Source organism: Poeciliopsis prolifica, unplaced genomic scaffold (genome assembly GCF_027474105.1).
Source record: "Poeciliopsis prolifica strain line A6 unplaced genomic scaffold, Auburn_PproV2 SCAFFOLD020, whole genome shotgun sequence".
In the NCBI taxonomy this organism is placed as follows: Eukaryota; Metazoa; Chordata; class Actinopteri; order Cyprinodontiformes; family Poeciliidae; genus Poeciliopsis; species Poeciliopsis prolifica.
This window is the reverse complement of record NW_026562395.1, coordinates 1,958,901-2,030,989: the sequence shown is the minus strand read 5'-3', so window position 1 is coordinate 2,030,989 and position 72,089 is coordinate 1,958,901. Positions and strand designations below refer to the sequence as shown.

Here is a 72,089-nt window from a genome sequence, read left to right as displayed (position 1 = left end):
CATGCAGATGTTGTCATTTGTACATAAAAAGACTCAGATTGACTTTGTTTGTCGAACATCATTTATTGTTTGGCAAATTTACAGTCTCCACAGTCAAGTAGACAAAACAACAACAATAAAAAAAACAATTAGTGTTTGCTGTGAGGTTTTTAGAGAGTCTCCCATTGATAATTGTATGTAATCTCTCTATCTTGGTCTCCAGAATGAAATGATGAATGTCTTTGCACCTGCATTTTCACATTTTAATCTGACTTTTTCATGCTTCTTTTGGAGTAACGACTTCTTCCACACAGAGTGGCCTTTCAGTCCACGTTGCTGCAGAGCATGATCATCTGGATCATGACGCCATCTTTCCAGCGTTAGGCAGCATCTTCACAAGGGTTTTCTTTAGGGTACATCTAGACATTTTGAGTAAAAATCCATTTTCTTTTGGAGCAGAATATCTGTACCTGTGCATAACTGTTTGAAAAGATGAACTCGGTACCTTCAAGCATCTAGAAATTGTTCCGACTTGACCTCTGCACCTCTTTTGCTGAGATATTTGTTCATTTCCCCATTGAATCAAAGAAGAAAACAATGTTTAAAGGGTTTGTAAAACACATTCATGAGTCTGCCTCCAAATAACCCGGATTTCTGTATTTTTTTTTAAAGAGGGAGCAATGTTGTATGCAAATGTCTGTTTTTGAAGATATTAATAAGTAAACCTCTGACATAAAACAAGACAGACAGACAGACAGACAGACAGACAGATGATAGATAGATAGATAGATAGATAGATAGATAGATAGATAGATAGATAGATAGATAGATAGATAGATGGATGGATGGATGGATGGATGGATGGATGGATGGATGGATGGATGGATGGATGGATGGATGGATGGATGGATGGATGGATGGATGGATGGATGGATGGATGGATGGATGGATGGATAGATAGATAGATAGATAGATAGATAGATAGATAGATAGATAGATAGATAGATAGATAGATAGATAGATAGATAGATAGATAGATAGATAGATAGATAGATAGATAGATAGATAGATAGATAGATAGATAGATAGATAGATAAGTGTTGCCCACCATCTCGATCCTCAGTTTATGTCTGCTATTTTCAATTTCAGATGGTGAAATGTTGGGAGGAGAGAAGAGGTAAATTGATCCCAGATTGGATGGAAAAGTCCTCTGTTGCTCAGGGGTGTCTATCCATCCTGGATACAGCAGTAATGCTTAACATTCACAGAGCAGCTCACTGTGAGAGAATACTAGAGTACAAATAACAGAATGTTTCATTTCTTTGCCTACAAATTACCACAAACACACACAAAAAAAAGAATAAAAAAACTATGCACAAAGGCCCGAGGCATCAATGTGGGTCTCTAAGCCTGGACCAAGAGACGGCTGGGTGCTTTCCTAATTGGCAATCAATTTACACATGCAGAAGACTTTGAAAAATATTGTCTTTTTTTCCTGCTGTGTCAGTTTTGACGGAAACAGTCAATAACTCCACTGTGGAACAGTGGAGGGTTATTAAAATTCACCAAAGAGCACCAGGGCTGTTGTGCTATCCCATTTTCAGATACACTCTTGCATTCTGTGCATATCAAGATTACCGTGTGGCATTTTCACATTTCACGCATGGAAATACAAACAACTGAAGGCTGTCAAAAGTTTGATTAACACAAATTCCAGCCACATGTTTTTCAAGCCTTTGCTAATCAGCTGATGTGTATTTTCCTTTAGGAATATATAATAAAATTTGATATAAACTCCCGCAAGTGCGCACTTATCTCTCTCCCACTCATGTTTAAAAGGTGCAAAATAAGCTCAGCACATTTGGAACGGAGTAGGGATCCCCAGAAGGAGGGCTTAGGAGAAGCACACCGCTTCTGGACTGACAGATATTGATGCATATGGGACCAGCTACCTGAATAATCTCCCCTAAAGCTCTCGACACCTTCAGCTGTTTACTTTTCCATTTGCCTTGTTATTCTTCCACACAGGTAGGTAACTTCCTGGAATGACTGAGGCCTTTTGGAAAATATGTTTTTGACAATGATTGGGGGGATTTCATCTTGTGTGATACGGCAGGAAGTTCCATCATTTATTTCTATTAGTCATCGCTCAGCACTGCAAAAGAATGATTGATATCATATCCTTCTGTCTGGTCAAATTCAATTGCAGTACTTCTATTTCATGAAGCACAAAAACATTCATCATCACCACAGTGTTTGTTAAAAGTATTTACCCCTTTAGATGTTTGACCCTCTCATTGCTTTTACAATGAAAACCAAAATCATAAAACCCAAAGTGAAAACTGATTTTTTACAAAAATAATGACAAATAAGAAAATAAGAGATTACATAGATATTCGCCCACTATAAAATGACTGATCTAATGCATCCGATGTCCAGCCAATTGGTTCTGGTTGTCTCACAATCACATGATTTGAAATGGAGTCCAGCGAGAGCATCTCCAGTGATTGTAGAATAAAGTATTGGTAATTGGGTAGTAAGTATTCCTGTCTACCATTACAGAGTAAAGACAAAAGAAAATTTCTCCCCCAGGAATCTGAGAAAAGCTTATTGAAAAGTATAAGTCCCAATTCTGATTTTTTTTTTACAACCTCAAAGTGACCCACATGCGCAAGAGAAGAATATTAACATCAATCAGCAGAGCGCTGTTCAAAGAAGTAATAATGGTTCAATCTTTAAATTATTTAGCAACAAGGATCAAAAGTGTTATTCACAACAAAAGCAACACTGGAGCATTATGTCCTCAAAGCCACATATTTTCTTAGGCTGCTTTTTTTTTAATCTATTTTGAACCTATGTTGAATCTATTCCTATTTCAATCACATGTTGTTTGTTTGGGACTACACTATGAGGGAAGTCAGGTGAAAATGATTATTATAATTTCTGTCCTTCCTGAATCAGAAAAATAATACTTTTGTCAATGCCTCTACTAGAAATTGACCTTTTAATGCATTTTGTTGAGTAAAATATATAGTTCTACCCTTGCTTCAAGTAAATTTCCCTTATTATCTTTCCCCACATCTATTGAATGAGAAAACAAGTCATTCTATCTAAAAATAAGCAGCCGAGTGATAACAAAGCGAATAAAAACAGTGGTTTATACATTTTCTCTTGGCCAAAGCAGGATTTTATGGTGTTACGGACAGAAAAATGACTACCTTGAACCTGGTAATTTTGTATTTATTGCTTGGACAGCTGATGAAGGCGATGCTGAACTCTTCACTGTTAAAAGGGGAGGGGCGAAATTGTGCAATTATCACTTTTGTCCACAAAGGCAGCTGTTGCCAGGCTTTTAGCGAGTAACACACGGTTTAGACTGCGAGGTTAAGTAGTTAGTGTTCAGTTAAACTTCCATCTGAAATTTTTATTACACAGAGTGGCTTGAATTTTGTGTTAAAATAATAATCACAAAAGAAACTGAACTGCGAAAATACTTGCACTGACATATTGACGTGTTGGACATTGCTTCTTTTTTGTGTGTGCTACAAAGCAAAGAGAAGCCTGAACAGGAAGGGAATTAAACACATACTTTTCAGCACTAAATGGCTACATTGGGAGCTGCTGTCCACTCCAAGGTGAACAGTATGTTTTTATCAGTCATTAAGGCAAGTAAGAGGCTGCATCAAGTTTTAGCACATGAGCCACACAATCTACACCCTCCTTAAGGCTCATCACTGCATGTTTTCCCACTTTCATACGACTTCTATCTGGATAACTACAAATTCCTGAATTTGTGATTAAATATGTTTTTTTAAAGAATTTCCTGTCAAAACACTGCTACAAAAAGGTCTTGAAGGTGTGCATAATTGAATTCAGGAAGACGAAATCATCTGTTCTCCGGAAAAGCGTTGCAAAACGTTGCAAAATGTCACAGTAATGAGTGTTGTTATGGATGTAGATAACAACATTGGGTCTTCTTGCAAACAGGCCTTGTCCCTGGGGATATTAATGATGCGGATGTCTCAGGGAGGAGAAAAATTTTAATGCCATACGTCCAACAAAGGCACTTTTTGTGAAATAGCAATCGTTTACATTCTCGGATGGTGATTGTCATTGATAGGGGCACTGCCCAGTGTGGCATGTCCTAGAGGGCTGCACAAGCACTGGAAAAAGCACTGGATGTGCACTAAAGATCCACCACTGATTTTAAAGCCAACCTTTCACAAAACTGCCTAAAACTCACAGCGAAGTGAAAAAACCCCCAGAACTGCCTCACTTGGCTGAATCATCTTTTCAAAGAATGTATTTTAAGCTCATCATTCACAGCTGGGCAACTGTAGATGAGAGCTAAAAATATACAACTGGAGACTTAAAAAAGAAAGAGACTGCCATTTGTGCTTCAATGACAGGAAAAGTACTTTATAAACCGTAAAGCAGAAAGCCTAAATGCTTTCAAGCGATTTTACGTCTGCACCGATGCACTGACCGTCAGTTTATTACTGTGTGAAGGCTGAGAGGATGAATCAGCAAAATATGGCAACTCAGCTCAGAAAAAAGGCATTTCCTCCAGTTCCTTGTTTCAGAATAGCTAAATTTCAGCCAGATACAATTAAGAGTATTTATTGACATCGATTTTCAAGTTTTCTTTTTGATCCTCAATTGGATTTAGTTCTGGACCTTGACTAAGCTACTGTCAAACATGGGCTTGCTGCAAAGGAATCTATACTCCAGTCTTTTGTGTTGTATTTAGTCTCATCTATACTCCTACCAACTCTTACCAGCTTTCCTGTTTCTATAAAGTAAAGCAAACCCTCAGCATGTTACTACTATTGCCAGACTGTAAGAAGCTTAAGTCCTTCAATGTTTGCAGCAAAATGCTTCTAAATATCTGTTATCTATTAATCGGTTGTGGAAAGTCCAATCTTTTCTTCCATCATCTGTTTGGGTAGCAATATCAGAGCTAAGGACATGTTGATAAAAAACATTGGGATTCCCCATCATACAACAGGAGAGATCCTTACCAATCATCACGATCTACAACATCTCTTTCAAGAAAGTTTAATATTACTACTTAAAGAAGCATTTACTTTTCCTTTGGGATTACTAACTACATTTGAGGCAAATTGGATGCAGCGGACAAAATAATAGAAAGTAATTCAGAATAATATACTGGAAATTACAATATGAAACACAAAGGAATGTGTAGCTGTATGGGATAATTTCAGAAATGTGCAAAATGTGAAATAATACAAACAAAAAATTGTGCAAACTCCAGAGCTTTGCAAATACCAGCAGAAATGTTACTTGAAATGAGAAAAACTGTGCAAATACTGCTCCGACCTGTGATGGTTATAGAGTTTGGCAGGAGGAACAATCTGCAAAATCTTTTGTGTGATGCAGAAGTCTGTCACTGAAGGAGCTCTCCAGTTCAGTCCAGATAGAAGCGGGACAGAAAAACAACAACCACGGAGGACAATAATGAGGATTAAATCGCTAACATGTTAACTTCAGCTGACATAACATCAGTTCACCTCATGATGGACTGACAGTGTTTTCAGGTTGTACTTTATCCTGAGCTTGTTGATTTTTCCTGCTTTTTCGGTTAAATAAGAATCATTATTAGGGTGTTTAAAAGTATTACCCCTTCACTCCTGCTGAAATGTTTTCCAAGTTTGCAAGAAGTGCTGAGAAATCCTGGCCTTGAAGCCCACAGGGTGGATGCAGGGGTGGATAGGAGAAGTGGGCAGTATGCAGAGCAGGTAGCAGCAGTGGCAGCATAGATAAGCAGAGTGGGGGAGGAATTTTGCAGCTTCACCAGACCGCCTATACTGAAGGAGAATGTTTTATGTATGGCATGTGGAGTTTTATGGTGGGTCCAGTACAGAGCAGCTGCACACCCAAAGTTGACTCCCTGAAAAGGAGCTGCTTTGTGAAGCAGCTGTATTAAAGCTGCTGCTTTTAACAAACACCGTGCAAAAAGTGTTGGACTTCTACACTCCAGATATTATGCCATTCATTTGTTGTCTCATAAGACCAACACTAAACCTTTGTTTGTAACACAGAATAAATTTTCTATGAAGTGAATGCTAGATAAACTCGTTATTCAGTCAAATATCTTGAAAGTACAGGATTTGGTTAAGTTAAAAAGCTATTAGAAATGTTTAAAGCCATAAAGAGACCATTGCTCAGATTTTAAAAAGTTGTACTAACCTCAAGTGACATAAACAACAGAAGGAAGAACGATTTCAAAAGTAAAACTGTGCATAATACTTTGAAACTAATGTGCATTTTGGTGCATGAACTGAAATTGTGGAAGATTGAATGAGGAGTTGGAGTGGGGTGGGGACTGGGGGAGGAGGGATGCTGTACTCTAAATCAATTCAAAACATTAAATAAAGGCTTATTATCTCTTGAGTTGGTAATGAGGAGAACGGTTTATATTTAATGTACTGCATATGCTCCTAAAAATGTATTTTGCAATTATTGAGAAAGAGGCATGTTTGTATCATAATAATAATAATTACAAAATAAATGTTATTTTATTTTCTATTTTTATTTTATTTCTTCCCTTCCTGCTCCCTTTTCACTTGTGTATAATAAATGGCTTAAACAAGTTTTCTTGTAAATTAATGATGACATTCGATTACATTAAACTTCACTGTATGTGGCGATGAAATCAGAGCTCAATATTCAGATGCTCCGGCTCTTTCCTAAAGAAAATGGTGGTTCGGGGTCTTCATCAGATGTTGGGAGAGAGGTTGCTGACCTTTCGATTCAGGCACCAAATCAATAGTTGAGATTACCGGCTTCCGTTTCCAGGTCCTGCTGAGCCCCAGAAGAAGATTGCACCTAAATCTCAGGCAGAGAGAGAGAGAAAGAGAAAGAGAAAGAGAGTAAAAGGAGGGCTTGTACTTCTCATCCCAAAGCTTTTAATCTCAGCCCCGAAAGCCCACCCACTCAATCGCGGACTGCACAGACACTCACTCGCATGATCACGCCCGAACACGACATGCGCACACGTGCTCAAAAAGAAAGATGAATGCGCAAATAAAACCCAATTACAGAGATAAAAATACATGAAAAGGCGCTGCTGAAGGCTGTCACACTTTCGACTCCAAAGAGTCCCGCCGGCGTCATATTGATGTTGTTGTGCCGAGTGGCGTACCCGGCACTGGAGTGGCTCTGGAGACGAGCTAGTTACCGGAGCGCATCCTTACAAATGACAGGATCGTCCAACTGTGAGAGTGATGTATGAATAGGCCGAGCTGAACCCGTCGCTGGGTGTATTGCTGCATCACAGCTGAGCCCAGCCTCACGGATATCAGAGGAAAATCTGGCCATATCTGCCACCTGCACCCACATGGGTCTCTAACAGAACAGCTGCGCTCATTCAAACTCAAGATTTTTACACACGTGAAGCAAAGTCAAGTGTATAGAAACGTGAACACGTTTTTATCTCCAGTCAGACACTTCAGTCTGTTGTTCAGTCTATACTTAATTAGTCTTTGTTTAGACAACATTCAGAACAGGCAGTTTTTTTTTTCTTGAAAGGTTCAGGAAAATCTGTAAATCATATTCAAACTGTAATGATTGTGAGAAATGTTTTGAGAAAATGCCAGACCGCTTTGGTCTTGGCTCTGCTTACACTAGTTGATGGCTTTCACTCACAGAACCAGCTAATCTAGATGTATACTAAATGAAGATGTAAAGACAGTTATACTAAAAGTGAGAAGTCACATGTTTCTGCTCTGCAAAACCTCACTTAAAATATCCTGCACTTACCCTTTTTATTAGAAACACGCCATTATGCACAACATGGGTACATTTGGCTCTAAAAAGGGCTTGAAAACGTAACTTGGTGAAGCATATTTTTTTGTGCATATTTTTGCATAATGTCTTCCTCTCTGCATACATTATTTTTTTGTTTTTGTTGTTTTGTTGTGCTGATTATCTGAAACTAGTGTTTATGTGCTGAATTATGCATAGGAAACATCTGTACCGCCGTTATGCAAAGTGCATTTGCGAGCAGGTAAAACACAAAAATGATCAGGAACAGAGAACTGAATCCAACATGCTGACCTAAAAATATCTTGCTGTTACATTTTGATATATTTCTCTTTGAATTTCCAGTTTCACACACCTTCACACACCTGGAAGTTTTTTTTTTTTTTTTTTTTACTCAGCATTTTGGTGGGATTTCATCTAATTTTCTGAAGCCTTCTTTATAATCCCTTTAATATTAAGGCAGCTATAAAAACTATCACATTGTGCTTCCTTTTAAATTATGTGGATTCCTTCCGTCGGGAGTGTAAGTGTGCAGGCATTACTAGAGGTACAAATATGATTAACGTATATTCAGATGAGAATGAGGCTATGTGCATGTTTAAAAAAAAAAAAAAAAATCTTCCGCTGCCTCATTTCTCCCCTTTCTGCCCTCGTACAAGTGTGCATAGAGTCTACTGGGATCCCACAGAGTCAACAGAGTCAGACAGACATCCTTACAGCGTGTGTCTGTCTGCTAATCCCTGCACTCCCCATATCCTCCTTCTGAGTTAGATATAAAGCAAATGAAATGAACACATATCCCCAGTCGATGGGCTCCCGTTTGAAAAGCAAGAGGCATTAATGCAAGGTTCCTCTGCACTCCTCCCACACTCTCAGGCTGAGGCGAGAAGGGGGGGGGGGAAATATGACAAGATGGATTTCTCATGGGCTGCTGCTGAAATGATAGATTTGTAGTGAGAGTGCTGCGAGTGCTTCATTCGAGGCACAAGCACGAGGATATATTTCACACCAAAGAGATGTGCCAAAGTGTTTTATATCCCCAGTTAGATTCTCTTGCTGTTCACTTAATGACAATAGGCCACTTAAGGTTTACACTCCCTCTTAATATTTGAGCTTTGATGAATAATCAAACCCAGTTGCATGGAAATAAGATCAGATACACAGTCATGAGCAACATGATGATGTCTAATAAGCTATCCATCGAAAAGGCATTAGTCTGTTCAGTGTTGTGAACAAATGTTTTAAATCCTACTTAGTCTAAATGGTCTCACATAGAAGACGTCTAATAAGAATAATCTCAGGTGTTTATTATTTTTTTTGTCAAGTCAAGTACATTTAAGTAACAAAAAGTTTAAATGCTTGTTCAACCATTCTTTGTGTCGACTGTCTAATGATGACTCTTGATCTGTCCTATTAAGCCATTATAGAATTTGTTTGTCGTAACTCACCTCTTTAAACAATTAAAACAAAATAAATGAATAATAAATATTGCTTGTGTGACAAAGACGGCTGTTTTATGTGAGGACGTGACTGCCCCTTCGTTGTGCCACCCATTGGAGTAAAGGATTGGTTATAACTGGCAAATGGTTTTACAATTTTTCCCATAATTATTTACATACTTCTTTTCAGTTTTGCCGTCCTGGTGGGTTTGAGCCTAAAAGACCTGCTTAGGGTCAAGCCACAGCATCTCAATTGGATTTTACTCCAAACTTTGACAATGCCTCTTCAAAGCCTTCCTCTATTCAGAGGTGGAATTGCTGATGAGTTTTGGATCTTTGTCATTTTGCATAATCCATGTGTGTTTCTGTATAAGGTCCTGATGGATTGATGTCTTCCTTCATAATTTTGTAGAATTTATGGTTCAATCAATTTCAGCAAGAAAGCCCAGACCGTCACATTACCACCGCCAAGTTCCACAGTTGGTACGGTGGAGAAGGTATTGGAGGTTCTGAGTGAATGTTATAGCGAGCTGGTGAGGGCTTTCGATTGTGTCTTCCAGGAAGGCTGTCAGAGAAACAGCAAGGAGGCTTAAGGAGAGTTTCACAGGAGGAAGAAGAAAACTCGACAAGGAATGAGCAGATCTCTGAGGATCAGGAATGAGACTTCAGCAGGCGCTTGTTATTTCAAGGCTGGACTATTGTAATTGTTTTTTATAAAATACAGTTTAAAGTCTTCAGTTGATCCAAAATGAGTTCTGCAGTCCAAAAAGAAATTTCTCTCTGATTTGACCTTTTTTCAACTAACTCTGTAGTTACACTGTTATGGGCTTCTGCTACCAGAGGATAAACTGACTATTTTTCCCCACTTTACCACTTTACTTCAGCTATTAACGTTTTGTTTTCTTTCAGGTTTTTTAATTGTATCCTTAAAAGCTACATCTGGTCTGGCTTTTTGGCTGTGGTGCCAACTCAGACGATGGCGTCAGCTGAGCTATGGTTGCCAACAACTACACTTTTTTCCTCTCCTGTTATTAGCTTTTCACTTTTTTAAAGTTATAAAGTACTTCTACATCAGTCCTTCTGTTTCTTTTCTGTCTCTGCTCTGCCTTTTCAAATCCCCAGTTGGTGGTGGCAGATGGCTGCTGGTCTTGAGCCAGGTTCTGCTGGAGTTTCAAGTTTCTTCCACTTACAGGGTAGTTTTGTCCTCTTTTCTGTCAAATGTGTTTCTTTGCAAAGTATTGAATTCACAAAAGGTGGGATTAAGCAGGAATAAATTCAATACTTACCTCCAAATCATAAAGTGCCTGTACATGTGGCTAAGTGAGATGTAGGGCAGAGCAACTAGTAAAACAAGACAAAGATTTTATTACGCCAGGGTAGCATGGGATGTTCCTGAATGACAAGTCTCGTGGTTTTCATGCATTTTGGAATTACATCGACAACTCCTAAACGTCTGCGCTGCAGCCTCTGTCAGAGTTGGAGAAACATCCATCAAATGTGTCATCCTAAGATGATTATTACTCTCATTGAACATTGGTTATTTGCATGAACAGAAGACAAAATGGGGACTTTGAATTTAGAGACACAATGCATCTGCAAAACTGTTCTTACTTGGGAACTTGTGCAACCAGTGCTTCGATTCCAAACAACAGAACAGATCTCTGCTGTGCCAAGTGGATTTTAACTGGAGTGCAGCAGTCTGTGACAAGACCTCAAAGCATCCAATCACAGGAAATTGCAAACAGGCACAAAGAAACTGAAGTGTACACAGATCACCGAGAACCAATCACTCCGAGACTCTGTGACTGGCATCCTAATTGCATTTCCTTTTGTTTTGTTTTTGCTTTCATTTTGTCTTTTACTTTTATTAGTCAGAGTGTGACTGACCAATAGATTGTCAAATTGCTCCCTACTTTGTCTGAAGTAGACGTAGAAGCATTTGTATAATTGAAGTTCGAAAATGAGCATAAACCTCTTGAAATTCTCAAGATATTATCAGCCCACACCCTCTTCACAGCTGCTCTTTTCCCACTTCCTCTCCTGATCAGTAAACCTAATCCAGGACCTTTCATCGCACAGATTAGGTTGCTGTATTATATATACAGGCTTGTAGTTAGAAAAACCATCAACCTGGATATGCTTTTGTTTATATCTGTGAAATTTAGTTTTAATTTGAACTTACAGCTAAGCAAAACAAAGCAAACAAACAAGAAAGCTGATAAACAGTTTTGCATGATTGGAAACTATTCAACCCGTGTTTGGAGAAGAAAAAATAGTGCTTTCCTGATATAATTCTACTTTGAATTGTTTTTATTGGAAGATCTGTTAATTAATACAATGGTTTACATTTATTGGAAAAAACTTTAAAAAAAAGGATACAGATGTATCTTGGTTAAAATGTGGAACAAGCACATTTTAATTTGCTTGCTCCGCTATAAAAGCTAATATACCAGCGACTAAAAATAAAATGTGCTAGAAAGCGCTCATCCAACATTTTGTGAAGAGCTAATTGTTATGGATCAACAGACATAACATTTTGTTTCCGACATATGACAATTCATGAATTATTCGTCAGATTATTTGCGATATTAGGTAAAGATTCTCTTAATTTTTTGATTACCTCTTCCTAAATACTGCTGGATTAAGAAGCATCCAGTAAGGATTGTTGTGTTATCAGTTTCACCCTCACAAGGTTAAAGCTTTCTCCTTTCTAGTTCCTCCTGTTTAATCATGTTACCTCCCTGTTGTTCCTCATTTTTGCTCTGGCTCCCTGTGTAGTTTATGTTGCAAATTTTTCTTTTTCATTAAATTACACATTCAACATGATCCATGCTCCCAGCTCCTTTCCGTATTTCAGTCCCTGCACAAACTATCCAATAATGACAAATTCAGACAAGTCTAACTGACTTAAAGCAGGAAAGGTTTACTATAATTAATGATAGAAAGTAAAAAAAAAGGGGTTATGTTACCTTTTCTACAGTATAAACAAACATTTGGTTTCACCTGCATCTTATAGAACTGATAGATTAGAGATGAGGTGTTCACCATGCTGTTTGCAAGGGCAGACAAAGACTAAAACTCCAAACTCCATATCTGGTTGAGATTCTTGTCATAAATTGTTGCAGCTTTTATTTTTCTAACCCGAGTGCTTTGAAAACCATAAAATGAAAACAGTAATAATGACAACCTCATAATGTCTAAGAATATAACCGGTACATGGTTGAAATTCGCAGAGCAAAATATAACGCTGTATGAAGTTATTAGTAGCCTATCAAATTAATTTGGTCCAGTGTGAATCTTGATCATAGCTGTACATTGTTAAAGATGTACAATCTAAATGGAATAATTCTGTTGTCTTAAATTATTAACATGAATATTTGACAATAATGATAAAACAACATTTAATAAAGAACAGCACACTTTGTCATTATGATTTATTGCCATCTGATTAATTCATATATGGGGTAAATTAAGGTCCTTCTAATTCACAATTTTAACTCAGGCTGTAGTTAAAACTACACATCTTCTGTGCAAACTGCATAAAGCGAGTGTCTCAGGGTGACTTGGCAGCAAACTATAGAGACAACAGTTGGCTATGTGAAGACTTCATAGAGCCATGTGTGGGGACTGTATTAAATAATCTCATCCTGCAGAGAGTATAGAAAATCTTTCATTTGTTTTTAGTAGCAGTAGGCCCCGTTGTTGCTTTTTTCTTGCCCTTTAAAAGGTTCATTGTTATTTATTTAATGGCTCTCCCTGGACTGAAGACATTGATCTGTGGTTAAATTAAATTTCTCTTTTGTAGACCATTAATATTTATTAGCACACACAGTCTAATAGGAGGCACAAAAAAAAATACATAGGCACAAGACGAACAGAACAAACTTAGGACCTTTTCCTGAGAGCCTGTTTAAAAATGTACCGATAATTTTGCAGAAACAAGAGTGATACTGCTTTCTTAGACTTGTGTATAATTAAAAGAAGCAGCATCACAAGTCTTTTAAGAAAAGGCCATGCATATTGATGTTCCACTGTGGATCCTTTATTATGTGTAATAAAGTGATTCTGAGAGCGAATATCCAGCAGAATTGTTCAATAAGACTCCATTAAAGAACTTCCTGGGGCTTTAATAGATGAAATGCTTGGATTATATCAAAGCAATTATTTGAAAACAGCATGATTTCTTTAGAACAAAATCTCGTTATTTCCCATTTATGTAAGTGCATGATGCTGCGGGGCTGCTGGCAGAAACATGTTGTAAACATTAAAGCAAAACTGAAGCAGCAGCAGTGAGAGAGGGAGAGAAATAGAGATTAAGGAAAGTGCATACAAAGCCTCTTAAATAGAAGAAAAAGGCAATTATCTCCCAAAACTTTCTAAGGTTCATATCAGTATTCACACTGTTACAAAAGGGATCACTGAACACCGCTGGAAACATTGTTGTTATAAAGAAAGTGAAATGGAGCGAAACAGAAAAGGCAAATCCTACCCCTCCCTTCATACACCGATTAATTAGTTCCAAGTTATCCATGAGGGCAACACACCGATAAGAGCAGGACAAACACAAGCCAATTACCAATGCTTCCCTGTGAGCTCAGAGCATCTAAACACCAGGAGCGCTGATTGAAAACATTTAAAGGCGTCTTGAGGGCTGATTGGACAGGTGTTGCTGGGTGATCGCAACCACTCGCTTCGCCTCGCAGCACATCGTGTCATTACCGAGCCAAGTAAACACCCTTATCGCTCTGCATCCGTCAAGCATGGGAAATGAGACCTCGCATAAAAAGGAGCCATCTACAACAACAGCTGTGGATGAGTGAACCCTCGGGGACCTGAAAAAACACGTGCAGAGAGGGGAGCAGCGTTCCCCCAAAACGCAAGCTTTTAATATGTTTCAATGTTTAAAAGTTTTTTAAATTTTTTTATTTACTTATTTTTTTTAGTAAATCACAGTGCTGTGATGCTGTCGCCACTCCAGTAATGACAGTACATTGATTTTGCTGCCTCCACGCAAGCCACCTTTTGACCTGCAACAAGAGTTTTTCTAAAGTGAAGCCTTGCAGGTGAATGCCTCTGCCCAAAACATAATTAATAATTGATTTGCAGTCAGTGGTTCTGCATCTATCAAGAAAAAAAACATGAAAACAAAAGATTATATTTATATATTTATATTTATATTTTTTATGACTACTTATTGTATTTTATTTTTTATTTTCTCTTGTTTTTTATGTTGTGTTGTTGTGCATCTTGTGGACCATGAGTCTGTTGAATAAAGTAAATTCAATTCAATTCAATAAAGTATTCAATAAAAAGAACTTTAGGATTGACAACCTTGAGCAGAGAGCTAGCTGTGTTTTGTCTTTTGCACAAAACCCCGTGCTCTAAAATTCTTTCATCGCTCCTAAACTGGTAGTATTTTATTTTTTTACAAAAAGGTTTAATCAAGTTAAGTGCATTATATTTAATTAATTAATCAAAATTAATCACACTTTATTTGAAATCTGTCGTCAACAAAATAATCAACATTTTAAACTAAAAATTTCTTTTTGATGCAAAAGGTTTTCTTTCTATATAATCAGATGATTTATAAAACATCAATGTGGAATTCATGCACCTTTTTGCAGGAATAATCAACATTTGGAACGACATTATGTCCCTGAAAACAAAAATAAAGTTTCTGTAGCGCTTTAGCTAAAAAGTGTGCAAAATAGATGGCCTCACCAATAAGAGATAAACAATGAGTCCTAATTGTTTTCCTATTGACACATTGAACACAGTCAAATTGGTTGTTTGATCCGGATTCTGGTTTCAGATTAATAAAGAACTCTTTGTAACTTGAGCTGGCTGCAGGGTTTGCCGTCTGCTTTAGGAAGAGATAACATTTTTTAGCCTGGATCTATTCTTTTCCCCCATGTCAGTCTGATTATTCATCCTCTTTTAAAATGCTAATCAAGTCAAATCCCTTACTTTGCTGTTCCTCTTTCACTCATTATTGAGATCCATTTCTTCCTCCTTGCAGAATGAGCTTGAGTTCCCTTGCACAATAAGCTCACCCCGCCCCCGGGTTCTCAGAGGAGAAAGGAAGGATGTCAGCAAGCGTGATTGTTTCGTCACCAGTCTTGTAAACTTGTCCGTTCCCAGGGGACGTCAACAAAGTCGTCACGCAGACTGACTCGCCACTGGATGGTGCTGACATCAAGAGATAATTGACTGTCAATTAGCGACAGAGACAACAACACAGGAGTCAGCGGGAAGGCAGTAAATCACTGCCTGTCTGTCAAATGGCTTTGGCTGCTCTGCTCTTGTCTTTATTCTCCTTTCTCTGTGTCTCTGTTTCTCTCCCAGACAGGATTCACTCCTAAATATCCTGCTCTTCAGGCTGTCTTTCATGCTGCCTGGTGCCACTCGCTGTGATATCATCTACCGTGCCGTTGACTATATCTTGCTTCCTCTCTACAAACATATTTGCAAAATGACTGCTCCAGCTTGGTCTAAGCAATCGACTAAATGGTTTTGATATGAACAGTATCCACCAGAGAGAAGGGGAGTTCTTTCATTCAGACATTTATTTTCCTCAAAGGTGAAAACGTCTCAGGTTCCTCTTAAAGTACTCTTTTCTGTTCAGCTTTGAACTTTCTCACATGTTTTCCAACAAGACTTTCCCATGTATTTACATTGACTTTATGTAATAGAACAGCACCAAGTAACAGGTCACAGTGACATGAAAATAAAAATAAAACTTTTGCAACCATAGCTAAAATACAAATAGCTTTATCAGGTCTGAGGACTCCAAAGCAATTTACATTACAGTCAGTCTTTCAACTGACCATGAGATTATTGGAAAAAAGCATGTTTTATTTATTTTCTTAAACTTTCTTTGAAAGACCCAGGCCACTCTTTCACAAGAGTGACCTGGCTTAGATAAAAAGCACATCATTGTGTTAGAATAGTTTTGTCAAAGTAGAACTTGTAAATCGCTGCTTAGACGCATCAATTACACTGTTTTAAACAAGCCAAACATCCCTCTCCTGGATGACGTTCTCCAGAATTGATTGTTTTTTTTTTTTTTTTTAAAGACTTCTCTTTGTAGAACGAGTTTAATGTGCCACTTTTCTGTTTCATCTGCAACAAACTATTCAAACAAACCTGCAGCAGAGAGCCTCTCCAGCCAGGTTTGAGCTTTTTCAAACAGTGCAATAAAGTGCTTAATCTAGTGTGTAATTTGGGAACTGAAGTGTTTGGTGAATGAGCAAAGATGTGAATCAGAGGGCCGAGCAAGCAGGCAGGTTGGTGGACTCTTAATTTGACTGCGTATTCCAGATAATAGAGGTGGATGCAAGGTTGAGCCTCCTGCAAACAAATTCCTGTTTGTTGAGAAACATAATCAGGGGGGATTATAGGTGTAGTCATGCACTTCCATATTAAAACAAAAGTAAACATGAGTGCCAAAGAGCAGAGGCTGAGACAGTGAACTTGTAAAAGTTACCAGCATTGTGGAATGACTAAAGCTGGAAGCAAAAAACTATGAACCAGACAAGTTTTGAATGACAGCTGCAGGGCATGAGACAGGTGTACTGTTAAAGATAATGGCTGTAGCAAGTGTGTAGGAGGCACTGGCATTGTTCAAAGAGCCCCTGCTTCTATTTAATGTTGTCTGCACCACAGTGTGCTGTATGTGTCCAGTCTGCTGAGAGAAGCCATAATAAAAGGCCTATTGAGGTGGTATTACCTCAGCCAAGCAGGACCACCCTGAAGACAAGGGGGTTCAAATGTCATCTATCTTAAATGCTGAATCGTTAAGGTGACAGCTATCAGGCTGGAGATAAAATCGGCAGACAGATTTAATGCACCGAAACGTTGCATATCATTACGTTTAACATTTGGGTGCATTTTATGGCTACCCAAAAAATCAAGGAAAATGTTTTCCATTTTGTTTTTTGATTCAAGCTTGCATTTATTGACAAAATTCCACTCTCATGAGAAAATTGCAACTACAATATGGCAGGTATTTTTTTTTTAGCTATTTCTTTTTTTCATATAGTTATATGGATGCAAAAATTACTAAATTCAAACTCTCTTTCTTGAGTGGCGTTATCAACTCTACTCAAGTTGATAATTCAAAAGAATCTTCCTGCCCAGATAAATCTTACTCACCATAGGAAAAACATTTTCACTCGCATTTTCTCGTGGGCCAATCCAAACTCAGTGGTATTTTGACAGTTCAGATCACTCTACAGATGATTGACTTCCAGTGACAGAGAGAAAAAAAAACTGCAGCTTAGAAATGGAATTAGTGTTAAAGTAAACCACACAACATTGACAATCCATGTCATTCAGTTGCTTTCATCACAAAGTACTAACAAAAAATTATGTTCTGTTTTTTTTTCTCCCAAAAAATAAATTGGTACAATAGGTAACATCCTTCTTTTTTCTTAATACTTAGCCCAGCAAAACCCCTGGATATTCACACAAAAGTTGCAACTCTGCTGTTCTTTTTGTAGCCAGCCATATCATGTAGCCACATTTTACACTAAACATTTTAAAGATCAGTTCCTACTAAGGCAGCATAAGGCAGTGTACAGTTAGTTATTTTGCTGATCTAATGAATCTGCTGACCTCATGAATCATTAACGGTTTGCTAATGAATCCAACAAACAGTAATGTCACTTTTAATTGTTACAGTCACATGGAAATGGAAACTGCTGCAGCTGTTACAATAATCAATGCGACTAAAGATAAACACATGGATGAGTTTCTCTAGATCTGGCTGAGACATTAGTCCTCTTATCCTGGAGATGTTCTTCAGGCGATAGGAGGCCGACTTTGTACCTGTCTTTATGTGGCTCTTAAGGTTCAGGTCAGAGTCCATCACTACTCCCAGGTTTTGGGCCTGAACTCTTGGTTTAGTTTTCAGGAATGACTGAAGCTGTGCATTAACTCTAGATCTATAGCTCTAAATTCTTCCTCTTTAGATCCAAAGATAATAACTTCAGTTTTGTTTTTGTTCAGCTGGAGAAAGTTTTGATACATTAACCCATTTGTCTGTTCTAAGCCTTTATTGGATGGGTTCAGAGTCACTAGGTACTAAAGGTGCTAATTTTATAAATTTAAGTATCAAGACATGCATTAGCAGTTGCAAAATGTCACAAAACCCCTTCATTTTTGCATAATGTTTTTGCATATTCCATAAACAATTAGTCATATTTGCCTTTTAGATGCCAAAATGCTAAATAAACTGTGTAAATTACCTCCATTTAGTCTCAAAAGCAATGAATGCTATTTTTCCCCCTCAGCATTGCATAGCATTGCCTTAGGCGCACTGCCAGTGAACTGCTACTTTGGTCTGACTATGCACCTGTAATATTAACAAACCCATTTACCTTCAATGAGCACCTTTTTTCTTAAATGTTTGGGAAACTAAAAGATTTTTAGAGTCTTTTATTATTAAAAGCTTTAATTATGCAAATGACCAATTGTATTTAATCTTTTTTTTTTTTTTTTTCTTAAGAGTGGACAAAAACTGGTCGTTGAGCCGAGTTCTCAAAGACTACATAAAAAACCCATAACCTTCTATTTTATTCATATTATCCACAACTTCTGTCACTTTGTCCTTAAGACAAAACATAAATTCATAGACAGCTATGCCTGCACTCGGAGCATAAATATCTATCGGGCAGAAAACACTAAACACAACAACAGAAGCAGAGACTTCTTACCCAGGAATGGAAGCTTGAGGCAATGGATTTAGAAGACTGTGTTAATATTTGTTTCTCGGTTGTTAGAATGTGAATCAGTTTTATTTTAAATATGAATCACATTATGATGTTAATGTCTGCATGTATCCCTTGTAGCACGTCCAGGCTTACTGTCACCTGAATAAAGCGAGGGCGCATGGTTTACAGTCATAATGAAATGTTAACATTCCCGCTTTCAGCTTGAAAGCTTTATATATCAGAACATAATAATAATAATAAAAAAAATTGTCAATTCATTACCAGGTGTTAATTTCAGATGAACATCTGAAGGTGAGGTGATTACATTGTTACATTGTAACATTGTTACAATGTGGTAACTTTTATAAGATTTGTTACAACATTGTAACAAATGTTACAACTTGTAATACATTAAAACAAATTGCTTCTGCCTCATAAATGTTGCCAGACTGTAAAAAAAAGCAATTAGCTACTTAAAAGCTTATTTTCCCTAAATTAAGCTTTTAAGCAGTTTTTTTTATTAGCCATGTTTAGCACACTGAATGGAGGAAGTCAATGTAAGACAACATGCTAGTTATACCCCCATGCTACTGAGAGCATTTAGGCTAACATTTGCATTTTGGCTTATTTTAGTTTCTACACTAATTTTAACATAGTGAATAGAGCAAGTCCATGTTACTCAACATGCTTGTGACTCTATTCCTATTGTGTACATTGTACTGTATTCATTGATGATAATTTTTAGCATCAGAATGCCAGGTTCCAGCTGGCGGGCACACTTTGGCAGGCCCTGTTTAATTTCTGAAGAAATTTTCTAGTTCATATCTGCTATTCACAGTGATAACTGATGTACTTTTGACCTTATCTTCCAAAAGAGTATTTCTGCCTTGGCAGCTGCTGCCTCAGACCAACTTTTAAAAGTCGTATATTCACAGATTCCTCTGTGCAATCTGATAAACATAAGATTTGCCTTTTTCTGAATCCACTTTCCTTTGGTTGCTTTCCAGCTGATAAATAAATCTTTATAGGGTGTCTTGGTCTCCCAGTGGGTTTCAAAACCCATAAAATTAGTTTCATCTCAGCCCCCCTTTCCCCTCTCTGCTTGCAGACAAACTGACTAGTGCAGCAGCCAGATAAAAGTCAGAGCTATGAGAAAACATGAAATCCCTTGCCTTCATTGCATTTGAAAAGGATTTCCAGGAAACATCCACAGAAAGATCCACAGACTCATGGATGAAACCTAGACAGGCAGAAGCAATAGGTCAACATCTTTGAAATGAGACATATTAGTACATGAATTTAAACAGTGATGAATAAAAATGGTAAAAAGCTAATGCAAACTGTGTGAGTCTAGACTGAGAGAATATTTGCTTTTATTGATTAAATTATCTTCCACCAGAGACTCAGCATTGTTCTGATTTTCTTAATAGACAGACACAAACTTCAATGCATGTTGAAATTTTGTGTGTTAGTTCACGACAAAGTATAGTGCAATAATGCAAAGCTGAATAAAAAAATACGTTTTCATTTCCTTTATATAGATAAATTTAAAATGTATGGCATGCATTTGTATTCAGCCCCCACAGTACTTTGCAGAAGCACCTTTAGCTGCAGTTAGAGCTGCAATACTTAAGGGAAATGTCTCTGCCAACTTTGTTCATTTACTAAATTTATTGGATGTTCCACTTAGTGAAACACCTCAATGCCAAATATATTGGATGGAGAACTTGCAGTTTTCAAGTTTGACCATCAATTTTCAATTAGATTTAGAACAAGCAATTTAAAAGGTGAATATGCTTTGAACTTATGTCTTGAAAGCAGAAATTTTCCCAATTTATTGTCTTAGAAGTTTTTTTCATCCTGAGCAAATTGATGTCACTGAAAGCAAAAGAAAAAAACATTCTGAGTGATAATTTAGGTAAGGCTACAACATCATTTTAAAGCAAACTAAAAATAATGCCTGAATCACTCTATTGTGGGAAAGTGTTTTCTGAAGTAACAGACATTACTTATAGATGGTTGCTTTTCCAGCAAACTCTCCCCAAGGTCAGACTTATGAGCATTCAGATGAATCACTGGATTATTACATCAAAGCCAAGGGAAAAAAAGATTGATAGCATCTTTCAAAATTGCTGCCATTTTCTCCAAGAGTTACACACTTATCCTTGACAGGGCGAGTGCCTTTGGCCAGCAGTCATTGAGAAGGTGTAGTATGTCCTGGACACGTCAGAGGTCCAATGCAAATAAAACATAATGCTGGCTTCAAACTACTTTTGAGGGTCTATATTATCTTAAATATGTCGCACACAGTGGGCGACTGTACAGCAACTCAAATTTCATTATTCAAAAATGAAATTTGCCAAGATTAAGCTTAAAAGCTTAATCTTGGATGCTAGCAAAAAATAGCTTAAAAGCAAAATCTTGGATGCTAGCAAATCCAAGATTTTGCTAGCATTGCTAGGAGTTACCAAATATGATGGTGTCTTCTGCGTAAAACATAAATACAGTCTGTTGAATGTAATTCATAGATTCGTACTTACAGGGAACCATGCAGCATGTATGTAGAGACACAGCACATTAAAATTAGAACCAATGTTATATCTAACCTTTACGGCTCTGGTTCTGAAACAGAACCAGTGGTGGTACCTGGACTGCCGTTAGTCATACCAGGAATGAACTTATAATGATTCTTGTGTGTTTTGATTCTTCTGAGTTTTCTATTATTTCTTAAAAGGTCTTGCTGTGGCTGTATTTTGGTCAAAACCTGACACAGCCGGATGTGATTCAGTGGATGCCAGTGATCGGAAAGATTCACTCAACCGTGTAGAAAAAGAGTCTCCCCCTCATCTGAGAACATGGTGAAATGATATTCCACTTCATATTCACAACACAGTCCACAGAACCAACACCTGCTATCTGTGCTATCAGCTTAAAGTGATGTTTAGGCCCAATTTTCAGTTTTTACTGCTGTAGGGATTCGATGATGTGATGAGTATAAAGTTTCTCGCTTGTCAGTTTTGAGAAGCACAATTTACTGTCCCAAGATAAACCTCAGAAATCCTTTGAGGGAAGTTGAATATGATTTAGATTTTATACGACAGGAGCTAAAAAAAGGAGTCAGCTTCCAATAGAAATTTGCTGAGGGACATTTTGCACACACACGTTGCAATCAAAACACAAATGCCTTGTTTTGGAAGCTGCTCTGCGTGTCTTTCCCCCCCCTCTAATCCGTCTGTGAACAAAACGGTTTACAGCAATATTTATTTGAACTGTTGTGATGATTTCCCACATGCTGTCATGTGGGTGGGTGATCATCAGCAGATGTAAAATAGGGTTTCTGGGTGCTGCTCCATGCTTGAGTGGAATACGACGCCTGAGAAATAAACTTGTCAGAAAGATCAGAACAAAAGAGGCAAGCTAATCTAACATTATTTATTTTTTTAGCAAGTTATTTATTTATTTATTTTTTTAGCATATTAGCAGTGGCATTTTAATTTTAACATGTATGCATTTAATTTCTTGGCATCATGACACCCGAGTCATTTAGAGAGGAGGAAATCAAGCAACATCTCGATCAAGAGGCTGTTTTTGTGACTTGATCAAGAATATCCCGTTTAATAATTTTTGCAATAATTTTCATAGTGCAAGCGTAAAGATGTAAATGAAATAGCCCATTAAAATGCACTTATTGGACACACAAGATCACATTATTTTAAAAACACATCAGCTTTATTTTTTTTTTCAGCTAAGCTTCCTGAACTCTGTAAAACATAATCAGTTTCCTTTGATCCATATGTGCTTATTAATTCAGCCCACTTATGTCAGCTGATGAGCGTTGCTAGTTTATGCTGGGAAAAACAAAACAAAAACAAAAAAAAAACACCCTTTTATTTCGTTTTGCTTATGAGTATTGCTCACTCCCGGTGACTTCGAAAGCATCTCTGTTCTTCTGCAGCTTGCTTAGTGACAGCAACCCGAGATGTTTTCCTCTCTTGCGAAGAGATCTTCTCCACAGCTGGAACTAAACTCAAGTTTCTTGCTGTGTGCACGTACTGTGACACAGCATGACCCACGAAGAATAATTAAGTCTTCACGGGTTTATTTCCTGCATCAGATGACTAGTCATTTGCAATTCATAGCTGTAGATCAGTGATTCTATCTGAAAGGACATTAAACTGCAAGGTGGCTGATCATTAACATGTCCCAGAGGATCCCATTTTCCATTATGTCCTCTCAAGCCTTTGTGTTTCAAGCTTTTTTTAAATTTTCTACATATTCATCAAAGAACCGTCTTGCCTGTCCCTTAATGCGCTAAAGAATCTGCAGGGCGTGGAGCAAGATCATGGCCCAGCCATAAATGCATTCGTTAAGTGGTGTTAAGTGGAGTCCTTCCTTCTAATAAATGTGTCTAAGAGCAGAGCAATGTTCATTGATTTTCTGAGAAGGCCCCTTCAATCTGTACCCAGTTGAGTGTAATTATGTGCGAGCCAGTGGTAGAGGACTAGCAATAAGAAGTATTCAGACTGCTCAAGATAAGGAGCTTTTATCCAGATTCTACAAAACCCATTCAAGCACAAACAACTGAGCAATCTTTTGGAGAAAGATGATTCTTTAGGAAAATAATTAAAGGGGCAGTATTGTTTATTTCCAGAAACATGGTGCCATCTTATGGCACAATCTAGCCATGATGCTACCTTCAGTAGTTACAAAATTGCTGCTCTTATGTCAAATACAACTTAAAATAAATTTGACTTTGTAATTTAAAACTTTTAAATTGGTCTCTTTTAAAACGCCAGTTCTTTCTGAAACTCCACCCTCAGGTTATCACAATATTGCTTCTCTACTAACCCTTCAACGTTTTTTTTTTTTCACCAGAAATGCACTAAGAAACAGCTCATTTACTGAGCTCAGAATATTAACCAATAATCTCAAGAGATATTTTAGCAACTTAAAAAGACTTGGAAAAAAAATTCAGTTTCATTTAAAATTTCTAAATGCAAAATTTCTATGGTCTTCTTCAATAATCAGTGGAAAACTTAAAGATTTTCCTATAATTCCTGAGCAGCTTTTTGCATGTTTCTATAGGTATTTTTGATGACCTGTGTTGTATTTTTGGTAATTTGGACAAATTGAGTAAAAATATTCCCAAATAAGGCAATGCCATGCTTTGTTACAGTGATAAAAACAGAATGTAGTCAATTTTCTCATAATGAAACTGAAAAAGCAGCTCTTCAGTTTTAAAAGCCAATAAATATGTGGATGCATTTGTGTACAATAACTATAAAACTAACAAGCAATGTTTAAACTGAATGTGCAGTAATAAACACAGTCATTTAAAGAAAGCCTATGTTGAGCATGATGATGCGGTGATTAAAATCAGTTGGGTCTCAAATTCAAAAACGACATTAGCTGGTCTTTGCTTTCTAACACTGACAGAATGTTAGATAAAACTGACATGTAGCATACTAGTTATAAACACTTTGGACATGGGCATTGAACTCAGAGTGTAAATAAATGTATAAAACTGGTCAAATAAATAAAATAAACGCTGCTTGTGACCTAGATTTGATGCTGGTATTATATTTACATATTAGCAACTCCAAGAACAGCTTTATTTCTTGCATAAATCAATGAGATTGGTTCTGATCCAAGTTTCTGTCTCTTCCTAGCAAAACAGCCTACACTCTGTGACTCAGTCTGGCTTTGCTTTTTGCTTTATGAACTCAATTCTCTCAGGCTGCGGGGATAGTTTCAGATAATTATATATCTTCGAGTTATTCAACTCCCAGAGAACAAAACAATCAAAAAATAAATAATAATAATAATAAAAAAAAAAAAACATTTGTGCTTTTAAGAAGACACACATCTGTTCAGGTTTATTTTTCCAGTACATTTGAGAATGCTTTTGCATCTTATTTACACTATTTACACGATGCAGTCACACAAAAATAGAAAGAAAGAACTCAAAAACATAAATGTGCACAACACAAACAGACGTCTGTCACCCCGGCATTAAGAATCGCATTTGTTGCGTGGACTCAGGTTATCGCTGGACAAGAAATAAAAGCAGCAGCAGAAAAGTTCACAAACCGTTTTGACATACTGTACAGAACTAGGTCAGAAAACAAAACAGGTTTGAAAGACACGCTCAATGAGTGAATGCATGTAAATGCGTTTCTGCAGAAAGGAGGAAAATGTCTTTCGCGATAACTTCACTGATGAGGATGACGCGTGTGTTCACTGAAACCTGTAGACCCAGAGTTTCTGTGGTGACCTGTGGTCCAGTTGGGTTTTGGCTTTAAGAGCCGATGAAGCCAGCCTATTCAGATCAGAAAAACTCAGACAAGTTTCGAAAAATAAACCGTTACAATCAGTCTGCATTACGCTGTAAATCTGTGTCTGGCTTTCATAAAAAGGCAACTCAAAACTGGCTTTCATTTAAAGAAAACAACTCTTTACCTTTGCAAAGGTTTTTACAGCAACAAGCAAAACCAAACGTAGCTTATTAGTGAAATTAATGTGGCTGTGTTATTTCAAGGTTGTTCTCTGGGGAATACACCGCAAAGCTCGTTTTGTAGCCTAATTGTCCAGAGCAAAGAATGCAGTACCTGTGCAGAAAATGTAACATCTAACTTCCTAAGACTTCACTGCTCAAAAGTATGTCTGGTTTCTAACCTTCAGCGCACAAGAGTCAGTTGAAATGCCAGAGAATAACAATTCAAGTCAGCTAAGATGAAGCCTTCAATAAGATCTCACTCATTAAAGGCATAAAACTATGTTTTAAGATTTTTTTAATTTATTTTTTGTTACTAGCTGAAGAGTGGAATTTAGATTCAAGAGTTGTGCAAAGTGTGGTCTGTTTTACAGCAGCTTGAACTTTTATTTGACATAGAAAAACAAGTTATACTGTCCAACCAATCATGCATTGCAGTATACTGCCGGTATGGCAGGACTCATGCACTGAATAACAGATTAGAGCAAAATTCAAAGCTGTCAGATGGCATTTTTCTATTTATTCATGAAAAATATGTAAGGCATTCTTTTAAATGATATTATCTACATGATTTATTACCTTCCTGTGGATGGGCAAGGGTTTATTTTAAATATTTTATTTTGGTCCCTAGAGACCATCTGGAGAACTCAAATATGTGCTTCTGACATTCTTTAAAGTGAGATTAGTGAGGACCTCTTTATAACAACAGGGGACGCCAAGAGTTTGTCTTCCATCAGGTGTGAATGTGGCGTTTGGACACTTTCTCTGTGGAAACACACAGGACTGAGGCACCGATATGTATTTTTGTGACTTATGTCAATTTAACACTTTGAAGAGAAGAAAGCCTCTATCAACATCTTCTTCTGTACAGTCTCTTGAAGGAGGAGCCATCTTGCATTTTTACATTTTGTCATTTCACAAAACACATACATTATTGTGTTTTACTGGGATTTTGTATGACCAACGTAAATTAGCACATACGAATAAAGTAAAAAGGAAACGATACATGTTTTTTCTTACAAATAAAATTCTGTGAGTGGTCTAGATCAGTACCTTTTCCTGTGATGTACATAAATAAAAACTAGTACAACCTTTTGCCTGCGACTGCTCTGTGAACTCTAGAAAATTAGCAGCATCTACAGACAAAAGTAGGGGTAGCTTTTCAGACAAACTCCCATGTTTTCAACATTGGCCATGGTATTTTTTTTCACTCATCCAAACATGTAGAGTATAGCACAACTAAATAGCCATTGCTGTCCTCCAAGAGCCCTATGCAGAAGCTTCAGAGGTCCATAAGCCAGGTGTTGTTTTCTGTAAAGAAGACAACTATTAACTGTGCACCCCACTCTAGAAATCCATTCACTGTGTAAAAGAGACAAGAAAAAGTCATATATTTTCCCATTAGCAGTTTGCCAAGAGCTACGTAGGATAACAGCACACGTGTGTTAGAAGGTCCTCTGGCCAGAGGAGAGCGTATTTAATCATGTTGGCAGAAAACTAGCATTGCAAAACACTCTGAACATGCCATTCTCACCTTGAACAGCGGTGATAGCATCGTACTCTGGGGAAAAGCTAAATACACCAAAACTCTTGGGACTGGTGTATCAGTCTCAAGAGTTTTGAGTCTGATACAGAGACTGATACATCTGCCCCAGTGGACAGGGGCAGATGTTCACTCAGAGACTGGGCATCTGCCCCAGTACACTCAGAGACTGGAGTGGACATCTCCAGTCTCTCAGTGGAGACTGGAGCATTGTGATTATGCTACCTGCATAATCACAATGCTGTTGGACAGCATTGTGATTATGCAACCTGACAAACATGTTTTTGGGACGTTCTAAGAAACATTCTAAAATTTAGAGGATTTTTGTGCCTTCTGTCCTGAATTCTCAACCATGCAGTCAGTCCTCAATTCAAAAGGTTATTGCATAAAACAGTTCAGTTGATACAAAATACAATTCTTTGTGTTGGTCTACACAGAAAATAACAACAAATTACAATGACGTTTGTGTTGCGACAGGACAAAAGGAGAAAAAAAATTATAGGATCTTTCTTAACATTATCTGGACATTGGATGCATTTATTCTTAATCTTATTCCTAGTTTGTGAGGAAGTCAGTCCAGTACAAATGCCAATAGTTCAAGCTGATGAGTCAAAGACGAAGGTGCATTCATAGCTGGCATTTCTGCAAGACAAGTCTGCCCAAAGAAATTTGAGATATAACATTAGCTGTAATAAATGCAGAGTTGGTTTAAATGAGCATATTATTTCTTAGCGTCTTTAACGATGATAGTCAGTTACTTGATTTCTGAATGATATTCTCTGTTTTCTCCTTTGGAGCTCAGTATAGGAACCTGGGGAGATAAAATCCAGTCAAAGACAACAAGGACCAAGTCAACCGAAAGAAACTTTGTCATCACATCTGTGGAGATAAAAACAGCCAAATAAGTCAAAGTTCCCTTTTTTCCTGTGTGCCCCCATCGTTCCCCTGAAGCTTAGTCTGTCTCTAGTCAATGTGGCTTGTCCTGGACACCAGATGGTCTTTTGTAGGAGAAGGCAGAAAAGAGAGGAAGGTGGATGGAAAAGAAAAGACAGAAAAAAACTGTACATCCACATAAAAGTTTTCTCAAAGTCTGCAGGTGCAACTCTGTCTCCCCAGAGGGGGTTTGTTCTTTTCCCAGGCTCCCAGGAGATGGAAAACAGGGTGCTTCTGCTATATGTGTCCTGGTTTAGAGAGGTAGGCAATGAGAGCTACCACCACTCCTACATAAACACCGGTGCCTATAGTGATGGCTAGGGCAGCGAGGAACAAAGCCCTCCGGGAGGCGATGTTGGCCAGTGAGAAGTCTCCTTTGTTCACCGCCTTGGTGGTCTGGAAAAGAGAAAATGAAGGAAAGCAGATTGAGAACCAGGTTTATTCACCAAATCTGTGCACATCAACAAGGACTTTGACTCACAAGGGAGACAATTTAAATATAAATGTAGAGGGAGGGAAATTAAAATAAATGTTTTTATTGTAAATACATACACACAAGAGGAAGACAAGGTTGAAATAGTGTAAATATGCCATTTTTATTGGAGAGCCACCCAGGGGAACAAACTGTCTCAACATATTCTTGTTGAAGATATTGCCCTATAGTGGCAAAGATAAAAGTCTAAATAGTTTGTGTCCAGATTGTGTGGGATCTGCAAAGATGTCAGCTGTTGTCTCTCTAACTATAGACCTGTAAAAGTTCTGCATGGAGGGAAGATCAGCCCAGAAGTAAAGTCTCTGCTGGACCTTCTTCCGAACACTGTTGAGGTTAATTCAGTGGTAACTTTGTGTTTTCTGAGATCTGATGTGAAGCGGATGATTTTTAAAAAATGGGAAAATCAAGGGTATTAAAAAGATGATTTCAATCAAATAAAAGTGCAGTCAGTGTTCGTTTTATTGTCTTCAAGGGAAAAAAGTAATTTTGGCAAAGAAGTGCAATGTTAATTTTTCTCATTTTTTGCTACTACTTTTTATATGAAGCAGTTAAGGTTGCAGGTAATTTTGTTATTCCAGTGCAGATCCTGTTTTTGAAGCTGCTCCAGTTTGGTTAGATGAAATCTTTAAATTGAAACAAAACCTTTTTTAGACTGTCGTCAAATGTCCATAATTTATTCACTTAATGTGTTGTGATGTGTTCATTGTCAGAGTACTGCAGTGTTGTGAGGAATTGACAGAATATAGGAAGGAGCAATTATTCCATTGTGTTTTCATTCTCGTTTCAAATAGTTTTTGTGTTTTCCAGTGACACTGTCCTTCGCTACATTAAATCTGTTTGGCTTAATTACATCGCTGCTGGCACATTGATGCATCTGTTGTCCTCAGCTGATGAGATCCAGCAGGGTGAAGAGTGCAGTTTTGTCGTTAAAGAAGCCGTAATTCGACGTGTCTGTGTGTTAACAGATGGGTCAGACTGCAGTGTGGAAGCAGAGCTTCCAAGTGCAGGATGTCAGCGTGGGGAATGACCTTCATTATTCCAGACTTCATTTCAGCAACATTGTGTGATGTGCCTGCGTATGATGAGATCGGCCTCAGGGTCAGACGCTCTGAGTCATAATCAAGCCTGATCTTTTGTAGTGGTGTATTTTCTTGTTTGAAGATGAACAGGGAGTGTGTTTGCTGACTACTTTATGCTGATTCTGCTGAGAAGCTGGGCATCTCCACAAAGATGGCTGATGGCTGATAAATGTCTCTTGATTTAGTGCTATATCAAAGAACACAAACAAAATTCACTCGTAATCATTGTTTTGTTTAGGATACAATACTATATTATTTGGTAAATATAATAAAGGGCAAAACAAGAACATAAAATATGTTACAGTACAAAGAACCTTGATACACTGGTAATAATATGATATATTAAAGACAACTATGATTATTTTCTGCTTATTGTTTCGATTAACTGAATAAAAATCTATTGTGATTGTCATGTTTAGCCAAGGTTTAATGAAGAAGAGCGAGCAGAATCACTTAAGCAGCAAATCTTGTCACTTTTATTGTCAGCAGGAAAACCTCTGCACACACATGTGCGATTGTGGATAACAGTCCTGACTGGAGCTAAACCAAGCTAAACAGAGGATGCAACAAAACACCAAGAAACACAGGTGAGCCTAAATACACATAGAGAGAACATCAAGAAACCAAGAACAGCTGCATCAGGCAGCACCAGAGGTGGAGGGAAATGAGGAGAGAACCACTTAAGCAAATCAGGTTCATGCAAATCTTTATGTGATGCTTCCCTTCTGATACTATAAAAACATTAATCACAATTTGATCCAATCACTGTTTTGTTCTTAATAACACATGTTTTATTATACTGTTTGATACCTAACCCTAATTTGTAAATAATGAAAGTGGTATTGTATTATAAAATCCTAGTAATATGCAAAAGATATGACTACTAGCCTATTACTATCTCAGCAGTGAGCCGTAAAATTTATTAAGAAGACTACAAAGTACTAAAATAAGTAAATAAAAATAACAATGCAGGTGTGAAATTCTTGGATCTTAATCTCACGTTTCAGTTTTGGTGTATATAAAGTTTAACCTGTAGGCGGTAAGCCTGCCGCCCAAACCCAGAAGGAGCTGCTTGCAATGTTAAAAGAACACAAAATAACATTTAATCAAGTGTGATTGCATTTCTCTTCACTCCCAGCATATGCAAATTAGCTGCTTATGTATTAAAAGTGAAACGAGCTCTCACTGTTTCCACTGAGAGCTTTTCTATTATGCACAACCGTGTTTTCAGTAAACAGCAAACCAATTTAGAATGCTTTCACACTAAAAAGAACACTTTGCAGCTGGCACAAATTGTAAAAAGTAAAGAACTCAGTAGGCACTTTGTCACATTTAGTAGTGGACTGTGTGTTCTTCCACTGTACACCAACTGGTTCAGTGTCAAGGTTGAGGAATATTTTCACAGATGACTTAATAATGCAATACAATGCAGATTGTGGCTAAAAAACAAAATTTTTAAGGAAATACAGACATGAATCTGAAAAAGACAGAACAAGTTGTTTTTTTTTGTATCTTTTTCAGTTTTCTGATTTTGTTGCTGTGTAGTAAAGCTAAATCCTCAATGCTACCAAAACATCAAATAGATCTCTGAATGCTGAAGCAGATGTTCCTCTTTTTTATCTAATGAATAAAATCTAAAAGGTTGAGATGTTGACAGATCAGACATGTTGGTGCACTCTGCATATGCAAAGATTAGAGCTAAATGAAGAAATGCTCTCATATAGCTTAATAAGATTAGAACTGTGAGAGACTAATAGTGCATGTCAATGTGAATGTCAGGATACCCTTGAGAGCAAAATGGTTAGAAAGCTTCTGGGCTTTATCTGCACAACCTTGACAAAATTACTGAAATGGGGTGTCATAGGAAAAAAAAAAAGATAATATCTCAGTCTTAGCTGCATGGCGGCTCACTCTGCTTTCAGAAGTCAATTCAGGAGCGTTAACAGTTTTTTTTTACCAAACAATGTGCAAAGCGGAAGGTCTCCATCTCTGACGCTCACTGTCCTGACTGCCCTCAACACAGACAAGCAGACAATTTAGCTGCTCCACAATAATTAGCTAATTCATTTTCATTCATTATGATGACTTGTAAGCCATAATCTAGCTTCGGTGGAGTTATATTTGCATAATCAAGGGCGGAATCGCTGCTGCCCCCTCAGCTCCACACGTTAGTCCACAGCTTATGAGAGAGAAGAGAATAAAATCTGTCTGCACCAAACACAACCCGCACTCAATTAGTGTCAGATTAATTAGGACTCATTGCTAGTTTACAATCTAAAGTCAAAACAAAATTTCTTCAGGTAACCATGGTACTTAAGTCATTATCGGTTTGAGGCTTATTGGTACAAATGCTGAATTCATAAAAGCATTACAAGGGATTTAAAATGTTTTCTTCAGCAAACAGCAATTTAGCTGTTTGAGGGAACAGATACAGACAAACAATGTCTGTGTTTGTGCTTATATCTATATCCTGGTGCCTTGACTCAACTTCTCTCCAGATGCTCTCTATTTGACTAAACACGACCTTCAAGTATTGTATTGTAGCATGACTATCGATCGACCATACGCAGACATTTACAGTCAATAGCAAGAGTCAATAACAATCTCAAAGGTGAGGCTGATGTGCAATCATTGAAATCTTTGAAATTCCTCAGCTTTCTCTGCTGCTCTCATCATTCATTGACAAAAAGACAACAGTTTCTTCAAACGATGTTTGGAGAAATAAACAAATGCTCACAGGTGGTTTTTAACCATTCGGAGGATTCATTGTCTCCCAAATATCACATCAAACATCAGAAATGTAACATTAGTTTTTTGAGTTCTGATCCCACGGCTTTTTGATGGGTTAGGTGTATTTCTATCATTTTCCTTTTGATATACCCATATAAGATTGAATGTAAATGTTTTCTTTTTATTAGAAACTAGCCAATAATCTCAGACTGATCCTGATCAGAAGGATGACTTATTGACTCAATTTATTATTTCACTGTAAGAAAAAAATAAAAATAAAAAAATGAAACGTTCACATTTTTCCAGCTTATTTGCAAGACCAACATGGAATGTTTAATTGATCATTTAAAAATATTGTTTATAATTTAAACATTAGGTCACATTTTAAAAGGAACATAGGCAATAATCCAGGGAACTTTTCCCTGACTTTTTGTCTGTATTCAGTTAAAAACATTCAACACAGTTAAATATGTTTAAATAATTTACACTTTTTTCATTGGTTGTTCTTCCTAAGAAAAAAAAAATAAATGAAATGAAGATACAGCAGGGAGTCACTCAGCTATGACATAAAGTAATTTAAAACTCCCTCTATGTTTTTCATGACAGCTCTACTTGATGGAACTTCTAAAGCAGGGAGACTGGCATAAAAATCCCCCGTACCTAAACACTGCCACAATGTTCTCATAATTGCTTAGGAAGAATCAAATTAGCTCCTGACAAGATAATTCACTGACTGACTTGAACTCCTTGCCTCCAAAGATAAGATGGTTAAATGTTCAAGCTTTATCATCTAAGGCAATTTAGTAAAATGGCTGTCGATCCGCAGCAAATGCACGGGTACAGTGCCTGGTTTTAAATTAGCTTTTGTGAGCACGTGGGTGTGCTAATGATATCCCTTAAATATGTTATCTCTACGTCCTGCTGATGATGCACGGGAAAGAATCGGTTAGCGGCAAGACAGGACTGGTCTTTGTCTTCTTTATGCAACACGGCATCGTTCAAGCTGTTTCCTGCAAACCGTGCAAGAGGGAGGAAGTCTAGATGGAAGCCGACAGACATCTATTAGAGGAGTCTTGCTTTTGTTCTTGGTTAAAACTCAAACGCACTGGGGTCATGGATGTGTATTTATAGCTCAATAGTAAATTTTGATGTAAAAATGTGGGTCAAATATTCATTAGCTAATTTAATAATTTATTGTAATTTCATATTTAGAAGCCATTTTCCTGAATGACTGCGATTGCTGTAGAAATGTTTTCATCAGCCATATCACAATTTAAACCGATAGCTTAGCTGCTCTTCAGCAGGTTAATATTAGCTTTTAATGTCAGCAAAAGACAGCTTTTGTTGACATAAGCTGGTGTTTAAGCTAATTCTGACAGTGAACTCAGTCGAGTGGAGAGGTGTTTACATGACTGGAGAGCAACCAGAAATGGTTAGCACCTCTGGAATATTGTCAATCCTTTTCATTCAAGATCCTTACAAGTAAAAATGATGTTATTGTAACATCAACTAACAAAGTACTAACAGACTTAGTTGTAAAAATCTGTAAATCTAGTGCTTTTTGTTGTTAGCTTGCTTTCCCACAAACAAAAAACAGATAGAAGCCAAAGAGTGTATCTCATAAAAGGAAGACTGTGGTTACACTAGTTGTAGGAATGTTTTAGCTGAGGATGGTGAGGCAGTTTAAGATGCTGAAGAGGCTAAGCATTTGCCATCTGGGAGAGCTTAAGGACAAAAATAGAAATTTGTATTGGTAACACACACAGGTCAAACGGGTAAAGTAGGGTGGGTAGATGGCAGTGAGGGTTTTATCGAGTGTAAAGCGAAACAAATACTGAAAGTAACATCGTTTGTAACATTATTTTGAAAACAGTATGTAGTTTTCACCCAATAGGAATAATGTATTTATTTCTCAACGAGTTTAAAGTTTAAATGCATGTTGTCTATCAAAGTGAAAATCTGAAAACTCTTTATTTACGGAAATTAATTTAATTTTTTTCACTGTGAATGTCTAGTAAGGCTATTATAATTTCTGCGTTAAAGAGTTAAAAATACACCTTAAATGTGGATAAAAGGAATAAAACTTGGACAATTGTTCATAGACTCATCCACTTTTTCCAACTTTTTAGTTCTCTAACCTCCTGCAAAGCAGCTGAAACAGGCCTGTGTAATGTTTCCGAGAGCTCGTCATTTTTAAAGACAGCGGCACACCTTTAATTGGGTTCATCTTTAATCCTCTTGAAAACGGCAATAGTTCAAAGGGTCCTTCTCACCTAAGGATTTTGAAAGCCTCCTTTCTTGGCGTTCGGAGATAGAACCTTAAAAGTGATTTATGAACTCCCACTAAAGGAGGCTCTCATGGTGTTTACAGAGCATCAGGCTTACAGATTGGCCTTGAGTTATTGATGGCTTGCTTAATAAAAGTTGGCCTTGCATTAGGACTGTCAGTTGCAAGGTTTTTACTGGTAGTGATGGTTCTTAATCTTGTGGTAATGACTCATGCACCACAAAAAAAAAAAAAGACAAGGGAATGTACATGTGTGTGCACACTGATGAATCTATGAAAATCTGTATTTCTGTGTGTTTGAAAGCACAAAATGTTAGACCTTGACAAACAGATGCTGCATCATTCATGTGTAACGGACCGCAGCTTTGAAGGCATGCTGATGTGTGGTGTGTGTGTGTGTGTGTGTGTGTGTGTGTGTGTGTGTGTGGACTCACCCCCTGTGAGAAGTAAAAGGCTGCTATCCCCAAAGGCCAGAAACAGCAGAGCATGGAGAAGATAGCCAGGCCAAGGTGGTCTCGTGGTGGGACAACTATGAAGTTATCTTCGCTCTCACTGTCACTGGAGCAGTCCGTCTGCATAGAGGACAAGGTCATAGCAGACTTCCATTACAGGCATCCACCATAGACATATTTTACAGCTCACAAGCAGCGGCATGGCAATAAACAAAGAGGTGTGTCACGCTAACAAAGACATCTTGCATTATTCATTCTGTTCTGGTAATAAAAATGTTGAAAAAAAAGAAAGAACACGTTGGAGCACTTCGAAAAGAAAGAACATCAAAACAGCATAGAAACACAAAAATATAAATCTTTACCCTCAGCCACATTGTTGCAGTTAATTACATGGAAGCTTGTTATTTACTCTAATATTCTGAAAATACAGTTGAAATACTTGCTCCTTCTGGAAAATACAGACTAGGTTTCTGAGTTTATAACCACTATAATAATTTGTAAAATGACTTTATATATATATATATATATATATATATATATATATATATATATATATATATATATATATATATATATATATATATATATATATATATATATATATATATATATATATATATATATATATATATATATATATACTATATATATATCCCGGTGCTACAGGGGACCACAACCTATTCAGGGTGCAGTATGAATTTACTGATTCATGAATTTTCTTCTCTGCAACATGACTCAATTGTCCACTGTAATCCACTTTCCCATCTCAAACCTTTGTTTCACCTTGTGTCAACTTGTCTTACTGACAGTGTTACTCTTTAAAGTTAATATCATGAAAATATATTTTTAACATATTTGTTTGAAACTATGTCCTGACAGCATAACATGGCCCTCCTCCCTCTGGATCTGCTGTTGTTTGTAGACATACACCAATCAGAGCGAGGAGGAAGGTCTTAGCGCTGTCAATCAAGCTCATCTACACACTCCTCACACTATAAATTATATCTCTAAATTCTCCATGCACTATATTGAAGATTGTACTAGTGAAAAAAGTGAACATATATATTCAAGACACGTTATTAACTGAAATGACTAGAGAAAAAGCAGACACACACTCCTCCCTGCTGAACAATAAGCAACACATCGTGATATGCAGGCCCATATCTCAAATTTGCTTGCTTCCATTTTTGCAACATTGTTGCACACCACATCAACAGAAAAATGCAGTTTGGATATTTATGGCTGATGTCTTATTAGGTCTACAGAGAGAGAAAAAAAGAGATTTGACTGTAAAAAGTGGCAGATGGCAGATGGTAGCCTCTCTCATTACAATAAAGTGTGAATAGGTAGAGGTAATTTTCAATCTGACTGAATGAGGGAAAAATCTCCATCCTTTGAAAGGAAAAGTCATTTGTGTAATGAGAAACAAAACATGTCACTGTATGCGGGATTGTTTGCTTCCACCAAATGTCACAGCTCATATTCATGGCGTTTTTGTGATGGCCCATTAGGTTTCCATTAGTTCTGATATATGCGGAAGCCCACATTTTGGCTTCTAAACAACAGATGGTATCAAAAAAAGGATACGCTTGAAAGTATCCTCCATTTCAGATGTGAAAAACTTATAAATCAAACACACCTCCAACCCTAAAGCTTTATGAAACTATTTCACGCTCCACACAATGTTCCTCACATGGAACTGCAGTGCTTTCAGCAAAAAAAAAAAAAAAAAAAGAAAAAGATTATTATTCTCTTTGGGAGGTTGCAGATTCTAAGTCCTTATCCAGAACAAAAAAAATTGTCAGTGTGTGTCGCCATCTAAAGATCCACATATTTTGACCATGACATCTTCTAATGTACTCACATATCAGTAAAGACTAAACAAAAACCAGAGATTTATTTTCGGTGGTTGTAGTATTGAAAGGAAATTGCAGACTGAGGTCAATGTTTCTATTAGAGTTTTTAAGCTGCATTCTTCCCATGATCCTGTTTGAGGAATGATACAGCAGGAAGATGGAAAATTGAAAATAAACAACCAAAAACAAAACAAATAAATAAATCAAGGCTATTGAGGCAAAATAGTTCAAAACAACATTTGATAGTTTAATGAAATAGGTTGGATAATTAAGAGAAAAGGTTAGGGAAGGTGGATAAAAGCGAGCAGCATATATAGTCTCAGTGATGGAGTATGTTACTGATCCTTTTATTGTAGAAAAGTGGTTTGGCTAAAGAAGTTTGACTTATTTATTTATTAAGTTTTTATTAGGGTACATTTTATTTGGATTTTATGTGACAAACTAACTCAAACGAGCACATAATTAAGAAGTAGAAGGAATATAATACTTGGTTTTCAAACTGCCAACCACATGGTAGCTTAAGCTGGCAGATGGTGTTCAGAAGAAGCTGAAACTCTACCACTTTTATTCAGAGTCGAATCCAGTTTTTATGCACTTAGGTCAGACAGACCAACCTGCCTGCTTTGCTCCTAAGCAGTTGTGCTGATGAAAATGGGCACCTGGATGACATCACCCAAAATTCAAAGGCTTTCCAACTAAAATCGCTCTCCACAAAATGAGAGGAGAGAGAATGGTTGAGTTAAAGTCACCATTTAAGATGTTTACCACGACTGCAATAAAAAAAAAAAAAAAAAAACTGCATGGATTGATGCTTAACATTTGAGTGGGGAGTTCATTCAGAGGAGGTTAAGACTTCGAACAATATATGGTGACTACAAATATAGTCACAAAATTGAATATATTGATCTTTTTGAGCAGCAAAAACTTTTTTGAACAGCCAACACATAACTAGAAACGGTCAGAAATTGGAAATAATAATGAAATGGTCAAAAAGGGACTGAAAATGCTTATGAAAGTTCTGAATTTGAATTACACATTTATCATTATATAGATGACGACAGAAACACATTGCAGACAAATTGATGTTCTTTCAGTTGAATCTCTTTGTATTAGTAGCAGCAAATAGTTGTGATATTTTCATTGCATTAAATGTTGAAAGGTTGCAAATGAAGGATTGTATTGAGAACACATTTGCTTCTAGCTGTAAAACTAGTTTCAATTAATTTAGCAGCGCATAACCACGGCCATGTTGCGTGACTGATGATGGAGGATTAGACCGTGGGTGGTTGAAACCCCTATCCTGGCCCTGCTCTCTCATGGTAAGGGCACATTTTGGATCAAACTTCAAACACAAATGCAACACAAAAACAAGCAATATTTGACAGCAAACATGATTGAGCCAGCAAAAGCTTTCATATTGTCCTTCGCCCGCAGACAATATCCGACTCTGCTGTCAAGCTGCGCTCGCAAATATGTTAAAAGCTGTGAAAACAGACTCCTGTTGTGGTGATCAATATATTTTAATTCCTTTTTTGAAAGGAAATGCGGAGGCTAAGAAGGTCGGATGAGCATAATGCAGCTCACATTGTGCATAATGTCACTTTGCAATAATGGCCTAAAGCAGATGCCATGGTGCAATCGCTGCAGAGCCAGACCAGCTTGGATAATGTGTGTTCAGATTTTTTTTTTTTGCTAACATTACATGCACAGCCCTGTGGCTGTTTGGAGAATAAAACAAACAGCCTTCAAGAATACCATTAGTAAATGTTTGCCAAAGAAAAGAAGTTCAACTAGCAGAGGCAGTTAGTAAAGTCAGTGAAAAGTCAGATTTGGCTCACTGTACGAGGCGACTATAATTCAAACTTTTCAGACAGCTCACTAGCAATTTTATGAACCAATTATCTTCTGGGAACAACGCAATTATCTTTCATTTTCACTCAAATGAATGTGACACATGATTTCAAATCAGTCTCTACAAACATACTGTAGTGTAACGGGTCATGAACCTCCTCTGGGTTTACAGCAAAGCAGAACTGTTTACACATTCCCCGTATAACTTTTAATGAGCATCTGCGAGCTGCTGCCAATCGGTCACCTCTACCAGAGTGTCCTAATGAGTATGAATTCAGTCATTTATTCCAAACTGTGTGGTAGAAATATGAAATGTTTTCAACAAGTTGTAAACAGATAATTGATAGCTTCATCACTTAGCGTAACCCACTGAAGGGTTTGATTCATTTGAATATCAGGAAAGATGTGCACTAATAACCCCAAAGTTTTCATAATGTAGACAGATATAAACAAGGAAAATGACTCTACCTGATACCAACAGTAGATTCATCTTATGAGAGCTTTACTTTCAAATTAAAATATAGTGGCCCTTTGTATTCAGCAAGTCTACAATAACCTTGCTGAATACAAAGTTCATTCGCCGTTAAAAGAATCAATCAGCGAAATCATAATTATTTTCAGTTTCACTTTGCTGATTCAACCTCATAAAAGTCTTGGGGATTTTATGTGGTTGATCAGCAAAAATTGCAAGAATAAGCAAAGTGTAGCAAGCATTAGTATTTAGTCGCCCTGCAACAATATTTTATAGGAACTCCTTTCATTGTAATTATAGTTACAAGTCATTTGCAGATTTTCTTTCTAAGTTGTCATATTTTTAGCTCTTTCCATCTGCCGATGAAGTCTACTCTCCTGTCCTTGCTGGAAGAAAATCTTCCTCACGGCACCATATGGGTATACCATTGGTTTTCTGCCAGACATTGTGTTCAACATGCAGGTCAAAAACTTGAATTTTGATCTAATCTGAAAAGAGCACTGTTATCCATCTTAACTCTGTTCTCTTTATTTCTTGTGAAAAACTTAATATACTAATTAGCTTTCTCTGAACAGTTCTATCCACTAGACAATATATTTGTAAAGTTCAATACATTTGTACATCTGATTTGAATCAACAAATTATATTGAAACACAGCCAGGGTTTCCCTCTGTGTTATAAGCCTGGCGGGCCACCAGGCTTTACTTTTGCCCCCACCAGGCATAACATTGTTAATTTATTCAGGTTAGATTTTAAGACAACCTTTTGTAAAAAAGAATTATAATTGGTGTTTAGGTGTTAATCTTCCAGTCTTCCAAAAATGCATAACTATACAATAATATTTAAACATTTCCTGTCAGGTTTAAACACGTTTTAACTCAGAAACACGGCGGGTGGCTGGATGACTGCTGAAGCGCCCTGAGCACCGGGCTTGGCAAGTTTTCTGGGGGAAACCCTGGCCTCCATCACTTTTCTTTCATTACTAATCATTACTTTGTTTTGGTCCGTCCCATAAAATCTCACACATTAACATTGACACAAAAGAAAAGCAAAGAGAAGCTATTTAAATCAACGTTATCTTTTCAACCTTCTTATTATGCAGAAGCCCAATGCTTGAGATTATACACTTATTAATTGTTATACTATATGGCAGTACTAAGATAAAGTGTGCAGGGGGCCTGCAGGCAGAAAGAAACCTCTACAGTCAAAGGCTATTCAATTAATTGGATGAATGCATAAGCAAAGTTAATGAGAAAAATTCGGACGCAAAGTCACATTTTCAGCATATTTGCAGGCATAAAACATGGGATGAATCATGCAAAATGACACAAGTTATGCATGCTATTCAATGTCTCCCTATGGTGTCTGGCACTTGCTCTGCCTACATCTATTAATAAGCTGTTTACAGAAACAGCAGCTATTAGTGTCTGTTCTTAATAGCCTCTTCCTTATTCTATTACTTTATTTCTGCAATAGATGGTTCGTGGTCACTCAGAATAAAAACAATCATTGGCGCATCCACACTTGAAAAACAATATCAATCCACACCCACCGCATCCCGATGACACAGCGGAGGAGCAATCACTCCTGAGATCCACACTTTAAGACCAAGCTACATAATCGTGTTGCAATATGAAACACACATCATGTTTTATATTAAAAACGTGTCATCTATATGTATTATGCACTACAAATGTACAAGCATAAACCTGATAAAATGTCCACCATCCTTAGGTGTTTCTCTCAGTCACGGAGCGCGTGGGCTCACGATGATAGCATCTCTGTCTGCGACTTCCCAAACATACAGAACAGTCACTGGAGACCTGCTACCCACGAAGACTAATGAAAAAAGATTGTTTTTTTCTTCTTCTTCTTTTCACTACATTGTGGCCTCTCTTTGACAGGTGTGCAATTTGGGATCGGGTAATGAGGCATCAGCAGGAACCGGTACATGGTTAGCATTCATGTAGCACTATTTGAATGTTTTAAAATGCAAAAGCAAATGTTGGGTTTGTAGAGGAGGTAAGCAGAGGTGGGATGTGAATAGTTAAATTTACTTGAGTAATGTCTTTTTATGTGTACTTCAACTTGAGTACAATTATTTTGAAATAACACAAATCTTGCTTGAGTGCAATTACTCACTGCTCCTACTTTTAAACTTATATGACTTCACTTCAACAGGGTACAACAAATTATGCGTGTCTGGAAAAGTGGCTGCACAAAATCAATTACAAGTTTCCTGTAAAGATGTCACTTTTATTTTAAGTGACAACTGTGCTGTTACGCTAATTAAAACTGCAACTAATTTAAAAAGTGAAATACAAACACATAGTGGGATTTAAGTGCCTCTTTTAGTGGACATGAGGAGAAAATTTACATTATACTTGTAGTGCTTGTCAGTTTTGCACATGTGAAGGAGTCTGAATTCTTTTGTTTATTTCCTGGAGAAGAAGAAACAACTAAGCTCCTTTTAACCCATTGTTTGTATTCTCTTTGTATGATCATCCCTTCTAGGGCTGACTGTAATAAGAAAAAATCCTCAAAAATTTAAATACATCATTTTCACTCCATTTACTTCTTAATACTCAGGTGAGGATTAAATTTTGGTACTTCAAAGTGGCACTATGAAGGATTATTTTATTTCTTAATGGCTAATTGATGCTTATGGTAATAGAACGGTGTCATTATTAAATTTCTTGTCAGACTTATGATATGCTATGCAGGTATTTTGGATTTTTCAAGGAACAAAATGTTTCCTGGTTAGAACCATTTCCACCTTTTGTCCAAGATTAAAGTACAGATATTTTTGTTAAAACCAAGCTCACTGCAGAGTTTTTCCTTTTTGTCATTGTACTTCACTACTTCACTTTTTTGATTTACTGGGAAAAAAACTCTTCGAGACATCCTGTATAAAGTTGAATACATGTCCAGCAGTGCATGTGAAGAATTTCTCAAGGCAACAGCTTCAAATTCATACAAATGATTTATATTTCTGCCTTAGGTTTAAATGAATATTTATCATGGTTGCTACTAACAGTCAATAATATCATACTCAGCAAAACCAAAGACACACTAACTGCAGTAATTGTCTGCCTAATGGCTGGAACAGCAAAAAGAAAAGAAGAAATCACCCCACATGTTATTTTGATATTTCATTTCTAATGCTAGCTTGTCTATGGAAATAGATAAATAGAACAATAAAACAACAATAAACTAAATCATACTACAGAAAACCTACTTCTCATTTAACACAGATCTGTGTACGTCTGAGTGTGGTTAATTATGAATCGACTTCCAGCTGCATTAAGTGGCCAAGTATTTAATACAAACCAGTAAGAAGCTACATTATGACTATTGCTAAAGTGAAAAGTTTTAATCGTTCCATCTTCATAAAAACTGTGAGACAGGAGATATACATTGGCAGGAAGGGAGCATTTTATTATGAAATAGAGATGCTGATTAATATAAATTATTTTAAATTGCTTGATTAAAATAATTTAAAAAAAAAAGATAATCAGGATATTTATGCAATCATATAGATAGAAAGTATGCTCACGGGCCCAAAATGACTTTCATTCAGAAGCCAGTGGAACATCTCAAATCTGTGATTGTGTGCAGTATTTTGGACTTTGTAGAAAATTATTATTCATTAAGCAGTAAATCTCCTTGGTGGTTCTTTTTTTGTTGTTTGTTTTTACAAGATGCATGAAACTTCGGATTTACAAAACATCTGTTCTTTGATATATTTTGAAACATTTCTGTCATTTGTTTAACTAAAACAAATGAAGGTCAAAAAACCTTCATTTGTTTAATGGTCATAAAGGTCATAAAACTCCTTAGTTTTCAGGTTTGAAAATCTATTTCAGAGTTCAAGTGACTCCCCGGACTTTGTCGAGCTCTATAAGAAACGTCTGAGACTATTAAAATATTTTGCCGGAAAGTAAGGCACTAGCTCACATCGTGGGAAGCTTTTGAAGAATGAACAACTGGCGTGCAGCGAACTGGAGAATGGCAGCATTTTAAATTTAATGTAAGCATAGGCAGCCACTTTCTCTCACATATAAATTAAACGGATAATGCTCGCAATCGACTCGGCCTCTATCTAACATTCTGCAGAGGGTAGCAGGATGTCACTGATATCTGTATCAAAAGCCAAACCCTCTATTAATCCGACACAGAAGGCAGTGATTTTAACATTTTAGTGCTCGTGACGCAGAGTGACACAACAGTAAGGCTGAGTGGAAGCTGATTTTTATTTTTCCACCAATGCATCACGTGCTGAAATTACTCTGTGAATGTGAACCGTATGGATTAAAGCAAATGCGATGCATTGAACTGATGCAACAGATGGGTGACAAACAAATGTGGTTGGATGCTGGTTACAATTTTAAAAAGACAAATTCTGAGTGGGGAACAGTTCTGCTCAAATTGATGGTTTTAAAATATGTTTCAGTGAAATGGTTAGATGGAGTTAACATCACATTTGCAGATAGAGTAGATAAGTCTCTTTGCATTTTCATTTTGTACTAATTCAGATTCAGATTGAATGTAGCGTCTATTCCAAGAAGTGCCAACACTAATTTATACAGTCTCACAACAGAACAGTCTGAAAAACTTTGAAGCGGTTTAACTGAACGCCACTTTTAAGCCATCTTCACATTTACAATGGACAATTAGCTCAAGAGAAAAAGGATTTGATTTGCACAGGAAATGAATGTTGGAGGTTGTGTGCAGTCAATCATCTTCCTGTGGAAACACAAACTGAGAACTGAACTCTCATAGAAAAGCAAGGTAAGAATGAAATTACTTTTGGTTTTTATACCAGTTCACTATTATATCAGGTGGTTAGTCTGAACCTGATATGAAATATTCTCAGAACCTGTTGTTATACATGAATCATCTGCTACCTTAATTTTCTGTGCACATAACCAACAAGTAAAAGTAAAAAGACATGAGAACTAATTATGGTTGATAAGTTGGTGTTTGGGTAAACAGTCATAATTTATTTGAGAACTGAGTGGTTTATTGTGCAGAAATCTGATTTGGTCTTGGAGACCCAACAGATTAGGTATTAACCTCGGCCTCTGGGAATATTAATCTGGATTTTTACTAAAAGATTTTTAGAGACAAGTTTCATACTGTAGGAGAACCTTAGCCTCTTCCATTCAGGCTAAAACTTTTCCTCAGTATGAAATTGTGTTTTGTTTGCTTGGTTTTTACTGATATTAGTACATATGCAGTATTGCTACAACAGTCAACAGTACCTAATATAAGATACAAATCTGAAGAGCTTTAGTCTTCAGTTTTCCAGAAAAGTCCACTTTTCTGGAAAGATGCACATCTCTGAGACTATTTCTTTCACCAAAGCAATCTTCAGCACAAAGCACACAAACTGCCCAAGTCATCTTTCATTCGCTTTTCTCACTCAAATTTCTAACAGACTAGACCTTCATGTACCCTCCCTTAAGCTATAGCGCTCAATAAAACTGTCATCTGGAGATTTGTCTTGCCTTTCTTACACTGTCTCAGCATTTTCAGAAGCCAAAAGAATTTCACAAATTGAAATTCAACCAAGTTGTTCTGAAACAACAAAACTGACTCAGTAAAAAAAAACAAAAAAACCCCCCAAAAAAAAACAGTATAAACTTGTTTAAACGTGTTTGTGATGTAATTTGAAAACTGCATAAATCCAAACTGATATTACTTGAATCTATCATTCTTCACGACAATAGCAGACAAACAAAAAACAAACAAACAAACAAATATGATCAAGGCCTAATCATGTTACAGCAATAATCTATTTGCAAGTATAATGTTTTCACTCTCCTTTTTACCTGATATGAATATTACAAGTAAAACTATCAAACGCTTTTCAATGAAATGCTTCTTGGATCTTGGAAGTGAAGAGGCCGGCTGATATATTATCAGTGAGTGACGTGAAAGTGGCTTCAGGAGGGAACCTGGTTGATTTACCTGCAGGAAGTGAAACCTTTTTCACACCACTTTGCTACTTGAACTGAGGCAAATAAGGAGAGAGATGATGAGTTGATGACTAGTCTGTGTTCTTTATATAGCCAGCAGATGTCTTAGTCTGGACACCAATACCATCTTCTGTCATCTTATGCTTTTTTTCCCCCCAACTGTGAACAAAAGGCTGCACATTTCACCAGATGAGACTTGAAAGCATAGTTTATCGCAAACCTTTAACAAAAAATGCACATAATTGTGCAACTGCTTGTTCAATAAATCACCTTATCTTTTGCAGATCTGTGCACAGCTTTTCCATGAACATGGCTTCCCGAGTCAACGTTTAGAGCCGGCAATATGCAAATCACTTCAAATCTAGATCTAGCAGCTTTCACAATTGTGCACAACTTAATGGACATGTGCACACAAACGAGGACGAGCACACATATATCTCTTTATCACTGCAGTTTTAAAGAGTGCTGCTGAAATAAAACTCAAACTCTGGATGTTTGCATGTTCTTGAACCATTTTGATTTTTTGCACATTCATAATATTCCACTGCGAGCCAGAGAATGCCGTTTCCATGAAGGTGTTTTACTCAAAGTACAATATTTAGTACTTCTCAGCACATCATCCGCATAAAAAGCAGCTCATTCGTGTTAGAACTTTGCACAAATGAATATACAACACAACTCGTACCTGGATGCTCTCCTTCTTCCCACACTGTATTGTTGTGCTACGTACTTGCCAGGTAAACAGCATCCATTAACCTGCCTGGTATCCAATTCTAATATAAGATTCATGATGTAAAGAGCATTTTTTTCAGGAAAGCAATGTGCATAACAGTTGTTTTTATATGGAATGGGGAGACAGTGCAAGCTGTGTTTCCTAAATATATAAACAGAGGTATTTGTCCCCCAGAACCTTTTACTTAGTCCATTGGCTTTTGTTTCTTCAGCCGATTAAGCAGAAACATTACACAGTTCTAACCACATCTATATTCTTTAGGAAAATCTTTATTTCAATGAGCACTTAGCAATAATATTCTTGTGGAATGTTTCAGTCACTCTCTGAAGACAAAAACAAATATATTATTTGATTTCAGAGGGATTTTTTTCTAAGAGAAGACAAATATTGTTGTTTTTGCTTATCCATAGTTGTATATTTAAAAAACTTATAAATATACTAAATATGAAAAGTATCCCTGTGCTATTAAAAGGTTAGTTACTGCTTTATGTATTTCAGCATGCTTTTCAAGGTGCTACTTCCTGTGTATTTCTCAGCATGCTGTAACATGACTAATGTACTAAAAAAGTTATTCACCACTGTGCAACAATGCCACTGCAACACTGACGACATTTCATAATGCACTGCAGCATATTCTGGCAGTACATTGACCCACAGAAATAACAATCTTATAAGGAATCTAATCAAGTAAATACCACGTCCTTGTTTCAGAGAAGCAGGCGCTAAATAAAGAAGCATTTTTTTTTTCCAGCACAGTTGGCCAAATGTCTCACCTGCGGATGCACACTGAGGCTACAGCGTGATGGAGACAGATGGTGGTTCATTTGGCTGACCTCCTGTGCTTATTGTACATGTGTTAAAGCGCAGGCTGATGAAAAGCAGCAGGTAATATTACCTTGGTAGTCTGGCATGGAGACATTGAAGCCTAAGGTTAGCTGAATTCTGAAGAAAAAAAAATTACTGGTAATGCTCTTCAATGTTAAATGTTTTGCTCTGAAGAATTACAGGAATGTCTCCAAGCACTCCTGTTATTATCAAGTATTCACCCGAATCATAGGGCTATAAAACAAACAAATCTGTAAAGATTAGTTGACAAATATTCACATTAAATGAAAAAATCTGGAGACAGAAAATTTGCCTATGAATAAAACAGCATTATATTCTTCAAAAAGCCAATAAATAAAATAAAATATTCACAATTTTTTACTGAAGTTTGACATCTTAAGGTTTAAACATTAACATGCTAATTTCAGTACATATACATGCATACATAGTATATATTTTTAATTTATTCATCATTTATAAATTTTTCTACATTAGTCTACAGTAGTTCAGACTTCTTTTACTATCTATAGTAAATAGTATTGTGAAGTTTGGAAGTAAACTCGGGAATTCCAACATATCAACAGAAGTTTATCATGATATATTATTAAAACAATGTTCCTTTTCCCCTTTACTGATTCTCCCTTTGGCCTTTACGTAATTTACTTAGGCACTTTGATTTCATTTACTTTAGTCTCTGTCTTTTGTTGGTAAAATTGAAGAAGACTTAATTCCACAGCCTTTTTTAAATGGCTAAAAGTTAACTCTTTTAGCCATTTATTTTTTTGTGATAAACTGAAAACAACAGCTGTTAGTTACAGATAAAACAAAGCAAGACCACCCTGCAGCCCTTCAAACCAGATTTCTAGTTATTAAGTGGTGTGTTTCCAATGTTAGTTTATGGTGCAACTCTTAACAGCACCGTCTTTCAGTTCTACGGTTCTGTGCATGTGGACAACGTGAAAAAGCTGTGTGTCAATGACCCAGCAGACCTCATGATTAATTGAGTTTGCAGGCATTTGATTCTGCACAGGTCTCTTCACAGAATTTCAATAATGTTGAAGTCTGAAGTTTGACTTTGTGTGAATGCCTGTTGTTTTTCCAGTCATAGCTGTTGTGTATGAAATCATTGACCTGTTGATGACTCAGTTTCAGTTTAGCCATAATGCACATGGCTCTCTGCATGGCTAAACATCAGAGTCGTGCACCCTTAAAGCCGTGTGCACAATCTTTCTATATTTAAAATATATTTATTTTTTAATTTAGTGTATGTAGATATCAGGTTTGGGGTTTATGTGCGACAATTATGTGTAATAATAGACTAATAATTTCAATGTTAGGCCCATTAAGTACCTCAGACACACTCACATTATTTACGTGATGACTAAAACAAAAACATTTAAATCATAGAGATCTGAGACACCTGGCAAAAAGAGAAAGGTGTTCATTCATCTATATTAATATCCTAACAAGAAAGCCTTTCTCTGCAAGGACAAACATTAAATTTATTCCAACTGCCATTAGGGGAAGGCAAAATGTCTACAATGCTGATTTAATCAAACTGATAACATGGCCATTCGCCAGGCAGAACAATGTTTCTTGCACAATGCCTTCAGAAAAATCAGCAAAAAGCTAAATGATAATAAAAATAATAATAATCAAGGGAAATAATGAAATGGCAAATAAATTCCTGGGAGCAAACTGTTTGCAAATATGAAGTTGAGAATATAGATTGATAGTGGAAGTATTTTTCCCCCTGAGTGCTAAATCTCAGCCACAGTGCTTCTGAGCAGACAGGCTTTCTAGTCTCAGATCTTTGCTATTGTCAGACTGTGAGCAGGAGAGTTAGAAACACTGTGGAAGTGTCATTTGTTTCCTACTGGGCCTCTATGTAATGATGCCCCATGTTTACTTCACACTTTACATTTCAAAGTGATCTGATGATGTGCCTCAAAAAGAATGTGTGTGAAAAGAATAACAGCATTAAAACGATGTTGGTTATATGTCAATGAGATTCCACAGATCAAACATGTCTTACGGGATGACGTTTGCATCTAAATCCACAAGTTTCAAAGAAAATGGAGAAATGGAGGAAATTCCACAATCAAGAAAGTATTTCCTCTTTTGTGTCAATACATTGAAGCCAGTTGAAGAGCGCTTTCTTTCCCCAGTGATTATTTTATGGTAAATATGTCTGATGTTTGTCATAATTATGCAGGCGGATTCCAGTAGCATGTATGTAGCAACATGCACAGCATGTTGAATTATTCAGAAATAAATATGGATGCAACACAAGCTGATGTGTGTGTATCAAACATAAGATAAATCTGATCTGAACCAACAAAACAATGACTTTCACCTTGTCTGCCCCTCTTATTCTGCCCTTGTCTGCATTTTATGTAGCATCATATTTCAGTGATGTAAAATGCAAACATTTCAGTTCTTCACTTTTAGACCCCGGTAAAATGCGTTTCTTAAATCAGCAGCATATATGGAAACGTCGGATATGATGTTACAGGAGCAAGGAACAAAATTAATTCATTGCTTTCTGTGCATAGCTTCTTTTAGATGCAGATAAGCTGACCCATTACAGCAATTCTAGGAGTGTGTTTGAATATTTTTGATGAAATCATGCCATCTTCGATCTGCTCTTACCTCATACTCCACATATTCCTCCTCCTCCACCTCGTACGAAACGGTTTGAATCTTTACATGTTCTCCATCTTCAAGCAGCTTGGATTGAGGGTCCTCTGTGCCGGGCGTGTCCCCTCCCGCTGTGTTGGAGACCTCCTTTGCCTTCTTCTCAGTAAAGGTGGTCTCACAGCACTCACTTTTGTATTCCTTAGCTTTGATGCTTCCACTGTCCTCCTTGTACAAGATGAAGTTAGGCCTGTAGAAAGCCTCCACCGCCAGATGCAGAGAGGCGGCATCCAGAAACTGCTGCGACTTCACCTTCCCATTGGTGCTGTGACTTCCTCCACTGACTACATTCCCGTTATTTACCTTTCCTCCTCCTTCACCGCCCTCACCTCCACCTGGACCTCCTCCTCCTCCTCCAGCAAAGTAATTAATAATGTTTTCTTGGTACTGGTTATTGGGGAATTCTCCTCCGTAACCATTGACCATGTGCTTACTGTTTTTGTCCAGCAACGGGTTCTGCAGTTCGCTGAGGTTCTCCATTGGAACTGGGATCAAAATGCGAGAGAACTAACCTTCTCAGCACCAGGATTGAGACGGAAGAGTTGTGGGAGGGACAGACTCCTTAGTTGTGGGTGTTAATGCCAAATAGACATTAATGGCATTAGGCACTCTGAGATCTGTAGAGGCAACAAACACAGACAGAGATGAGAGCTATTACCTTCAGCAGAATTTTATTTGACATCTACTGGCAGGTAACATTTACTCCAACACATGCTCACATCAGATCAAAGTTAAGAGCCGGGGCTCTCTCAGTAGCAGCAACTTTTACAGCCTTCTGCTTGTCGAGAACCGAATGGTGCAGATGAATCCATCAGGCCTAATTTGCATCCTCGCTCAATTCATGTTAGAAAACATTTACATGTAAAAGAGCAGAAACAGCAGTAATATGGCGAATTGTGAAGGTCTTTATATCCAGTGAGCATTTCCATATTTTATTCTATTACAGCCACAAATGCTGGTGTGTTTCATTTGGATTTTATGTGATAGGCGTAGTTGAAAGTGAATTTTTTTTTTTTAACAAATAAAAACCTAAAGGTGTGGTCTATATGTTTGTATTTACCTCCTTTTGCTTTAACAAGTATAAATATAACCCACTGCCATCAAGTGCCTATGCACATCAAGTCTTTTGGGGTGTTTCTCTGCAGGCTTTGCACATTAAGAGACTAACACTTTTGCCGAAATGGCTCAGGCACAAACAGAAAGGATGACACGTCTGAGAACATCGATTTTCAGATCTTGCTACAAGTCAAAATTGGATTCAGGTCTGGCTTTGCCTGGGTTGGCCTAACACATGACCATGCTTTGATCTATAAACAAAAACAACAACAAATGTTATTGTGACTCTGGCTGTATGTTTATGGTTGCCATTCTGCGTGAAGGTCGATCTCCAGGTCTTTACCTCCTCTCACAGTTTTCCTTTATCTTTCTATGAACTATGATGCAAAGAAAGGTATCATGATGTTGCCACAATTGTGTTTTACCTAAGGGGAATTTATGCTTTGAAGAACTTTAAACTTCTCCACAACTATTTACCAGACTTGTCTGGTGTATTCCTTAGCCTTCATGACGTTTGTTCTAAGAACAATTGTTTTTATACTGAGGTTAAATTGCACAAAGGTGTGCTCTAATAACACACTCTGTGTCTTCTTAAGGAAGTTGGTTGAACACAATTTTATATAAACGTATCAAAGAAAAGGGAAGAACCTCAAATAATTGAGGTATGTGTATGTAGGTTTTGTGAGCACATCAGATCATCATTGTCAAAAGTGTAACCAGTATCACCATCTGATGTGTCAGTGGATGCCTCCTACATATTTTTGCTCACAGGGAAGCTATTATTCCCATTTCTACCAATCAGTGTCTGATAGTTATGCTTCAGCAAGTATGACATCTTTAGAAGTTTATAATTGGTCTTTAATAAGTTAGAGATTGGCAAAGGTACTCATTTTCATTGTTTATTAAACTTGTCATTAAATATCTGGCACTCATTTAAAATTTAATACAGCTTTTTAAATGTATTTCTTTCTTTTGACAAGGTTGTCAAAATATAATTGAGATAGCTGTATGGAAAAAATATTGCAGCGGTTCCCTTAAGTATATATGAACAACCCTGAAAATAAACTTTTAGTGTCATGTGTAAGTGTAAGCCTTGTGCCAGTCAGCATGTTTTTCAGAGCACAGGAAAGAAAAAAATGTGCCGGATTAATTCAGAGGTACTCACTAGCCATCTTCCATCTACAGCACTATGCACCTGCTCTGGAAAGGCATCCAGAAGCATCCAGGCTCAAATGTATATTTTTTGTCAGCCTACTTGTTCTCCCACCGTCCCAGGTTTTCTTCTCACCCCTAGACCTTCCTCTGAATAATTTCTAGGTTGCATGAGATTTCCAGACATGGATTATTCTCCTTGATTCCTGATCACAGTCATATATGGCTGAATTACCAAATGTTTTAAGGTAATGCAGAAAAGAACAAGATTAGGAAAAACAGGAAATGGCCTTGAGTTGATGGGATAAATACAATAAAGAGCTCAGTAATTAACACCTTGTGTAGTTATTACCTTAAACATGATCATTGATTTGTAGGTTATTTATAGCAATTAAAAGAGCAGCAGGTTCAAACTCGCATATTTTTTCTATTTTCCATAGTCTCTTTAATTCAGCACCAAATCTTTCATGTCTGCCACTGCATTTCAATATGTTTTCCATACATGAATTGCAAAAATTAATATGTAAATGTGTCCTATCTCCGCACCACTTCGAACTGATATTGAAACTCTGTTCGTATGAACCGTTCTTTGATGAAGTTTTCTGATCAATTAATAATGTGTGCTGGATTCAAGTTCAATATGTATATATATTTTGCAATTCATGAGCATCACAACTTTCTCTGTTACTCTGAAGAAAGGCAACTCAGTCATTTATCAGATAAAAAAAATATACTTAAACACATCACACATAAAAAAAACCTGGATGCTTCACATCTCACCAGAACTATTTAGTTTACTCTGTCTAGTATTTTTCTCGAGCAGTAGCATCCATCCATCCATTGTCTACATCCACTTATCCATGCAGGGTCACAGGGTGGCTGGTTCCTGTCTCCACCGGTCATTGGGCAGAAGACAGAATACACCCGGGGCAGACAGCCAGGCAGATTCCGTTCTACAGGTATTGACTCATGGGGTTTCAGTACAAATTCACACTCCATGTTTTAAATAAGCATTTGTGGAAAAAAACAACATTGTATCCTTTTCATTTTACAGCAATTGCACACTGCATTGTGTTGATCTATCACATTAAGTTCCAATTAAAAAACATTGAGGTTTGTGGCCTCCTGGCCTTCTTTGCTTTAATGACTTGTTGTACGCTACAAATTCCTCTCTTTGCTTCCCCATTTTTCCTCAAAGGTGGATTTCTTTCCCCCCCTTTTTCTCTTTTCCGAAAACACATTAATAAATCAACATGCCCAGACTCCCAGACATCCTAAAACTCTAGAAGCACTGGACAGCTAACAATGTTTTCAGTGTTCCTCTCTCATGGTCTTCCTGTGCCTCAATGTGCTGAGAATACGATTTTGATTAGACCATGCATGGCTCCAGGGCTCATATGTGCGCATGAGTTTAAAATTTTAAGACTGAAATTAATAGCACATTGTGCAGTGGATGAGCAGGTGTGTACATTACTTTCTGCTCTTGATGCTATATTTTTGTAAGCATACAGGTCTTCTTGGCCTAAACATAGACCAGGTTGTGGTGGATGCATCCTGACATATAAATCATTGACACTGTAGGCAACTGAAAGATTTACCATAGTTGTTTGGTATATACTGCATTATTCTTACATTGTGTTTGCCAGATACTTCAGTTAAAGTGCATTTTAGCAGCTGTAAATCACATCCCTATAGTACAGAGCAACTGCACTGATTAGCATAACATGTCTGCACCTCTGTAAATAAAGTCAGCTTCTGCTAAAATTACCACACCATTCACATTTCATACAAAAAACAAACTGTTGACATGAATTTAACATCAGAACACAGGATTTTAAAGGTTTTCAGTTAATCAACCCTATATTTTAGGTGTGGGGGTGGATGCAGGGCTTATCTTGGCAGACATGCCCCTTGTGCTGTGTTAGACAAGTGCCTGATTTTCAGTACATTTTGTTTTGGAGGAAATAATGTTTCAGAAGCACTTGGTGAGTGGTGAGTGGTCGGCCAGGTCGGGAAGGTTTGGTGTAAATATAATACTCTTAGGAACAGTGTTTAAAAAAAAAACATTGCATTTTTGCTTCACTCTGACATAAACAGTAAAATTAATTCCCAAAGGTGTTTGCCTTGACTATTCCCAGTTAATTCATCCTCTTGCAGAAGAAATCATCAGCATGTTTCCAATGATGATAGAATGTATTTAAAGCTTCAATTTTGGTTAACAAGGCTTCAAGTTGCCACAGTCAGGCAGCTTGGCAAAAGAAGTTTCCCTTGCATGCTATAATATCCGGTTTCAAAAAATCAATTTTATCATCATATTTATTATTTTTCTCAAATTTACTGTATTAAGACAACACTTGACGAGCTTCAAGCAGCCAACTCCAGGTTGGCTAACCAGCCAGACACCAACAGTGCTCAATAAACACTGTTCTTTTAAAACTACTAGTGAATTTAATATGTATGCTAGATTTTTCCATGAGACTATGTTTATAACTTAAAACATTACATAAATGCACAAAATCACAACTCCAATAATTAATATGTTGTGCCCTTTCAGCAGCACTGTGAAGAATTTGTGTTATTGTCCAAATGAACTGTGTAATAGATGCTTTTCATTTAATATTTACATGTGATCCCGTAAAATCCTAGTAATTAATTGGGTTCTCTGACCACCAAAATATCAGAACAGTTTATGCTTAGTGGAGACAACAAACAATCCTGATTTAGTGGGTCTGCTTAAACTTTAAAAGCAAATAAGCCAAGCCACTCTGACTTGGTTTTGAGAGCAAGACGATGCGGTTGTCATGTAAGTAACAGGAAACAGTGTTCTGCTTAATACTTTGCTGCTATAATATCTGTAGGACTAATACTCCAAATAAATGCTTTAAGCTGACAGAGGACTACTTTCATGTCATTACTTTGGGACACACACAGGAATGGTTATGGTTTTGCCATGCTACTTAATTTGTTGAGGCTGTGTTGGTGGTTCAAGGTGGACGCTTTTTCTTTTCCTCCAAGTGGGAATTAAAGAGTGAATACGCTATTTTAGTGCAGGCTGAAAAATGTAGGACACCTTAGAATCAGACAGCATGAAAGTCATAGAGGTAAATATTTCAAATTTATATATGCAAGCATGTTTCTTTTGGAAATATTTATAACATGTGGCTATAAGTGACTATACATCTATATGTGAGGCTGGGTGCATTTATTTTTTTGGGCGAAGAAGGAGTAACAAATAGATGCAGGGAGAGAGTGGGGGGCTTGAGAGGGAGATCACAATTATATGTGATTCTCTGGTTGAGTGCATTTGGGCATATTGGCAGACAGCAGAGGTGACGAGGAATAAAGAGCTGGGAGGTGCGGCTGAAAGTGAATGAGGCAGAGAAGCCGTTGTTACAAGCAAAACAATTCGGCATGACTAAGATGGCCTTAGCGCAGGATCTGGGTGCTGCACTGCATGAGAGAGAGGAGCCCATAGGGGTCCAGCAATGGGGTCCAAAGATTAGCGAACAGCCTGTAAGCAACAAGGTGTGAATAGGGTAAGATTAAGACCGTGGCAGCGCCAACATCTGAGCGCCGCAGCACAATTAGACTCCAGTCAGCATAGCCTGCTTCCCTTTCGCAGCCTGCTGCCAATCAAGCTCTAACCTCTGACCCTGGAGAAACGGAAAGCGGGTATTATCAACAAGGCCTTGAGGCAAGCATCAGCGAGAGGCGGCAGAATACCAATGCGCCTTATCTGTCTAATGTGCTTACTAGTACATCGCATCCACAGTTTTGCTGCCACATGTGGAGAGCCGCTTGCTGGGAACCACAACAACGGCTAATGTAATTTCATTTTAGAAGCAGTATATGGCATTGAATGTGCACAAGAAGGGTGACGACAAACATTTAAATATGGCCCCAAATTGGAATGATGCACAAGGTTGAAATGCTGAAACGTCAGGATTAGCACATTATCAGTGATCCCTGCATGCCACCTCAGTAGAGGAAAACCCACAGATTGATCTGGGGACAAACAAAAATTGTTATATGAGTAACGGGCTTAACTCGTGCTGACTGATCCTTTTATGATCTATTACCACCAAAGACTGAGAATAAAATAATCCACTTCAAATTAATCGAATGTCTATTTCTGCACGAACAGCCACAGATGAGGTCATGACTATCTGCTGAGCTCATGAGCATGAAACTATTCATACATTTCACGGAACAGCCTGAGCCCTCTCTGGAGTCCTTGTGCCCAGTTGCACTCTTACCACCGTGCTTTTTGATGTTCACACTCCTGTGAGAGGACACAAGGTGTTCCTTGATGTGTAAATCTGCCGTCTTTGTCATGGGTGCTTGAATAATTCAGAGAGAAAGGTGTCGCACTTCTGCATAGTTTGTTCTCTGTTGTTTGCTGTCGGTGAGGCAGAATATGTCTGAGTTGTCTTCATTGTCTATTGATCACAGACTTTAGGAGCAGATTACATGAGACCAGCGTTTAGACCGTGTTACTCTGAGTGTTGGATGGACGAATGGGTATAGATTGAGCGCTTATTGTCTGGTTTACTCATAAAACTCAGATTCAGGGGACAGAAATCCCTGCAGGTGCTCAGGGGACATTTGGAGACAAAAGTGATAAATCTCACCAATGTCAGTCATTAAATATTAATAGTGAGAACTAGTCCCGTGCAGGGCTGAGTGCATGCCAACAGTGTCAGTTTCTCCCACTAAATAGAATCCTCTCAAGTCTTCTTCTTACTTGTGCATTGATTCCCTTTCACTCAACTTTCATTTACTGTGCTCACATAAAACCAAAATTATTCACACCATCTCTTTGACGTAGATTTAGAATTGTTTTCATTCAGACAAAAAAGTTTGTTTCTTATAGAAAACGAAACAGGCATCTCTCAAAATATAAAACAGCAAAATTAGGAATCGAACTTGAAAAACATATTTTTTCTGCGCGTATTATTTTATTTTTTTTTATGTAAAAAATGGCATTTCCAAAAATAATTTACGCCTTTCTCTGTAATAACCCTAATCTTCAGCTCCCTCCTCAATTTATCCATCGGCTTCACGCCAGCTTGTAATGGGCTAATTCAAACCTGTTGCTATTGAAACAGTGTCTCTGGACACATTTCATACTTTTTCCTTCCACTAAGCTTTCTACAAATATGCTTTGACGCAGCAGTCTGGGAACAGCCAGCTCTTCAAGCAATGATTTTAGGTGGCTTACCCTTTTTGAGGACAGTATCAAAGACGTGGAACATTCTAATAATCTCAGAAATGTAATCTTGTTTGTCTATTAGCTGAAAAAACTATTCATTGAAATTGCTTAAAACATAATTGATTGAATAATATCACTTTATGGATCCACAAAATAGTTGTACTTTTTTAAAATTAGAGTATAAAACATATGAAATGCAAATGCTTTAAGGAGACAACATACTGGTTCACACACACACAAAACCCCACAGCGTTCTTTGTTTCTTTTCCACCGTTTGATTTCTTCATTAAGGAAAAATAAATAAATCATTTAACGCTGTTTGTCCAAGCAAGTGTTTTTACTCCAACCTCTACCCGATCTTATGAAGACATGTCCTGATAATACAGGACAGAAGTTGAGTCGCTGAAAAAACAACAGAGTAGGATTTTAGCTTCAGGAGTCGCAAGTAAGGACTGTGTGAGTTCTTTATCAACATCCTCCTCCATCGCAAGGGACCCAGTGCAATGCGACAGATATGGCCCCTTAATGAAATTAATTACTTGGGGATGAACGTGAGAAGGCAAAACTGTGCGTAAAAGCGCGCCTCTACCCGCGTTTATTGCGAAAGAGATTGAAAACTGTGATGGGGGAATATAAATCCCTACCTTTGGGTCCTGGCGGCTCCAGATGTTGTCATGAGGACGGAAGCATTCGCTTGTTTTTGCCCGTGCATTATGGCAGCGGAGCTGGCGTTGTCCTCCACAGAAAGAGACATTTCTCAGACTTTATCATTTAAAGAAATAGCCCATCATTCCGGGCGAAACCGCTCTTCCGACTTCAGGGGAGGGGGGGAAGAAAGAGCTCCTTCAGCAAAGATGAGGCGCTCTCCACAGTAAACCCGACCTCTCGCTAGATATCTGTCTCTTCTGAAACTTAGAACAACCCTCGGAACAAAAAGAGGGAGAGAGAGAGCGAGAGAGACACGACTGATGGTGCGTGGAGGTTTAGAGACGCGGATAGAGAGATGAGGAGTGGAAGTGCGCGCAAGGCGCGTAAGGAAACACAACACGTCCACCCCAGCCGGCCAGAAATTACTATAACCGAATTTACTATTACCTATTGGTCATCACCAGGCTATCTGCAATCTGAAGACCTGCCAAAAACCTGACCGCTCGAAGTCAATGCAATCCACCGCTGCGGGAAAGCAAGCAGAGTCGGATGAAATAAGGACGAAAAGTCCAAGCAAATCTAAGTTCATTAATGTGACAGGTGATCAGAGTCGTGATTGGACTGGACTGTCATCTCTCCGTGGAAGGGCTTCAGGGCAGACAGCGGCCACCTTTTACACACAGCGGCGGCAATTATAGAGAGAGGATGGATGAAGAGGCAGCTCTGTGTTTTCTCTGTGACCTGTGATTTCACTGGTTTAAATGTGTGAAGCCAATGACTTCAGTCACGTTATTATTATTATTATTATTATTATTATTATTATTATTATTATTATTATTATTATTATAGAGATAAGACAATAAATCTACTTGGTGAAAGACCCTTAAAATATTTTTTTATTAAATATGTGTCATTTCTGTTTCTTGGGAACATATGACTAGTACTGGGTTGGACCCCTTTTTTTGCCATAAGTAAAGCCCCAATTCTTTTTGGCATAGGATGAACAAGGTGTCAAAAACATCTCTTCCAATTTTTGGTGTTTATTGACAGGTTCACACAGTTGATGCAGATTTATCTGCTGCAGATCAAATTATTTGTTTGATTACTTGAACTCTGTCATATAGAAGTTACCAGTTTAAGATGTTTTTTCCTGCTGGTGGTCAAAACAGGGTGTACATGGTCAGCAATAAAGTGTGATGCTCAGTTTGAACTCCATGTTAAGGCAAAGGTCAGACATCTTGGGGGTTGGCTCAAAGTATCATCACATCATTGTTGCTTTGAGTTGAAAGTGATCAGCTGAGGTGATTCTGAGATCTGATCAAATTGCTTCAAAGTCTCGTCTCTTCAAAGGTTTTCCAGGTGTCCCATTGTGAGGATACTCCAGCCAGTGCTGACACAGAACTTGCTCGATAGATTCTATATCCTGGGAATGTCTTTGGTTACTCTTGAAGTTAAGTCAAGTCTGACACCAAGAGATTTTGGAGAAACTGGCTACCCAAGGGTTTCTTGTGGTTTATATAAAAAATATGCCTGTTACTGTAGGTCGATTAGTCTCTCAAAAGACACCAAACTTGTCCTTTGGGTGTCTTTGTTGCTCTGTGTCCATGGGTTTATTCGACCTCTCACCTTTTGACCCCCTTAGAACCCTGTAAGGATTAAGCAGGTATAGATCATGGATCCATGGACTTCATTAAAGCTGCAGGCACAGTAGTAACTCTGTCTTAATCACACAGCATTGTGTGTCTTTGTATTTGTATTATGAAATATCATGTGGGCTGCTAGGAAAAATGAAGCTATATCACAGACTTGTGCAGGAAAAAAATATCAGTGTAAGATTTAACACCTTCACTAATTAACACATTAACACAAAGAGCAATTGCACCCATATGTTACATTATGCCAGGTAGCAAATTAGTACGCACTAAATCTGGATTCCAATCTAAAAAATAGACCTTTCTATAAATGTGCAGCTGGGTCACAGATATATGAATCATCCTGTTGTGGGAATGTTCCTGTTGCTGTTAACATCAACAACATATCAATCATGTCATGCTTGTCTCTTTTACATAAAAAAAAGAGAGAACTTAATAAAAGTAAATGCACCGCAGTAAATATGCACAGTAATCTACATCTGGACCTCTTACTCTTTCTTCTTTTGACTTGTAAGCGTAAAATCTCTAAGATTCTTTGTATAGTAATTTCTTTTCTTTGACGTATACTAGCCTCTTTTATGCATTTGACATTTAGACCTGCCCACTTTAGAGTAAAGAAGAACGAAAGAAAAAAGTGGGGAAAAAGTCATGAAATACCCCAGGAGGGTGTGGATCAAAATAGTCTAGATCATCGCAGAGATGGACCAAGGGATGGACAATAGGGATGGAAAAAATGAGGGCAAGCACAATGGGAGGTGGCTCTGACAGGCCGTGTAATAGCTTGAACGTTCTGAAACATTGATCATACCGCCATTTCAACATTTCCTCAAACCACCTACTGTTTTTAAGACAGGCCTCCCAGGAGTATTTTTTTTCTATTCCTATCTGTATTTTTTTTTTTGTTCAAACTCGGTGGAACAGCAATCATTCCTGACAAACAGATTCAGGTCCACTGGTCGGTTGCACTCTTGGCCTCATCAGAAGCCCATCAATCATTGATAACTTTTCTTCTTTAGCTTCACTCCTCTCTTTTTGCACTCACAGTCTGATCAGCAGAAGGCTGTCATATTGCAAAGTTCAGCCGTACCCTTCCCTGCTTTTCAGAGGTGCTTGTCGCTCTCACCGCTACAGGCATGTCTCGCTATGCAGCAGAGCTGTAAGATCCAATTTGTTTGTTTTGAGATGACTCCAATTCCTTTTGCCACAGAACATTAGGGCTGCAAATGAATATCCCTGAGCTCAGTGGCTCACAGGTCTGTTTGGAGGCAGGAGGATGGCATTCCGGCATAATGGCAACAGCGTGGAGAGAATTCCTTAAGAACGGTGCGATACTGGCCCTATAAAAATCCTCGCTCTCGCCTCCAACCATTTTCTGGCTCTCCTCTCACGGTGTCATTTGTCACCTTTACAGACCTTTTCACAAATGAGTCTAGAAGGCAGAGGGCTCATCGACAGCACCATGCTCGATTCCAACCTCTACCTCTCTGTCACTCTCAGTCGACACTCACAGGGAAAAACAGAAAGGAATACAAATGAGCAGCAGCGTTTGAAGAGACAAAGCAAGGCCCACAAAACGTTAGTGAATCTGGTGCTAATTATTGAATGCCTGCCTCATAATAATACATATTTAAATCTCATGTATATGTAACACCTATTAACTTTTCAATGTCATAATAAAAATATGGAAAAATTTGTAGCTAGAGTGCTGCTGGGGCTTAGTTAATTGAAAAAATGTCCACACTTAGTTTTCCAATGAAAGAAATGTCGGTTGACATTTCTGCAACACATTAAGCTTCCTCACTGATGATGCACTCTGGAAAATAGAGAGTAGCTGCTTCATTTTTCACTTCAGTGATTTGCAGCAAAAACACAATCAAGATTTTGTCCCAAGTTAAGCATTGCTCTCTCTTCTAAAAATCTGATAAACCCCTTGAGGATAAAAGGGAAAACAAAATAAAACCTTGTTGAAATGCTGCAAAGTTGTTCAAACAACAAGGGACATAAAATCACGTTCACGTGTGGGTTCAACATTTTGTGCATGCCTTTTGTCTCTGTCATGGCTAAGACTGTTATTTACAACATCCAGCTCCTGAAACCTGCTATAGATCATCTCCCCTTATCTCAAACATAACACAAGTGATCATGTACAACTCTGCTATTGCCTTCATTTTCAGTTTCATTAAAACATGTTGAAATTGTATTATTTGTGTCTATGGTGAATATTCTCAACCTCCACTGCAGCACACGTATGTTGCGTAACTCTCACCTTGCAAAGTAGTCGAACTAGTTGTCATAATATGTCAAGTAAAAGATTCTTTCCACACTAGCGTTGCAAGAGAAGTTATTCTTTCTAATGCAGATGAGAATTTGTGACTCAAGAGTCAGGAGCTCCAAGAGGTGTAGGAAGACTGCAACGCAATTCCTGCCACAATGGCTGTATTGTTTTCTTTCAAACTATTCCTGGCAAAAGAGCTCAGTGCAGAAACAAAGTATCTCTTCTTATTTTTGGGTTATGTTTAGATACAATTTGAAAAGACGGAGAATGTAAATAATATATGTAAAAAATAAACAAAAAACATCCATAATGTTGGTTCTGATTGGACTAACTTTGACTTGCACCGATCAGTGATTATCTGCGACATGGATTCATATATCTGGGTTGATCACGATGAAGTAAGACCTGATCTGAACTACTGTAATAACCTCTTGACCAAAAGCCAAAATAAATATATATATAAAAAATCTGCAAATACAATCATTTTGTGAAGAATGGCTTGGCTCAACCTTTGGGAAGACTTAGAGATTTGACAAGGGTTTAATATTGAACTGTACCATATTGGGATGCATTTTAGTTTACATATGTTTTATGAAAAATCGTATGTGTATTTATTTAATTGAATCATATATTATTGAGTATTCATAAAAAAAATTGCATTTTCACAGATTTTTCCAAGATGTATTAATATTTAATCAATTGTAACATTGAAAACTCAATTCACTAAGTGAAACATGTATGGGATAATTACACAGAGACTGATGTTTTAAAGTTTTTCATGACATTTACAGCTAATGAAAACAACATTTTACACTGGAGTTTCACGTCAGACCTATAAAAATGCATTTTCAATGTGGCCTTATTAAAAATATACGTTCCATACAAATACAATGGCTGTTATTTTTAAAAGTTACTTTTAATCTGACAAACTCAGCAGAAAGTATATTTGTTTATTGAATCTGGCTGTTTAAATTCAATTGACTTTATTACTGCATGACTGTACACGGTATTACTTCCTGATACAATATGGTACAATATGACTTGGTACAATATGGTGCTGTACAATATAATATTTCATGCACTACAATACAAATCAACAAGAATTTTTTAAATTGTTTGGCTATATCATTAGTATAAAAATATTAATAAAATTATAAGCTTTGTCAAAGACGTCCAGTAATTGAAAAGTGTCCCATCATTGTTTTCTTTGAGCAGCAGAAATCAAATTCTGTTCTGTTAAGAGAATCCATGCAGTAAGCAGAGCATCCATGTTCAACAGCTCATGAGAGCCTTTCCCCTGAACTCCCCGCTCAGAAGAGACCATCTGAAAGTCCTATGTTGTATTTTTAATTACTGATTTTATCCTTTGACATCTCTGCTGCTTAGCCTGTTGTCTTTTCTCTCCCGCTCAAACAAAATCCAAATCGTTTCTCGGGTTACTTTTGCTTTGTGCGTGCTTTCATGGGATTTCACAATTAGTGGTAGAGTGGATCACAACAGTTTTTAAATGAAGCTTTCTGATCCTCCCGTTACATAAAACACAGAACCAAAACAGTAAAAAAAAAAAAAAGAGGCCTGGAAATAATGAAGCTATAGAAGATGAACCGTGCTCTACGTTCAGCATGCATCCGTCTGAAAGAACTTTGAAGGTCTTTCATCAATTTTCTTCTTGTTTGAATAAGAAGAGAGCAGTCATTGCAGATTATGGAAGAAAAGCTCTGAGGCTCTCAAACCAGATGGTGTCTATGAACACATCACTCCATGCAGCTATTTTCAATGCATCCATGGCCACAGTTTGATTTAGAGGGGATTTTTTGAAATGGGCTTCCTTTCTCAATTCATCGAAAACGATTTAATATTTAATACCTGTAACGACATTGGAGTTTCTTGCTTTTAGCAACAGCCTTCTCAGGGAATCAATCAAATTCACTTTCATTCATGAGAAGAATAATTTTGTTTTCTAGCCGCTTCAAACCAGATAATGGCACTTTTCTGGTGCATGCATAAAAATGTAAATTAACACATTATGAAGCTGCTGGACATTACAGGTGATGTCTTGGACCCAGATGGATCTGTGGTGGAGCAGGTAAACCATATGCAGAGGCTGTGATCCCTTGTTTGATTCCTGACCTTGGGTCGTTTGCTGCATGTCTGCCTTTGTTACTGTCAAGTCACTAATGAATAAATCCCACTAGAATTATAAAAACCAAAGGAAGAAAAAGAAAACATCACTTCTCAAGAGTTCGTCAGACATAAAGTTTGAGTTAAAACACTAATCCACTGTTACCTTCTATTAAAATGTCAAAATATACTTTAATTCGTTGTAAATTTAAAGCACGAAAAGAAAAAGCATTATTTTGTGCAGATGATAGACTTGATTCTTCAATCAGGCATTGTGGTATTCAACCATCTTATGTAAGATGATATAAGTGAGACTTATTCAATGTCTGAGAGCATATTACCTTCCTTTATGTCTGGATCACTGTGCTGTGAAGGTCTTGATTTAAATCCGTGGCCGTTATATACCTTTAGGATAAAAGTGCCGACTAGGATGTGAATGGCAGAGAAACCTTTAATGATATAAATGCAGACGAAAAGTAGGTCAAGGCTGGCAAAGCCGTAAAGCCTGAAGATTTCTCTAGTGGGTCTGGTTGGTGTGTAAGGTTCCATGTGTCTAGATATATGGCAATATATTAAATTAATAAATTCTGTACAATTCCCCATGTGTGAAACTGAAAGGTATGCTCACGTCAAGGAAAAGGTGACTTAAATGTGACATAGAGGAAACCCACTTTCATCTGTTTTTACCACACTACACGTCTTTTGATTTTGTGCTGAAACCAAAACATTAACATGTAGAAAAAAATAAAAATAATAAATAATGTTAGAGAAAATATTTACAAAATATACTTGACACATGAAGCCTGACTGAACAAGTGAAACACAACCTGTTCCAGCTGCTCAGACTGTATTTTACCGTCCTTGTTAATTTATTAATTGCTTAATGGAAAGCATCCTCACTTTGACCTCTAATTATTAGTATCAGGTCTTTTTACCTTTTTCATTGTAAACTATGATAATCATATAAACCTTCTATCAGACGGGAGCCTGCTTCTCTTTGCTATTTTGTGGTTTGCACATGATCATTAGATGCAAATCTTTAATAATGGCAAACTGTATGTTGCTGTTCTTTATTGCCCAGCCAGCCTGCTGGGTCTGTGTCTATGTTTTGAAGATCCAGGATGGGATGAATGATTGGCAACTGTTTAATGAGGCCCTGCGTACCTTTGATTACCAGGTCTAATGAACAGCGTGTCAATTGTATCTTGTAAGCAGATCATACTGTCCTGACTACCCCAGCTAATCAGTACAAGCAGCATGTCCAAATGCCAGTCAAAGGGCACACTTCATATTTCATGCAGCTCCCCGTGGAAAATATAAATAATCAATTCAGTTTCCATATATTTTCTTTCCTCTGGGGTGATGTCATCTTCTGTAGGTGAGTGGTTAAACATACTTGAACGCACACTGTCAGGGCACACGTTGCACGGACCGATGCCTTGTCAATATTTATTGCGCTTCAGAGACCTCGCTGACCTCATGTTTTCACTTCTCCTGATGTGACACACAACTATGAAGAGCAGGGGCTGAAAAACAAAGTCTCTGCAGGTGATGAAATGACTAGACTTAATACACTGGGCAAGCTTCTTGGAAAACTACAGTGCAGGCATGCAGTATTGGTAACCTCTGCTAAGAAATAGAATATTTTTAATGTCTCTTTTTTTCAGCAAATATCTATTTGTTTGAATGTCAAGTGCTAACGACTCTGTCTAGTACTTTTATAATGTTAAATGTTGTTTCATCTTACATTTATTTACATGACAACAGATCAGTTCAGTTCAGATCAATTAAGTTAATTTCAAGTTAGTTAATTTTAATTTGATTCAGTTCATCCTAAATTAAAGCTCAATGTCATAGTATTTGTCATTAACTATATTTCTCCAGTACTTTAATGTGGTGTTGTTTGGGGGTTGAATCACCTCCTCTAGTGGTCTGCATCCCAGGAGACCTGGACATCCTCTGACTGAGGACACTCAAATGTTATATTTATGTTTTAATTATACACATTGTGCTTTGTATTTAATAAACTGTCTTTCTAAGAACAACAGTTACAAAGAGTCTTGAGCTCAAAACAAACCAGCCTTATTAAACCTTTTATTGACTTTTTTTAAAGTCACTGAATCAAGAAATAACTAACTTTATATCGTGTCATGTATCATGTAAAATTCTAACAAAAAAATTATGTTTATGAATGTTTTTGCAAGGCAATGCAGTTACTCACTCTGCTTCTCTGGGTTTTCATCTTATAGTGCAGAAGAATTACTTGTTGCTCATATCGGGTGAAATTTAATTTCAAACATTGCTTAAAATACCAACCTCTACTTAAGCCGGGAGAAAAAGAGATTGAAACCATTTTTAATGGTTTTAATGACTCAGTAGCAAACCTGAGCATTCTTTGTGTTTTTCTTTTCACCTGAAAAGTGAATGATTTTCCCTTAAACAAGTCTGAAAGACTTTTGCAAACAGTTCTTGAAGTCACCTTGATTGTGGACGGACATCTGAGGAAATTTTGCATGAGTCAGAATTTACAATGAGGGGCTGCAGGGGGCATATTCACAGCTGAGTGCTAAAGGAAACAAGGGAGTCTAATCACCAGCCAAAAATAAGCTCAAAAAGAGGCAAGCACACACACCTGGAGAGAGCATAAAAGAAAAAAAAAAGAAAAATAACTCAAATGAGTCAGGATCATTCTTTGCTGCTTCTCTTCCCCAAATCCTCTTTTTTGGATTAACACATTGTTATCTCACAGGCCTTATTCAAACCCTACACACATTGTTCAATTCAATTCACATTTCTGGCCTAAAAATAAGATTTCAATGCAATTTAGTCACATACTGGACTGGTTAAGAAATATATATTTGACAGAAAAATGGAAGTATCTTAATAATCATCTAAGGTCACCAATAAGGTTGGGAGGACGAGAGCTTGGGTGTAAATAAGGCAGAATAAAGACTCTCTACTAAAAAGTAAGCACTAAAGACGACCAGCATGCTGAAAGGATTGGCTTTTTTGAGAGAGACAGGAGCGATTACGAGGATGTTAATCCGATTCCCTCAAAACATGAGGGGATCTACGTACCACAAAACCAGGATCATTGAGCTGACTGAGCAGCAGTCCAAACTGCTTTCTTCATGCAACCTTCGCTAGTATGTTATTTTATTTTTTGTAAGTTTCTTTTTTATTATCATGTAGAACCACAACCCTGTTAACGTTCCTTCATATTTAATATTTGTGTCAATGGTAACGTGACAAAGTTTGGCAGGATCTTTAAGCTAAAACATCTACTTATGGAAAGTAGATGTTTCCTGTTGGCATCAGGAGACCACATTATTACACCATTCTTCAGTGTTCCCACAAAATGTGTCCTTCTTCAATCCCATTTTCTGCATGGTTAAGAATGTAGGTCAAAATTAGATTTTAAAAGTGTTTTTGATGTGCTTAACTTGTTCTTGTTCATTTATGTTTGATTTGTGGTGAAGAAATACTTGTTCTGGCTTCAATTTACATTCCAATTTTCCCCCCTTGCATTCATTACTGCACCTTCCCTTGGTTCAGTAAGGGTGTTCACAGAAACATCAGTGGCTAAAAGGTGATGAAAAGCATTTTGAGAGAAACCAAACACAGTTAAAACTATAAGAACTTTGTTTTAAAGTGTTTAACTTGCTTTGTATCTTTTGACAAGTAACTCATAACAGCTGCAGTACTTATTGCTCATTGTTCCTGACAGAACTGCTGAAAATGAGTCAAGTTTGCAGGCTGCCTTGTTCACACAGATTTTCAGCTCTGCCCACAAATTTTTAATAAAAATGAAGAGAGTTTTTTGACAGCCTCTTTAAAACACTGACTTTGTTGTCCTTAAGCTACATTACAACTAATTTGAGGGTATGATTAGAGTAATTTCCATTTTTAAGACCCATTTGCATCCAAGCTTTAATTTCCTTGCTAATGATTTGAAATGATGCTTCAGTAATTCCACATCCTTTCTGTTTTCCCCATGAAAGGAACATTTCTTTTGTAATGTGCACTAGTCTTTTCATAGTCTTTTTTATGTTGCTTTTGGAGTATTGGTTTCTTCCTTCTAATTAGCCTTTTAGTGCATCCTAATAGGAGTTATTTTATTGTGGATCATCACCCACTCTCACCTGCATAAAACTTTGTGGAATATTATTCTATGCAAAAAGATTACATTTGTAAATGTTGATAAGATGTGCCATGGAGGATTTAAGTGAAATTCCAGATTCTGTTTCTGAATTAAATGTTATCTTTGAGAAAATTCAGTCAATAGACAAAGATGTCTTCACATTACTTTTAACACAGACAATATTCTCGTGAGTACCGTATTTTCTGGACTATAAGTCGCAGTTTTTTTTGTAGTTTGGACGGGGGTGCGACTTATACTCTGGAGTGACTCATGTGTGGAAATTAACACATCATTATATCATATCACAAGTTATTTTCATGCTCTCAGTTCATTGTTTGTCATGTAACGCTATTTTTATTGCTTTTCAAGATGACATGTCTGTTCTTGGTGTTGGATTTTATCGAATAAATTTTCCTCAAAAATGCGACTTATACTCCGGAGCGACTCATAGTTCGGAAAATATGGTAGTGTGTGTCTTCATATGAGTGGTACTTCTAGTTTGTTCTCCTGAAACAGAGCTATTAATGAGATCAAATTTTTATGGACCAGAACAACTGAATATAAAATGTAAAACTTTATTCATGCAAAGTAAATACATTTTTCCAGCATTCTGACTTTTTTTCAGCATGGCAGAGGCAAGGCATTGAGAGGCAGTGGGAATATTTTGAATGTATGCCATTTTTTACAGATAAAATTGATTAATTCAGCACCCAATCCCATTATTTCTGTCATGAGGGAGGATTATTCATCTATGCCGCTCCATTTGTATTCGATAACAATCCGAGGTTATCAGCATTTCAGCAACACTTCGCCCCTGGTATGTTGTTGATAGTCACAGAAATGTTGTGGAGCACAGTGGGGTTGATGTTGTGTCTCACACGGCGTACAGTGAGACAATTTTCCTATTTTTTTATTTATTTATTTATTTTTTAGTTGGAGAGAATGGAAAGTAGAGAAAAACAACAAGCTGGAAGCTATGTTACTTCTCAGGGTTAGTGGATTGTTTCTCTTAATGTAGCAGTATGTTTTGTCCAAGAATAAAAAGATGTTGGCAATCCTGTTATGAGACCAGTTTTAAAAAAATAACAATTCTACCATCTGACAAGAGCAAGGATGAGAATTGTGAAACGGGCATCAAGTATTCAATGCATTCAAAACACTAATTTAGATTTCAGCCTAGAAACACACCTGAGATTCAATCCCATAAAAAAAAAAAATTTGGAACCTCGTAGGTTTCTTCTGTTTTAACTCCTTACACACACATATGCTTTAAATATTTCTATGCTTGACATTTGTTGGAGATTTTATCATATCCATCCAAGTTTAAATAAAAAAATAATCAAATCAGTTATCATTTATTTGTATGTCACCAACATTATATAAAAATATTGTTTCCCCACTGGTCTAAAGGTTTTTGACGGTTATATATCCTGACATATATGAACAACAAAACAGACAATTTCTGGTGCTTTTTCCTCACTCTGAACTTTATGATTTTTGAAGTAAACCAATTAAGCTGCTTGTTTCTCACATGCTGCAACTGAGTAGTACAGCATGATTGTGTTTTTTCTGTTTCCATTGTAAAGGCGGTTCGTACTTCCAACCTGTACTGCGGTATTCCTGAACATCCTTCGGTTGTATGTCTATAGGATAATGAAAACTGTACGGTTAGTGTCACACAGAACAACACAATCCATTGGCTGGGGGACAAAAAAAAGTCACTACATACAACTAGCATTAACAACCAGTGCATTATTTTTGTCATTGCAGTAGTATAACAAAATGTTTGGGCATTTGGGTTTAAGCCCGCCTGCCCACAGAGAGTTTATCTGGTTCTCTTTTCTGAATATGCCAGACTATGAAATAGTGACAGATGGACTATGCCTCAGCGCTCAGTGGAGATGAGTGGCTACTTAATTTACCTTATTTGCTCATGAAAATAGGATAAAAATATAACACCAATGAGGCTGGTGTTATAATCAGTCAATCACACACTTGTTTGTTGTAGTACTCTGTAAATATGAGACGTGTTATGTAAGTAGTGCTTCAACTTGATTGGTTTATGGATCATTAGATTCCTCACTTAAGCCTCACTGCCACAGAGCGACCACTCCAAGAAGATCAGGTGACCATTAAGTATTAGAAAAACAGAACATAAAATTTGTCAAAGATTATTCTGTTCCGATAGCATCACATTTTACAATGTATGTGAGAAGTATGCCAGAAAAATAAAGACATCAGTTTAGACCAGAGCTGCAATGATGGAGCTGCAAATGGCTCTATGGACCTTCCAGAATGGTTCTTGGTAGCTTTGATTGAAAATGATGAAGAACCAGTCAGTGGTTTTAAATTAAGACTTACGTACCTTCACAAGTAAGGTACTTAAGTCTGTGAAGGTAAGACGTATTTGTTTCTCACAAGCTAAAAACACTGCAGAATGTGAGAAACAAGCAGCTGAATATAAAGCTACTTGTTTCTCACATTCTGCGGTGTTTTTAGTGTTTTTATTTATGAAAAAGTCACATTAAATTTTCGCAGCACAATGACAATAAAATACTCTGCAAGGCAGAAGCTTGGCTGGAGACTGCTGCTCCAAGGAGAATATTTGTGGAAACAACACTGTTATAGTTTTATTTTATTTTATTATTTTTTTTTACATATTTATGAAGTTTAATACATTATAATGATTACAGTGTTTTTTGTTGGTATTGTACACTTTGCTCTGTATCAATGTCTGTTCTCTTTGAACCAGTCTGGCTTTGAGATATGGTAATCTAGTGACTGAGACTTCTCTTCCGTGGGCTGGAAGCTGAAAAGGCTTCGGAACCTCTGCTACGGACTCCTCCAGAATCAACAGAAATCCAGCACCCAATTTGCTGCAAGCCCTTGCAACTACACGTCTCATTTTGCAAGACTTATCTTCAGCATCCTTCCTTGGCAAGACAGCTGACACCCTCTTTCTCTGCAGCACATTTCCTGTCTTGCAACACTCCCCATGTCTCCCCAAAAGCCATGGAAGGAGTAGCGCTGGTGATGGAAATAGCCCCAGGAAAAGAAAAACAGCAGTCAGAAGCTTTCTGTTGAATAACAAAGCATATTTTCATAAAGTTTTAAAAGAAAGGCATGACTTACCAAAATATCTTAAAAATGAAAAAAATCCCCTGCAGTGTTCCTGTCTTTTGAAGATTGATCTTCCTTCCTGTTTTTTAATCTCAACCATTCCAGAAACAATAATGAAAATGTCAAAAATATTCCAGTTATTTTTTTTTTCAAATAAAAACTGTCATTCAATTGCCAATTAGAAACTTGTTCAGTTTATTAAGTTGTTGAGTTGACTAATTAGAATATTTCTTCCTCTCCTTTCAGGAAATGTCAGACAGCACATTAGTCACCGACAGCATAATGATGCCATCCCTTCACGAGGAAGATAAAAATCACCAGACGCCAGATCCATGTCACTGTTAATAAGGCCGTGTGGCTCACCGCGATGTTAATCTAATCAGTACTTTGGTTACGCAGTATTTGTTGCAAGGCCAAAGTGGGCAGATGAACAGATACTGTGACTGGCAGTAGAACTACAATTGCTTCTTTTTTTCACATTTTGTGTGGCCATAACTTTTAGATTTTATGTGACAAAAGGGAAATACGTTTTCCAAAATGTTTTATGAATGATAAAAAAAAAAACATTTATAAATGTTGATCTTTTTAAATTGTTTTTTCTTTGTTAGAGCTGAAAAAAAAAAACACAAACACCAGGCAACATATTTTTTTTTACTGCAGTCTTTAGTAATATTGGATATCAAGCTGTGTTTTTTCCATATTTGTTCAACATCATGAGAAGCAAATTTTTATTTTTATCTTTTCCAAAACCAGTGCAGTGCTTCTACTAAGCAATGTCGCCACCACATCACCACTGTGCTTTCCAAAAAAACCCTCATTCCTGAGCAGAGAGAGAGAGAGAAAGACAATTTCTCTCTCATTATGCAGCAGGAGGCTGAACAGGCTAAATGAACAAGCCCAGAACAAGCCAAGCCATTTAAAAAGCTTTACGGGACTGGCTATTTTTAAAACAGCAGTACATTGTGGAGCAAATTGACTGTTTAAATCGTCTTGTTTTTCCTCTTTTGCGCTGTATTTCACTAACGCCTGTGTAGGCTGTGAGTGCCACAGGCATATGAGAAGATGCTACCTTCAGCTCAAATGACGTGTTTATGTGAGCACATAAATGTTGGGTTTTCTGAGTGACAGGTAGAGACAGACAGGATCTGTTAAGGTTTAGTTTGAAAAAAAAATAAAAAAAAGGTCTTTGAATGACACTTTTTTTTTTGCATCACAGGTTGATTTGTTTTGGTTTGTGTCTTCTTGACATTTGGGGCTTTGGGTCCTGGCAGAGCCAACCTTTCTTTTTTTTTTTTTTTAATACAAAATGCTTTTCCACAGCAGACATTTCTCTGAGGGATTACTACTGCTGCAAGCTGTTTGAATACTCCT

The 72,089-nt window shown here is 37.3% G+C and overlaps 1 protein-coding gene across 1 annotated transcript; it reads right to left on the bottom strand.

Annotated features, from left to right (window-relative positions):
* Positions 1 to 24,764: 24,764 nt before the first annotated feature.
* On the bottom strand, positions 24,765 to 57,712 carry syndig1l (synapse differentiation inducing 1-like). The gene is made up of 4 exons (XM_055044651.1): positions 57,406 to 57,712; positions 49,297 to 49,958; positions 34,909 to 35,046; positions 24,765 to 28,281 (listed from the first exon to the last, which is right to left on the bottom strand). The coding sequence occupies exons 2-4, from the start codon at positions 49,819 to 49,821 to the stop codon at positions 28,123 to 28,125; spliced, it is 822 nt and encodes a 273-aa protein (XP_054900626.1). The 5' UTR covers positions 49,822 to 49,958; positions 57,406 to 57,712; the 3' UTR covers positions 24,765 to 28,122.
* Positions 57,713 to 72,089: the final 14,377 nt, after the last annotated feature.

Bases quoted from the DNA above. Each gene is read 5' to 3' on its own strand.
- syndig1l (XM_055044651.1), bottom strand. From the start codon at position 49,821: ATGGAGAACCTCAGCGAACTGCAGAACCCGTTGCTGGACAAAAACAGT. The intron at 35,047-49,296 runs GTAAGAGCAGAT...TCCTCTATGCAG, and splicing joins AGGAATATGTGGAGTATGAG to ACGGACTGCTCCAGTGACAG. The intron at 28,282-34,908 runs GTGAGTCCACAC...TCTCTTTTCCAG, and splicing joins CCTTTTACTTCTCACAGGGG to ACCACCAAGGCGGTGAACAA.